Source organism: Lycium barbarum, chromosome 10, assembly GCF_019175385.1.
Source record: "Lycium barbarum isolate Lr01 chromosome 10, ASM1917538v2, whole genome shotgun sequence".
Classification (NCBI taxonomy): Eukaryota; Viridiplantae; Streptophyta; class Magnoliopsida; order Solanales; family Solanaceae; genus Lycium; species Lycium barbarum.
Genome location: NC_083346.1, coordinates 119,182,809 through 119,254,897, shown reverse-complemented (window position 1 = coordinate 119,254,897; position 72,089 = coordinate 119,182,809). Strand labels below are relative to the sequence as shown.

The following is a 72,089-nucleotide window of genomic DNA, read 5'->3' as shown; positions in this document are numbered from 1 at the left end:
CCTTCTTACGCACAAATAATACCGGGGCTCCCCAAGGTGAAGTACTGGGTCTGATGAAGCCCTTATCCAACAAATCTTTCAGATGCTCCTTCAACTCCTTTAATTCTGCAGGCGCCATTCTGTACGGAGGAATAGAGATAGGCTGAGTGTCTGGGAGTAAGTCAATAGAGAAGTCTATCTCCCGCTCTGGAGGAAGACCTGGAAGCTCGTCAGGGAAAACATCTGGAAACTCATTAACCACGGGGACTGACTGACGTGTCGGCGTCTCCGCTCCCAAGTCTTGCACCCGTACCAGATGATAAATATAACCCTTTCTGATCATTTTCTTCGCCTTAAGGTACGGAATAAACTTACCCTTCGGTGATGCTGTATTACCAGCCCATTCTATAACTGGCTCCCCGGGAAACTGGAAGCGAACCACCTTATTCTGGCAGTCAACATTAGCGTAACAGGAAGCTAGCCAATCCATACCCATAATAACATCAAATTCAGTCATATCTAACTCTACCAGATCTGCCTTAGTGTCACGGTCACAAACAATTACGGAACAATCTTTATATACCTGTTTCGCTACAATAAAGTCCTCTATCGGTGTGGCTACCTCAAATGGCTCTATAGGTTCAGACGTAATACCAATTTTACCGGCAACAAGTGGTGAAATATATGATAAAGTCGAACCTGGATCAATTAGTGCATACACAGACCGAGAGAAGACCAATAAAGTACCTGTAACGACATTAGGAGATGCCTCCTGATCCTGGCGGCTGGCCAAAGCATAAATGCGGTTCGAAGGACCGCTAATACTAGAAGCTCCACCACGGCCTCTGCCGCGACCCGCTGGTGCCGGAATACCCTGCCCCGTAGGGCGCATAGCCACTGACGAAGATAAAGACCCAGCGGCTGATCCGGTAGGCTGCACTGCACCACCCGAACTACCCTTATACGGGCAATCTCTCACAGAATGGCCCTAACGACCACAATAAAAGCATGCACCGGTGACTCTGTAGCACTCTCCCGGATGATATCTGCCACAAAAAGAACACTGAACCCTGGGTGGCCTCATCTGACCAGAATCCCTATCTGTCCGCGAACCTGAAGCCCTGGAGCTCTGGCCTGCTCCTGAATACCCTGGGCTATCGAACCTGCGACCTGTAGGCTGGGGAGGTGCGCTCTGCGCCGGCTGAGATGAAAATCTGCTAGGCTGCTGCGGCTGTTGGGGCTGTCTGCCCTGAAAATCTCCAGATGACCTGGCCCTCTTGGGCTGTCTCCGATCCTGGCTCCTGTTAGGCTGGTGTCCTCCTCTGCCCCGATCCTCCATGCCCTGGGCGTGGGCCTGAATACGGGCAATGTCCATACCGGGCTGAGCAGCCAATACTAAGCAGCTATCAACAAAATACCGATCCAGCCCCATAATATATCTGTGCATCCGGTCCGCCATAGTAGCCACCACATCCGGTGCATAACGGGCCAAAGAATCAAACTCCAAACTATAGTCCCGGACACTGCGGCCCCTCTGCCTCAATAATAAAAATCTATCAGCTCTGGCTCGTCGTAACTCTGGGGGCAGAAAATGTCCAAGAAATGCCTGAGAAAAATCGCCCCAAACTGCTGGGGAAACGCCGTCCCCTCTGGATAGCTCCCATGACTCGTACCAGTTTGTCGCCACATCATATAACCGGTACGAAGCTAACGCGACTGACTCTGTCTCGGAAGCATTAATCAAATTTAGAGTGCGCCGCATCTTCCTGATAAACTACTCAGGATCCTCCTCGGGCTTTGTCCCGAAGAACTCTGGAGGACTACAAGTCAAAAACTCACGAGCTCTCGAACTATCACGCCTGACCGCCCGGTCACCTCCCAGTCCATGCCCCTGAACCTGCCCTGCCACAAGTCTGGTCAGCAACTGGACTGCCTCCCTCATAAACTGATCCTCAGTGCCTGGCCGTGGAGCTGGAGGCTCAAGTACTGGAACTGCGGGAGCTGGCGGTGGATCCGCCCCCCGATCTGCGGCTGCGGCCGCCCCAATCTCCTCCATGAGTGGCGGTGTAGAAGAACCCTCTGTCTGGGGCAAAGTCTCCGGAGCAATATGTGCCTGGGCCCTGGTAATCCTCTGGACTCGGCTAGTCTCTCCCAAGGCTGCTGACTTGGCCTTTTGGGCCGCTGTTGCCTTTTTTGGAGGCATATCTGCAAATATAGCCACTCGTTAGGGAGGGGTCATCCTGATAACACAGCTCTATCGCACGATCTAAGACAGAAAGAAGGGTAGTATCCTAAATGCCCTGTAGCCTCCTGTTTATAGGTGTGGTGTACAACACACCGATAAACAAGACTCTACTAGACACGGTCTGTGGACATTTCGAGGACGAACCGCTCTGATACCACTTTTGTCACGACCCAACCCCGTGGGCCACGACCAGTGCCCGTATGGGTACCTATACGTACCCGATACCCCAAATTAGCGTATTAACAAAATAACATAATAATAATATTAGTCGACGCTACAGAATTTAACAGAAAAGCAGACTTAGCACACATAGGCCGATAAGGCCATCATAGAACAAAATATCCCAAACATATGTACAGAACCCACACAGATGTATCCACAGACCTCTACAGAACATATCATAATCATAAGACGGGACAGGGCCCCGTCATACCCAGAGCAATGTACATATCCAGATAGCAGTGACAGACTGTACCAAAAGATGGGCTCTGAAGAAGAGAGCGCCCCAAAATAGCAGAAATGGGATCCTAAACGTGTGGATCAGCGAACCTGTCGTCTGTACCTGCGCGGCATGAAAACGCAGCCCCCGAAGAAAGGGGTTCAGTACGAAATATGTACTGAATATGTAAAGCGGAATCACAGAAATCAAATCATAACGGTTACAGAAAATAAGTACAAAATCCAGAGTGTCAAATGCATATTTCCAAAACAAACAGAATGTGTACAGAAACATATGTCATATCATATCCGTCCCCTGCCACGGGACTCGGCAGACAGAACGTGGCTACCCTCCCGACGCTGGTGCCACAATACAGAGGAATCAGAAAAAGGGGCGTGGCCCCGTAACATAAAATGTCATATCAAAATGGCCATAACAGATCAGATCAGAATAGGTGGACATGGCACATCATACTCCACAGACCCATGTACGCGTATACCTGCCCCCTCACATCGGGGCGCGGCGAACAATGCAGAGGATCACGCTTGACAACATATCCTGGCCCGGGCTCAGTGTGGAAAATATTAGGGCATCCACGAATGGAGTAGTGAGAGACTAATGCAATTTAAAAATATCATCCTTGTTTTCAAAGACTCGAAGAGGCATATCAAAGATAAACAAATCCAATGAAGTCGGACGGGATCATAATAGATGCATTTCGGATATCATAATAATTTACAGAAATATAACCTTCCTGAAGTCATTCCGAGTGTCAAATAATTTATAAGATTTAATAGAATATTTAAAACAATATTCGTTAGGCGATTAGTAGGGTAATCAAAACATTTCTTTCAAAAATCGCTTAAAAAGGAAGCTTTAGCACATTAAGGGCAAAACCGGGAATAGTGGGCCCGCCTCGGGACAAATAAGGCGGCGGGATCAAATTATGCCCTCTAAGCTTATGGTATCACCGAAAAAGGTTCTACAGATATTCCATGACTTTCCAAGTGATTTAGAGAAAAATTGCATAATTTCAGGAAAAGCGTATCAAACTGGTTCAATTCTACTGAAGGAAAAACTGAGATTTTCTCTTGCGGATTCCGAGGGCCAAGAAGTCTTTCGAGGCCCGGATCCGACCCTAACACACTAAGGGCATGCCAAGGGAAGAATTGGGGTTGCTTTACATACCTTTCAAGCTCCTTACGCCTTTCCAAACTCACTTCCCGTTTCGTCGAAAAACTGCAATTGGTCAAGTTTACCAATTGTAAGCTATGAATGCCAAAGTCTTAACTTAATGCATATTTGTCTACCGAAATTTCGACAGCACTTCCCCTATACATATAGCACCCCGAGAATTCAACTCGGCTAGAAATCATCAACAACAACCCAAACGACAGCATTAACATCAACAAAGAACATTAAAAACACAAATATCCTTCAATTAGTCATTTTTCTCACAAGTTGACATAACCTTCATTCTAACCCAAACTTTCACTAATATCAATAATCTCACATTCATCAACAATCAAGATCATCACCATATAGTTCTAGAAACATTTCATATCGTTTTCCTCAAGTTATACACTCGATATACATAATATACAACTTTCCGTCAAAGTCATAACTTATGCAAAACATCAAATCTTTGGCATACAACTTCATAACATGTTTCCAACTTCCAAATTCATCAATGATCATCACAATTAACAACCAAACAACTTCATTTCCTTAATGTCGGAAAATCATACTAAAACGACATAAGTTTCTACATTCCAATTCAATACAAACTTATATCATTCTAACTTCATTTACATTACAAACATCACCACAACACTTTAACACACTAAACAACTCAATTCCTTTTTATCCCAAGCCAAACACACCTTACGGCCATATGCCTATTTTTTCCAATATCAACTAAATTCATCCAACTTTCAATTCCCATATGCATTTCATCACAATCACAGCTAGAATATAACATAAATTCAACACATTATCACCACACAACACACACACACCCACGGCTACAAGCCATATTCCAAACCCACTTTGCAAACTTCCATTTTTTCCATACAATCAACACATTTCTACATACTACAACACAAACAAAACTTCATAACACAATAAAAAGGTAGAAATTCTTACCTTTTCCTCAAGTCTTCTTCACTTGGAAATGTGATCACTTTGAAGAATCTAAAGCTTCTCCCTCCAAACCAACTATACCAAGATACAAAGGAACCTCAACTTAGTAGAAAAACCACAAAAGAAAAATTTTTGGACCAATATTTATGATGGCTAATTTTCTATGGCCAAACCCGAGAGCCTCCTTGCTCTTTCTCTTGTTCTTGATTTTTTTGATCTTGCTTCTAAAGTCTTGAACCTTCTAATCATATATTAAGAAGACTTGGTCACATGACCAACTAAAATGGGCTTGGATCAAGGCCTTATGTTAATTAATCACATGGAAATTTAATAAGAATTGTGGGCTTGGGCCACACCATGGCCGGCCACTCCATATGCATTGGGCCTTAAATTCCATTCCATTATTTTTGGCCCAATGACTTATAGTCCACGTTTTGTAATTCCCGAAACTAATTTCCAAAATTCCAAAATTGCCCTTAGCCTTGTCCCACACTTTCATGACTCTATTCTTTCATGCATAACTCTTATGTTCAACAAAATATCAAATTTGACCTTATATCTCAAAAATCCAATATATAACAAGTTTTTCCAAACGTGTGAAAACACGGGATATAACAAAACCAAAACTTCAAATATTGAAATTTAAAGTATGGAATGCCCTCCAACCCATTTGGGTACACGTCTATCCCCTCACAAGATCATTAACCAAGGTAATTTAATACTTAATTACACAGACCCAGCCTAAACAATCACTTACCACCAAGTTCAAATTCACAGATGTAAAAGAAAAAATGGGAGGTGTCACTCATACCTTTCAATGATGAACCACAGAGCACTATAGGCACAGATTTTGAGAGAACACACTTGAATCACTAACAATTTTAAACCTAGGGCAGAGGGGGGTACGAATTTTAGGTGAGATGGAAGATGATGTGGTTAACAAGTTGTGTATTTATTGTGGTTGGGAGATGGAAGATGATGGGTGATGATGGTTGATCGTGGGATGATCGTTCAGTTGAGGGGAAATTACTGGAGGGAAGTTTAATGGGTGTAATGTTTTAATGGAGGGAATTTGATGGGGGTGAAGTACTCTGCCCTTAGTTTAAAAGAATTTGGCCTTTATTATATTTCGATCGTGTCCCAGATATTTTTTTTTAAATCTATAAATATGGTCCGTAAACTAGTTTACGACCCTTATTTAGAGTGGTTGATGAGGGCAGAACACTGCAATGTTTCATGTTAGTTTACGATCTGGTTTACGGGCCGTATTGTGAAATACGGTCCGTCCTCCATGGTCGTAAACTATCATATTACATTTCAGTGCTTTCTGTTACGTAACATTGTTAAATACGTCTTGGTTTACGGTCCGTATTGTGGAATACGGTCCGTAAACTACGAGCGTATTTTGCAATATTACGACACAGTTTCTGATAACTGAACTTACCTGCCTTTCAGCAATATGTTCTGCAACATATCCCTGCACCAAAACAACCATTACCCTATATGTAATAAAAAACAAAAGAAAAATAAACATTACACTTGGGTTGCCTCCCAAGAAGCGCTTGATTTAACGTCGCGGCACGAAGGTGGTGACCAACCACTCCTTATCTTGGTACACCAGATCATTGTTCATTCCAAGGTGTTTCAACCTGTAGCGATCAACAATCCTATCCTCTGCAATCATTCCGTGATAGTGTTTCAATCTCTGCCCATTCACCTTAAATGCCTGAGTACCATCTCTGAACTTCAATTCAATCGCTCCATGGGGTGAAACACCTACCACCTCAAACGGACCAGGCCACCTGGATTTAAGCTTACCCGGTAGCAACTTCAGCCGAGAGTTAAATAGTAATACAGAGTCGCCCTTGTAGAACTCTCGCTTCAGAATCTTCTTGTCATGGTATTGCTTCATCCTTTCTTTATAAAGGGCTACACTCTCATATGCCTGGTACCGAAATTCATCCATCTCATTTAATTGAAACAACCGCAGCTTGGTTGCTTCCTCCCAATCCATATTCAGTTTCTTCAGCGCCCATATAGCTTTGTGTTCAAGTTGAACCGGCAAGTGACAAGCTTTCCCGAATACAAGCTTGAAGCGTGAAGTCCCAATTGGAGTCTTGAAAGCAGTCCGGTATGCCCATAGAGCGTCATCGAGCTTGCGGGCCCAATCAGTTCTATTGGCATTTACTGTTTTTGCTAGAATACTTTTGATCTCCCTATTGGACACTTCAACCTGTCCACTTGTCTGAGGGTGATAAGGCGTTGCCACCCTATGCTTTACACCATATTTCTCCATCAGTCCCGCGAACGCTTTATTGCAAAAGTGGGATCCACCATCGCTGATTATCGCTCTCGGGGTACCAAAACGAGTAAATATGTTCTTCTTGAGGAACCCCATAACACTCTTGGCCTCATTATTGGGTAAAGCCACCGCTTCCACCCATTTTGACACATAGTCCACAGCTACCAAGATGTATTTCATGCCACCATAACTCACAAAAGGTCCTATAAAGTCAATCCCCCAGACATCGAACACTTCTACCTCCATAACAAAATTCATAGGCATCTCTTGCCTTCTGTCGATATTCCCTTGCCTTTGACATTGATCACAGGACCGCGCCAAAAGATTAGCATCATGAAAAATAGTCGGCCAGTAATAGCCGCACTCGGGTACCTTGGCTGCAGTCCGGTTTCCGCTATGATGACCCCCAACAGGAGAGTCATGGCATGCCTTTAGAATTGCCATCACTTTACTTTCCGGAACACAACGCCGAATGATGTTATCAGCGCATGTTCGGAACAAATAAGGCTCGTCCCAATAGTACTGCCGAGCAACCCGCAAGAATTTCTTCTTTTGGTAAGTTTTGATATCATCGGGAACTATACCTGTTATCAAATAATTGGCAATATCAGCATACCACGGTGCTACCTCCATCGACACAGTCAACACCCTTTCATCTAGAAAAGCATCATCGATATCAAGCTCATCAGAAGGTCTCCCAGCTTCTTCAAGCCGAGAGAGATGGTCAGCCACCTGGTTTTCAGTGCCTTTTCGGTCTTTCACCTCAAAATCAAACTCTTGCAGCAATAGCACCCATCTGATCAGTCGCGGCTTTGCTTCCTCCTTTGTCATTAGGTATCTCAAGGCTGCATGATCAGTATAAACCACAACTCTGGACCCCAACAAGTAGGCCCAAAATTTCTCGAAAGCAAACACAATGGCAAGCAGCTCTTGCTCCGTCACTATGTAATTCATCTGTGCAGCATTCAGTGTTGTGCTAGCATAATAGATCGGGTACATAATTTTATTGTGCCTCTGCCCAAGCACAACACCTATTGCAAAACCACTAGCATCACACATCAGTTCAAAAGGTAGGGACCAGTCAGGAGCAACAATAATAGGGGCCGTAGTGAGACGCTCTTTTAACTCCTCAAACGCCTTCTGGAACTTCTCATCAAACACAAATTTAGCCTCTTTTTCAAGAAGCCTGCACAATGGATTGGCAACTTTGGAGAAATATTTGATGAAGCGCCTGTAGAACCCAGCATGTCCCAAGAAACTTCGGACACCTTTGACTGAGATAGGTGGAGGAAGTTTTGAAATCATATCAATTTTTGCTTGATCGACCTTGATTCCCTTTTCAGAGATTTTGTGACCGAGGACGATTCCTTCCTTCACCATAAAATAGCATTTCTCCCAGTTTAGCACCAGAGTGGTCTCCTCACACCGTTTTAGCACTTGACCCAGATGGCCAAGACAATCTTCAAACGAATCACCCACCACAGAAAAATCATCCATGAACACCTCCAAGAAATCCTCTACCATGTCAGAGAAGATTGACATCATGCACCTTTGAAAAGTGGCTAGGGAATTACACAAACTAAACGGCATCCGGCTGAACGCAAATGTCCCATAAGGGCAAGTAAAGGTGGTCTTTTCCTGATCCTCCAAGGCGATGTTGATCTGATTGTAGCCCGAATAACCAACAAGGAAATAATAGTAGGAACGCCCTGCCAACCTATCCAGCATCTGATCAATGAAGGGCATAGGGAAATGGTCCTTGCAAGTGGTTGTATTGAGCTTGCGATAATCCATGCAAACTCTCCATCCGGTGATAGTTCTGGTCGGGATCAACTCATTCTTTGCATTTGGCACTACAGTGATGCCGCCCTTCTTATGAACACATTGGATCGGGCTCACCAATTTACTATCAGCAATCGGGTAAACCACGCCTGCATCCAGCCATTTGATGATCTCTTTCTTGACGACCTCTTGCATATTCTCATTTAGTCGTCTCTGATGCTCTACACTTGGTTTGCTTCCCTACTCCAATTGAATTTTGTGCTCACAGATCCCAGATGGAATACCTCGAATATCTGCTATGGTCCAACCAATAGCACGCCTATACTCCCTCAATACCTCCAAAAGCTGCACAATCTGTTCCTCAGTCAATAAGGCTGACACAATCACCGGTAATGTATTGTCCGGACCAAAGAACTCATATCTCAGGTGTGATGGGAGCTGCTTAAGCTCCAACTTAGGCGGCTCAATGATTAAAGGCTTTGCTGGAGGAGTTGTTCGGTTTTCCAGATCAAGATTCAGCTTCTTTGGGTGGTATGTGTATGAGCCCAACCCAACAAGTGAATTAACTGTCTCCTCATAGCCATCCATGTCTTCGACATTGAAATTCATCAGAATACCAGCTAAAGCCTCACCCAAACTCTCTTCTTCCATCTTGAACTCCACTGCTTCATCAACAACATCGAATGAATCAATTACCGAAATACAATCATAAGCACTTGGTAACTTCATCCCTTTGCTAGCCTGAAAAGTCACTTCTTCGTTGTTGACTCGGAACTTTATTTCATTTTTCTCCGAATCCATCAGAGCCCTCCCTATAGCAAGGAAAGGTCTCCCCAGAATGATAGGAATGTCCCAATCAACAGCACAGTCAAGAATCACAAAATCAGCGGGCAACATAAAATCACAAACCCGCACAATGACATCATCAACCACCCCAACAGGTCTTTTGATAGACCTATCAGCCATCTACAATCTCATCGTAGTCGGCCTTGGCATCCCCAAACCTGATTGTTTATATATAGCAAGGGGAATCAAATTTATACTCGCCCCATTATCACACAAAGCACGAGCAAAATCATGGTGCCCAATAGAACAAGGAATGGTGAACGCCCCAGGATCTCATTTTTTCTGCACAGTTGTAGTTGAAATCATGGAACTCACAGTGTGAGTCACACTCACGGTTTCATGCTGCACCGTTTTCTTCTTGGTCAGCAAATCCTTCAAATATTTCACTAAACCCGGCATCTTCTTGACAGCTTCCAAGAAGGGAAAATTCAGAGATAACTGCTTCAGCTGATCATAAAACTTCTCAAACTTAGCATCTTCCTCCTTCTTTACCAACCTCTGAGGAAAAGGAGGTTTAGATTTGAAAAGCTGTGTCAAAGGGCGGAAAGCCCTTTTTACAGGCTGCTTGCTTGTGTTATCAGCTTCCCTCTTTATCTCTGGAATATCAACAACCTTCTTGTTAGTAGGAATCTCATCAGCAATAATGGGTGCTTCAGACTGCACCTCATTCTCCTCCTCTATCGGCTCAAGATCAATCACCTTCTCAGCAACCCCCTGTATTGTTTTACCACTTCTAGTAGTGATGGAAAAAGCACGTTCTATACCGCCTCCCCTATTTTTGGGATTTGAAATAGTGTCACTTGGAAGTCCTCCCTTTTTGGAGGGTGCTGCTCTCTAGAAATATCCCTCATCTGCGACTCAAGCTTCTGAATAGCCGCTGTATGGGAACCCACTGTTTCTGTCAGTCCAGATAAATTCCTTTCAGACTTAGATTGATTGGCCAGAATCTTCTCAAGCATTGCTTCAACTTTCGAACTACCCTGCTCTGTTGACTGCCCTTTCAGTGGTATATAAGGATTGGAACTCTTGTTCCCAAAATTGTTGCTGTTGTTGTAGCTCCCTTGGTTCGCACCACCATAGTTATTGTTGTAGTTCCCAGAGTTGTTGTAAGCACCTTGACCTTACTGAGGTTTCCATTGATTCTGGTTCTGATTCTGATAGCCACCTTGGTAATTCTGTCTTTGATAACCCTTGAGAGTTAGTAACAAATTAGCATCTTCAACCTGCGTAGGTGGCCCATCAAGGAATGGACCATCTTGAGCATGGTACATCCCTTTAGGCAAAACTGCATCATCCTCACAAACATTTACCTTCTTGATTTGAGATTCATCAAACTTCTTTGTCAGCAAGGAAATATTTGTTGCCAGTTCTGCCAATGTTTGCTGGGTGTCTTGATTCTCCTTCACTATATTCTGGATCATGGCACTACCGTACGGTACCACATCAGCATTGTTTGAGTGTCAAGCCTGATTATGAGTTGTCAGCTTGTCAAGTATGTTGGTCACTCGTCGAAAGGTCTTGTTCATAAAACAACCATCAGTTGCATTGTTAGCTACTGACTGTGTTACTGAATCTAACCCTCAGTAGAACTTCTCCATCAATATATTTTCCGGAAAACCATGATTCGGGCTCTTCTGTAAATACTCCTTGAACCTCTCCCAGGCTTCATATAGTTGTTCCCCCGGTCGCTGCTTGAATTCATATATCTTGTCGCGAATCTCAGCCTTCTTGCTAGGGGGGTACCACTTTGTAAGAAAAACAGCTACCATCTCTGCCCATGAAGTAATCGAATTTCGGGGCAGCTTCTCGAACCATGTTCTTGCCTCTCCAGCTAAGGAATATTTGAATAAACTCAACCGAATAGCATCCTGTGGAACATTGTTCTGGATGTGATTAGCACACACATCCACAAAATTCTGCAAATGACGTTGAGGGTCGTTCTCGGTAGAGTTCCGAAAGTATCCCTCAAGTTTCAACAGCTGGTATAGAGATGAGTCAATTTTCACAGTAGTCGGTCCAACTCGAGGTTGAACAATAGCAGATGCACAGTCCTCCTCTTGAACAAGTTCAGCAAAAATATTCTCATCATCAGATTCATTCGCCTGATTGTTCAACTGATTCACCTGATTACCCGCACGCTGATTTTGATTCAAGTTCACCTGGTTTACACAGAGTAGCAAACAAGGTGTGATGGAATAAGCAAAAGACTTTAATCAAAGCAAACACTATTTAGTAATTTCAAAACCGTATTCCCCGACAACGGCGCCAAAATTTGATACGCTCAAATTACACCTATTAATGGTATAACGCGGACGTTATCAAATATAGTAACCCAACAAGGTTGGGGTCGGATCCCACAGGAAATATGGTGTGAAAAGGTTACTAAAGTCATAGATGCTAAGTTCTAGGTCTAATGTCTTAATCCGATAATTTGTGTAAAAGTTGGTTTTTCTATGACTAATTGCTAAACTATTTCTTTGGTGGAAATTTATGGTAAAAGAAACTAAGGTTGTGTCCCCGTTAGATAGAGTGTATGATCATGGGTATTGATCTTGATATACTTATAATGGATCATTATATGAATGCACTTAATCTCTATGTGAATCTCTACTATTTCCCAATAAATAAAGATTATGTCTTTCTATGATTTTCCCAAATATAAGAAAGTCACCATGAAGAACGATTAATTATGTCAAGTAAATTCTTCTTATTCCTAAGTGAATTCATTAAACAAAGTTTAAAGCTTTGAGTCCTTGTTATTTATTCTTACCAACCCTAATTATTTTTCCAAATAAATTAGGGTTTATGGCTTTAATCAATATTTGCAACCATTAATTATGAATGAAGAATGAAGAATAACTACACCCTAATAATCCATTATTTGTATATCAATCACAAACTCATTCACAAAACACCCATCATTGGGTTCACAACCCTAGTAAGGGAATTTAGCTACTCATGACAAAGAACAAGAAATAAGAATTTAAAGAATTCATAATTGCTTACTTTGGAAGAAAAGAGGAATTGATAATACTTGAATTGATGTTTAAGCCTTCAAAAACTAGAGAGAATTTAATGTTCTAAGTCAAGAGACAAAAATATAATAATTGGTGTCTATTAAAAACCCTACAATGACTATTTATAGATTTCGGAAAAACAAAAGTTACAGATTTGCACTTCAGTCCCGTCGTTACGAAATACGGTCCGTAAACTGGTTTACGGACCGTAAAGTCAATTTACGACCAAGTCGTTCTTCAATTGTGAACAATTTCCTTCTTTTGACATACGGACCGTAAAGTGGTTTACGGTCCGTAAACTACATGATCGTCTTTCACTTTGCCAAACTCAGACTTTCTGCCAGATGCTCGAATGATTAAATACGTGATGGAATACGGACCGTAAACTGAAATACGATCCGTAAACTTAGCTCGTAAATCACCATCTTCCCAGCTTGACTTTCTGTTTCTGGGATCCTTTAATACGACCATGGAATACGGCCCGTATTGTAGAATACGGACCGTAAACTTCATGTACGACCTGGTCCTGCACTTCAACTGTTATTGTGCCGAATCTGTTCCTTTACCTGAAAAACACTAAAAAATCACGTAAAATCACATAGGCTTGCTTAAAAACAAGTAACACTTATAGCCAAAAAGCATCGATTGTGGCGTAAACTCATGCCACATCAAGATGCTAATCTCGTGGTAATGATGTTTTGAATGTCAATTTCATGGTTCAAAATTCAATTTATGAAAACGAGTTAGATAGCATTAGTGAATTATTTAGCTTTGGCTTGATCGTTTAGCCTCTTTTTTTTACTTACTTCTTTTTTAAGCCAACAACATGGGATCAAATCTTGGTGGGAGCATTGAATGAGATACATTATACCTTGGTTGAACCTCTCATATTGGATGGATTATTTTCGAATATAATATTTTTATTTGTACATTCGACTTGACTAAATAATAAAACAGTTAAATCAAAACCCTATAAAATATGTCACTTAGATCTAAAGATGACAAGTTTTCAAACAAACGAAACTTACTTCGGGGCACTTTACAATCCCTAAAACGACGATCCAAACGTTTAGGTATACTTGATGTAATGAGCCGACGTTATTACACGCAAAAAAAGATATTAAGTGCTATATAATATATTGATATTTTGGGGTTTTGAAACGTGATTAATCTTTGCCCAAAGTATGGAAAAACGTGATTTTGATAACTTAAAAAAAAAGTAGCCTCTTTCACGCACAAATTCTGTGCGTGAAACCTACTTTTGTAACTTTTTTTTGGTGTTATTTTGGTTCCATTTTTTTTTTTTGGTGTCACTTAAGTCGCGGGCTCAGCATCTTTGTCCTTTTGAACATTGTACAACATATATAATTAGTACTACTTCAGACTTTTCTCCACATTTATTTTTCCACCAACCCTATGTTCATGTGTCGGATTTTCTAGCTAAACTTTAATCACATAATGAATGGACCCTCTTAAACACGCGTACCTACTCGACATAAATGACCAATGACAATGCAATATTCATGTTATGGGTAAATTTCATTAATGGTCACATAATTACAGATTTTTGTTTTTATTCAAGCAAAGTCACATAACTGTATTTTTTAGATTAAAAAAATATAGAGTAAAAAATTATCGTTAGGTTTTCTACCAATTGTGACTTTTGTGTTAACATGGGTGAACATATTGTGATTTTTCTGTTAGAAATCATAGTAACATGACTTTTGTGTTAATAGGTGAAAGTTTTGTGTTTTTTCTATTAGAAAACATAACTATGTAACTTTGGTAGAAAAAAAAAAGTTATACTTATGTGACCATTTATGAAATTTACCCTTCATGATACCTTACTACAATCAAACCTCTTTATAACAACATTTTTAATAAAATTCAACTTCTTTTCGAATTAATTTTCATGTTATGTTTTATCTCTAGCTCTATAACATTTTTTTTTACCTATAACAATAAAATTCATCTTTATAACAACACATTCTTTGTAAAATTACTCCTCTCTAATATGATATTTTTTATTTTTCCAATAATATGACAATTATTTTTATAAAAATATAATCTCTAAAATTAACCACAATAAATCTAGAGATTTTGATCAAATATTTTTAAAACTCGAATACATATGCATATAATAAGAGCCGTTGTCCTCATTAACAATCATGCAGTACAATTTTCAGAAGCCACATGCTCATGTCATATTTTCAATCACATATATTTAAAGCTTGCATGTGAACACTGCCTACTTGTCCTTGCCTAACAGTATTTATGTTACCACAATATCTTACCAAAATCTACGACTCTGCAACCAAATTCACGATCAATGGCGTATCTCTTACTACGACTTTGATTTGGGAATTATGTAGTGCATTGCAAAATGTTTTTTTAGATAATGTTTTTCGTAAAAAATATTTTACAGTATTTAGTTTGTAAGTGAAAATTATTTTTTTGAAAAAATATATAAAAATTAATAATATTAGCAAATCAAAGCGTGTTTGAAGGAACTTCTGAGTGCCAAACATAAATGAAACTGTCTAATTAGTGTTGGTTGGAGTAACTAACATGGAGTTAAATAAAATAATTTCACGGAATTTCTACCCATAAGTTGTCGATTTTGTATTTTGAGAGTTTTGTTTCCTTTTAAGAAAGCATACATATTAAAACCAGATAACAAAATGACTAAATTCGGATAACAAACGAAAAAATTTGCCCACATCTTATTGTTTGTGTATGCTATATGTTATAATTAAGTATAAAGGCTAGTAACAGTTCCTGATTAAATCGTGACATATAAGCCAAAGGCAGTAGATTGATGAAAGGGACTTAACATGCCAAAACCACGACCATCACGACGATGCAGAAGTATGTGATTGTCTCGTCTAAAATTTTAAGTTGTTAGAGATAGCACACTGTAATGTACTAGATTATATTCTCAACACACTACTTGACGTGCAGATTTTATTCTTTTCACCGGTAAAATACGTGGATATTCTTTTTGATAATGGTGGCGGTGAGACTCGAATTCACGATTTCCGCCTACTCGTCTAAATCTAATTTTTTTTAGAAATTTTTTTTTTACTTAATTATATTCTCAACAGACTACGCAAATGTCAATTGCAAAATGCTGATATCCTGATGGTCTTAACCATTAGCTTCTGCTCCATCATCAACACCATCTTTATAGAATTTTTCTTTTCCTATATATAATTTCCCCCTGTTGAGCAAGTCTAATGTGCCTTTCCCTAGCTTTCTTCTTTGTCATTGCCTATTAACTTAATAATGAACAAGAAGAAAACACAAATATTTATTAATTTCAATTTTCTGCGGAGAGAGAAAAGTTTATAACAATATCAATTGGTGTAGAAACTTGTAACAAATGTGATTGGCTAGAACAAGAAGAAACTTCTATTACAAGAGGAAAAAAAAAAAGCCAAGATAGTATAATCTATAATTGGCAAGCGGGGCTGAGTTGGTTCGGCTAGTAATTTCCCACGTGGGAGATTTGAGATTGATTTTCCTCGGCAACAACCTTCTCAGTCCGAACTCATCGAACGGACTTATCTAGTGCAGTTTACATCTCTTGTGTGACTTGTGGGATTGCACTAGGAGCCAGGAGCGCACCCAAAAGTAGTGGTTACGGTTCCCTAATTTACCAAAAAAAAAAGAAAGAAGAAGAAGATAGTATGATCTTTCTTTTTTTTTGTGCGTAAACAATTACTTTTATTATCAGTTCGTAAAACTTAAATTCAATAAGAAGATGGGGACGAAATACCACGATGCCCAAACAAATTTATTAAGTGGACCATTGTACAACAATATATAATTGTTACGGTAAACTTTAGACTTTTTCCCACGTTTATTTTTCCACAAGCCCCATGTTCATGTGTCAGGTTTGCTATGCTAAGCTTTCAATCACATAATAAATGGACCCTCTTAAATACGCGTATCTACTCAACTATAATTGACCAACGAGTATAACCAGTATTCATGTTGGCATATATACTGTAGTCAGACCACTCTAACAGTATTTCATTATAAAAGCTAAGTTTTTTTATTTTTATTTTTTAGATTTACCTCTAGCCCTATAACATTTTTTTACCTATAAAAATATATTCTTTGTAAAATTATCCCTCTATAGGAGTGGAGCTAATATCATGACTACGGGTTCCGCTGAACCCACTCACTTCAGCCAAAACTCTATATTTGTATGAAAAATCTGTTAAATATATATAAATTATTACTTCAGAACCCAATAACTCAAAAATGTGTCAGAATTCATAACTTTAAATCCTGACCTAAGAAGAAGATGGTATGATGTATTTTTGGTGCGTAAATATCTACTTTTATTATCAGTTCGTACAACTTAAGTTCAATAAGAAGATGTGGACGAAATATCACGATGCCCAAACAAATTTATTAGGTGGACCATCGTGCCACAGTTTATAATTGTTATACTTTAGACTTTTCTCCACAAGCCCCATGTTCATGTGTCAACTTTACCAGCAAAGCTTCAATCACATAATAAATGGACATCTTACATACGCGTATCTAAACCATAAATGACCAACGACTATCGCGCCTATTCGGGGAGCGCTTCTTTAAAAAAAAAAAATTATATTCATGTTCAAATCCCTAATCTCTAATTAAGAGAGGAATAATTTCATCCGCTGCACAAGTTAAATTATGTATTTATCTTAAAAGTTCATTAACTATGTATAAATTATTTATATAGAACTAAATAACTTCAGAAAATTAGGATACATAAGTTATAAATGTCAAATTCTGGTTCCACATTTGATTTGAAGTAAATAATTTCAAAGGAGTGGAATGAAATTTTGCTTTCATATAACTACCCACTTGTGGGACTACAATGGGTATATGGTGATTGTTGTTGTTATTGTACACTTGTACTAACACAAATTATATTTCTTTAGTTAAAATATCTACTTTTATATCTTGAGTTTGGATCCGGCCCGACATATATTAAATATTAGATTATAGTTTTCTTTCCATTTTAAAACAAAACGGAATAAAAGCACGGCATATTGTTTAGGTTGTTATTCAAATTTTGATTTCCGTCAGCTCAGTGATCTAAATGTTTGTTCTTTCAAATGCCCTTGGATAACTCTTATGTTAGGAATCAGGTCGAAATGCTCACTTAAGATAGTCTAAAAAGGCAAAAATATCACAAATATGTCAACCAAAACTATTATATTACCTATAAACTAAAATTCCGAAGGAACTTTCATAAAATAATTCAATAATAGGACATGAAGGCATTCATAGTGTAATCATATACATGAAAAGTTTTAGTAAGTGTTTAAATTGACGAGGGGCAAAAAAATGAAAGTGCTACTTCTATGCATTTGCGTTGCATACTGTACTTGCTAATTTACCATAGTCCTTCTTCCCAGAGAACCTTTTTATGTTTTTCATAATATGTGTGATATCCGTTTTGAAAGTTTGATTATTTAATTTGCACCGCATAAAATACTTTCTACTAATTTTGTTTTCTATTTTGATTCAAACTCGAAATCTCTTGTTAAGAATAAAGAAATTATCTCTTTCCATGATTTAAAACCACAATCCAAATTAGGATTCTTAATATTTTAACTTTTGTTGTATATGTTGTCTTCTAATTCTCATTTTTTTAGTATAATGTGTGATTGGTTAAACCTTGTAGTAACATAAGTAAAATGGAAATAACTAATAAGTAGTCTTCGATTTAATTATTTTGCAATAACCAAATAAACCAATGATATAACCCACCCATTCCTTGCGTTTCTGAGTATACATGTGAAGTATTTTTTTAATTTGCTGTAATTGTTATGCAAATATAATAGATCAGCAATCATATACACGTGGAAGCAAAGAGTAAACCAAATGAGATAAAATAAAAAAATAATTACCTTTGAAAAGCACCAAATGCAGTCGGCGCACATGCATGAAGTTAGAATTCAAGTGGGGTCCACCGATCAAAAGGGTCAGTAAAAGGGTGATTTGGTCAACACAGCAAAGATTTTATAGAGGTGCTACAGTAGTCTATGTTTTCAGCCAATAGAATTGCTTGATTTCGTTACAATTACAGACATACCCTCATGGGTTCATATTACAAAAGGTAGGATTTATTTGACACTTTAGTAAAGATGAGAGGTGCTGAAATGCCCTTGAAATGACAACGATCTTGCTTGCTTCTATAATAGTAGAAATACTGTCAAATTTGCCGCCTAATAATAAAATTGACTACGACTCCCATGGCTCACTATCTCAATTAGAGGACCTAAGTTAAATGGTAAGAAAATTTATTCATATTGAGTGTTTATATTAATTAATAGATATATAATATGAATCATATTTGTGCATATATGTAACTATAATTAGTTATTAATATTATCATTTATTATATTATATAATAGTGTAAATTTATATGATTTGATGTAAATATCGGATTCGAATAAAATTTTACTCAAGTTATATACCCTCAATCTGCAGAAGAAAAAAAATTTACACCTACCCTCAAATTTAATTTATCAAATCAATTTATATTTGTGACCTATTCATTCCAATTCATATTGGTCCTATATATTAATTGATTTGACTTAATATTTGACAGTTTATACCAATAACAAAGTATTATTACTTTGTTTTTTTAAAAAAAAAAAATCTAATCCAACTGTTTCAATTAGGACCTTGTTAAATAAGTGAGACATTTAAAGAAGATATAAATAATAATTTAGACAAATAAAGTATTACTCCTAAATATCGTTTTTAAGAATTATGTAAAATAGTGAAAAAAATAGATACGTAGTATTCCCTCGTTCACTTTTACTTGTCCACTATTTCAAAAATAGATTTTCACTTTTATTTATCACTTTTAGCATATCAAGACAAGATGATTTCTTTTTTTCTATTTTATCTATACTATTAAGTACTCACTTCAAATCATTTTTCAAATCTAATAAAAATATGTATCAATTAATATGAGTACATTGGTAATTACGCACTTCATTTATTATTTTTTAAAAGGCATGCATAATTAAAAGTGGACAAGTAAAAGTGAAGTGAGGGAGTACTAAATTACTCATATGAATTAGAATGACTAGGCATCACAAACAACTTGATCAGACAAATAGTTTGGTTGACGGAGTCCACGACTCCACAAAGTAGAGAAAATTGCAACAAAAGGTTAGGCAGTGTTAAATTTCTTTTGCATGGATTTAGATTAGTTGACTCTGAATTAGATATGGGAGAGTAAGAAAACAAATACTCTCGCCGGATCGAAAAAAGTATTTACTTAATTATTTGCACATTCACTAAAAAAATACTAACTTTTAAATAAAAATAAGTAATTTGGCTAAACTGTCCCTAATTAAATACGTATTGGGTTTTAATCACATACTCATTTAATAGGGCCAAATTTGAAAATATAAGATTAATCCTTTCTTGATTTGATAAGTAGATACTTTTATTGACTCAAAAAAAAAAAAAAGGCTAAGTGAATTTTTTTTTTTTTTGATCTGGACGTGATAAACTTCTTAAAAAATTCGGAAATTGGGATTATTGAATGATGAAGAGACAAATAGATTAGTTTGTAAATTAAGTACTCCTATAAGTCGGATGACACAAGCATTGTCATCATCCATTCCGCATTTATTATCACTCGCTCCATTTCCAACGAAATTATGGTTTTCTTATCTATATTAGTTAGGTGAGGCCTGTGCTAAGCTCGAGCCCAAACTCAAGATATAAAAGTAGATATTTTAATTAAAGAAATATAATTTGTATTAGTACAAGTGTACAACAACAACAACAATAACAACCATATACCCATTGTAGTTCCACAAGTGGTAGTTATATGAAAGCAAAATTTTCATTCCACTCCTTTAATATTTTAACTTCCATTTTGATGAAATTATTTACTTCAAATCAAATGTGGAGTCAGAATTTGACATTTATAACTTATGTATCTTAATTTTCTAAAGTTATTTAGTTCTAAATAAATAATCTATACATAGTTAATGAACTTTTAAGACAAATACATAATTTAACTTGTGCAGCGGATGGAGCTGCTCCTCTCTTAATTAGGGATTAAAGGTTCGAACATGGATATGGAAGAAATATTTGGAGGAAGTGCTCCCCCTGAATAGGAGCGATACAGTGCGAATTATCTGAATTAATTGGGCTCAAATGCGGATATCGAGTACCAATCAGAAAACCAAAGAACATGAAAAATAAGGTAGGAGATTCGATAAACTAGTTATGTGAGGCCCGGGCTTAACTCAAGATATAAAAGTAGATATTTTAACTAAAGAAATATAATTTGTGTTAGTACAAGTGTACAACAACAACAACCATATACCCATTGTAGTTCCACAAGTGGCTAGTTATATGAAAACAAAATTTTCATTCCACTCCTTTAATATTTTAACTTCCATTTTGATGAAATTATTTACTTCAAATCAAATGTGGAGCCAGAATTTGACATTTATAACTTATGTGTCCTAATTTTCTGAAGTTATTTAGTTCTAAATAAATAATCTATATATAGTTAATGAACTTTTAAGACAAATACATAATTTAACTTGTGCGGCGGATGGAACTGTTCCTCTCTTAATTAGGGGTTAGGGGTTCGAACATGGATATGGAAAAAATCTTTGGAGGAAGCGCTCCTCCCGAATAGGCGCGATACAGTGCGAATTATCTGGATTAACTGGGCTCAAATGCGGATATCGAGCACCAACCAGAAAACTAAAGAACATGAAAAATGAGGTAGGAGGTTCGATAGCTTTTAAAAAGTAGACCTTAAAAACAAAAAAACAAAAAAAATTGACTTAAATAAATAAGATTAGGACCTAAAAGTAATTAATTAAAAAATTTTAAAAAAAATTGGAAATTATTGTGAGGACTACAAAAGTCCCCAGGTTCGATTGCTTCTGAAAAGTAGACCTTAAAAACAAAAAACCAAAAAATTAACTTAAATAAATAAGATTAGGACCTAAAAGTAATTGATTAAAAAGTTTTTAAAAAATTGGGAAATTATTGTGAGGACTACAAAAGTCTCTCACATTTGCTCTTATATTATATAGTAATACATATACATATATACCTCTAGCTCTGTGACATCTTTTTACCTATAACAACGATATATATTTATCTTTATAACAATACATTCTTTGTAAAATTACCCCTCTACAGGGGGAGCTAACCTCCTGACTACAGGTTCGGTTGAACTCATTCACTTCGGCCAAAATCCTGTATTTGTATTGAAAATCTGTTAAATATATATAACTTATTACTTCAGAACCCAGTAACTTAAGAATATATCAGAATTCAGAACCGATAAACTTTAAATCCAGACTCCACCTCTGTCCCTCGATGACATATATCTTCTTCTTTTTTGATAATATTGTAACAACCACTTTCATAGAAATATAATCGCTAGAATTACCACTAATAATACTAGAGATTTTGATCAAATAATTTTAAAACTTTAATACACCATGTATGACAACGAATATTATGTGAATGCACACTTCCATCATCAAAAAATTCATTCCCTTGGTAATCGTCCACAGAGGAGAATTTAAGATTTAAACTCTTTGGATTCAATCTTAAGATTCTTAGCATTGTACCTATTATAATTTTAAAGTTCTGATTTCATATCTACTAATATTTATTTACAATTTTAGTAATTTTTACACATAAATTTATGGTTTGTGTCGAAAGTTAGGGGTTCAATTGAACTCTTACCTAGAATACTAGATACGCCTCTGATCTTGCATAAAGTGCTGACGAAGCAGTAACACTTGGATAATTCTTGCCTATAACAATAAAATATTAGTTAAACGTCAAATGTTGTTATAGATGCATAACAACCAATAGCTATAAAAGCCAAAAACATATCGGAATAAACAAATTTAATTATAGAGATGTCTGAATATATTATTTACATCTCTTACCAATATCTACGATTATGCAACAAAACTCACAATCAGCTGCTTCAGTTTCTTCAACTGGATCTTAATTTTATCTCTTTCTCCAGATTTTTTTCCAGCTCTAGTTGTTGAAGAAGCTTTAGTTTCTTCTTTTAATCCAGTAATCCTGATGAGAGCATGTTAAGTCATTTCTTTTATGTTGGACTAAAGTATCATAGGCGACAAATAGAAGAGAAGACTCATTCCTTTTAATTTTTCTTAGAACCATATGATATTTGGTACTCAATACAATGATTAAGGCTGATTTATGCAAATACTTTCACCATTTAAATTTTGTCCTTATTTATAAAAATTGTGTAAATAGTAAAAATTGTGTAAATAGCCCCTGAAAAGTTAACCTTCAGGACAACGTTAGACTCGGGTCTAATCTTTCTTCATATATTGATCAACTTTATAGATAAAACATTAGATTGTGGCCTAACGTTCTCTCATATGATTTTCAGTTTGCTTATTAATGGGGATCTCTAGACCGTGGTTTCAGATTCACACCGCGTACAACCCATTTAAAAAAAAAAAACAGTTTAAAAGAAACAAGGAATCTGCTGGATTGTTTCACAAGAGTTACTCGGAACTTTCATTTTCTCTTGCCTTGTCTAATCGTAATTCTTTTTTTCCACAACCACATGTTCATGTTTCGGATTTTCTAAACTTTAATCTCATAAGTGGACCCTTTCAACACGGTATTTTTTTTGTCAATTTAATGTCTACGGCTTCCGAGTTTATATATCTTTCTCCCATTTTCCAAGTTGTATACCAATATATCTTCTATACAACCCTCTTTTTTCAGCTCTGAGTATACTAAAACAATATTCATCTCTTATCAAACTCACAATCAACTGCTTCCGTTTCTTCAATTTGATCTTAATTTTATCTCCACTGCTTCTGTCTCTGTTTCTATTTCTCCAGCTTTCTTCCAATATTTTCCATACAGTCAGCCCTCTTTTTTCAGCTCTGAATATACCAAATATCAAGACTCTTGAAAATGGTTGATGCCATTGTGTCATTTGCAGTTGAAAAACTGGGCGATTTCCTCGCCCAAGAAGTTGGCTTGCGTTTAAGTATAAGAGAGGATGTGCAGTGGCTGACTGAGGAGCTGCAGCTCATGCAATCTTTCCTCATTGATGCAGAGGAAAAGCAAAGTGAAGATAGAAAAGTGCAACAATGGGTGTTTCAAATCAACTCTTTTGCTAATGACGCTGTCGCTATACTGGAGACTTACAACTTCGAGGCTGGTAGATATAGTGACGATGGATTTGCAAGTCGTCTGAAGGCTTGCGCTTGCATCTGTAGGAAGGAGACCAAATTCCACAAAGTTGGCAAGGAGATTCAATCACTCAAACAGCGAATCACGGACATCACTCGCAAACGAGACACTTATGGTATTAGAAGTATTGATAATATTGCAGGAGAAGGGCCAAGTAATCGGCCAAACAATCGGCCAAGTACACTGAGGGACACTACCTCCTATGTGGATGATCAGGATCACATTTTTGTTGGCTTTCAAGATGTTGTAGAAAGACTGCTGGATGAACTTCTCAAAAAAGAGCCTCGTCGTCACGCCATCTCCATTTATGGAATGGGTGGATTAGGCAAGACCACTCTAGCGAGAAACCTCTACAAAACTCCTAATATAGTCTCTAGCTTCCCAACACGTGCTTGGGTATGTGTTTCTCAAGAATATAATACCCCAGATCTCCTTCGAAGTATCATAAAATCTGTTCGAGGCTGCAGCAATGAAACACTTGAAATGTTGGACAAGATGACTGAGAGAGATCTAGAAAGTCACCTTCGGGATCTGCTGGAACAGCAAAAATACCTTGTGGTGGTCGATGATGTATGGCATAGAGAATCTTGGGAAAGTCTGAAAAGAGCATTCCCGGATAGCAAGAATGGCAGCAGAGTTATCATTACCACGCGGAACGGGGATGTTGCCGAAAGAGCAGATGACAGAGGTTTTGTCCATAAACTCCGTTACCTTGACCCAGAAGAGAGTTGGGACCTCTTTTGCAAGAAACTACTCGATCCTCAGGTAATGGTCTCAACAATGGAAAGTCTAGCTAGAGATATGGTGGACAAGTGTGGAGGCTTACCTCTCGCAATTGTTGTTTTGAGCGGGCTGCTTTTGCATAAAAAGGGGCCAGAAAATTGGCAAAATGTGAAGGACCACCTTTGGAAGAATATTAGAGAAGACTCTGTTCATATCTCCCACATACTATCATTGAGCTACAATGATTTGTCAACTGTGCTCAAGCGGTGTTTTCTTTACTTTGGTATTTTTCCAGAAGATAGTGAGATCGATGCTGACAACATAATGCGGATGTGGCTGGCGGAGGGTTTCATACAAAGAGGGAAAGAAAGAATGAGAATGGAGGATGTCGCTAAAGGCTTCTTGAATGAGCTGATAAGACGAAGCTTGGTTCAAGTGGCACATATACATTGGGAAGAAGTTACTACATGTAGGATTCATGATCTTCTTCGGGATCTTGCTGTAAAAAAGGCATTGGAGGTAAACTTCTTTGACATTTATGATCCAATAGAGCGCACTATATCCTCCTCATGTCTCAGACATGTCATTCATGGTCAAGCACAAACGTACCTCTCACTTGACCTTTCTAACTTGAAGTTAAGGTCAGTTATGTTCTTCTCTTTTTGTGAGTTAAGTCTTATAAAGCTCCATAATCAGTTCCAACATATATATGTGTTGTACTTGGATTCTCGTGGTGGCAGTATATCTAAATTACCTGATGCCATAGGAAGTTTGTGCCATCTCAAGTTCTTAAGATTGAAAGGTATCCCTGTTCTTCCCTCCTCCATAGGCAACCTCAAGGATTTACAGACACTTGATCTCCAAGAAAACAATGGACACCCATGCGAACTACCCCCCGAGACAGCCAACCTAGTAAATCTAAGACATTTACTTGGTCCATATTCAAACCCTCTGAAACGTATAAACAAACTCACAAGTCTTCAAGTTCTTAGAGGCATTTGTTGTGATCAGTGGCGAGATGTTAACCCTGCTGATTTAGTCAGTCTTCGAGAATTAAGCATGGATCATATTAAGAAATCTTACTCCCTAAACAACATTCGCAGCTTGAAAAACCTTACCACTCTCAAATTGCATTGTGAACTTAGTGAATCATTCCCAGCCCTAGAATTTCTTAGTCCTTGTCAAAAGCTTCAGAAATTGGGGTTAGAAGGGAGTATAGAAAAACTGCCCCGGTCAAACCCATTTCCAAAATCAATCACAATGATGATCCTTGAGTATTCAGAACTCATGGAAGATCCGATGCCTATTCTGGGAATGTTGCCAAACCTAAGGGATCTCCAATTATTACACGGAGCTTATATTGGAAAAGAAATTACCTGCAGTGATAACAGCTTCAGTCATCTGGAGTTCCTTGGTCTTCGTAGTCTTCACAACCTAGAAAGATGGCATTTAGCCGCAAGTGCAATGCCTCTGATTAAAGGTCTTCGTATCGATCGCTGTCCAATGCTAAACGAGATTCCCCAAAGAATGAAAGACGTGGAGAGGTTTTAAGAGGTAACAAATCTCAATCCCCTAATTTGCTTTGACTTACTCTGCGCAGATTTGTTGGTTTTTATACCATCGCAATTAAATTTTTTTTAGTTTGTTACAGAATGAAAGACATGGAGGTTGAAAGGGATCTGATCTATGGACACACAGGCCTCTGATTTTAGGTTTCATGGAGCAAAGAAGAAGCACAAGAAGATGGGGATTTCACTGTTGATCGATATGAACAAAGTGTATCCACTAAAAGAAAGGATTCATGTGGACCCATGTACTAAATAAATTAGTTTACATTTATTCATGGGATCTTGTATACAAGTCACTCATTCATGATGAAATTATTTTTGGGATTAACTCTATGCAAAAATGATTTTGTGATGTTTTAATTAATTATTCTATTGTACATAGGGGTGTCAATTATTTAAAAAAAAAAAAACTTAACCGATTGAATTGATTTTTAGGTTTTTTTAATAAGATAGATGGTTTTTATATAAATTTATAACTGTATCGAATAATTAGTTAATTTTTAATTTTATAAAAATAAACCGAAAAAATATCGAACCTTACCGAATAAATTTTTGTAAAATATATTTTATATATTAAATTTAAATATAATAAAATATTAAAAATTTCTTCTTGGATTCGGGATGATGAAAACGATTACTATGTTGTCAACATAATTAATACCTAACGTTGAAACTTACTTTCTCTATCCTAAAAAAAGCTATCCTTTTTTTTTATCTATTCCAAAAAGATTGGTCACTTTCTAAATTTAGTAATTCTCTTACTTTTCAATTTCATTACTACCCTTGCTACCCTTACCTTTTAAAAAATGACAGGACCCTATAAAAGCATAAAGTAAACAATGTGGGGTTATTATATTGGGTTGGAAAGTCATTTAAAAAGCAAGCTACAACGTGTCAGCCCTCTTCCATCCCATCAATATGATATTGATTTAAATAAAAATTGGAATTTCAAAATATGCACCAGCTCTAGAATAAAAATTGGAATTTGAAAATATGTACCAACTCCAGAATAAAATTCACATAAGATTTTTTTTTTTTTTGACAAACCTGAGTTGCTGAGAAATCCATAGAAATGTTGTTCTACAATTCACTTCATCCTCAGAAAGAGAGATTTGAAAGGAAGAGTTTTTATTTTTACTTGGTCAAAAGCTTATTGTGAAAACTTTACTATTGATACAGAAAAGCAGTGAGTAAGTGGAGAGAGCAATGGAAATTGTCAGACCTTTTTTATTATGCTTTTTTTTTAACGTATTTTCCATTCAAAGCTAATCAGTGAGCCCTTGAGGGTGTAATTGGAACTTTATTTATATTTGTATGATATGGTAAAAGTCTTTTACCAAAAATTAAACTCCGTGCCAAGTTAAAATAGGACTATCTTTTTGGGACAGAGGGAGTACTATACTATTCCTATTGAAATTAAAGTAGTTCTACCATCTTGAGTGGTAACTAGCTTGCAAGCTACAAGGTATTCCAATGATTCTTGGATAGAAAGCGACAAAGTATTAGATATCTTTCTTCCCATATGATTTTAAATTTATCTTATTGGATAATCTTAGTAGACTCCATTCTTGAGCCCCATCTTGATTGATTTTTAGCTCCCCCACCCCCGTGCGATCTAAATTATACCTTTTATCTATGCTTAACATTGCTTTACACTATCGTTAAATAGCAGGATCAATCTTTATTCTGATCGTCTTTCATGTTTTCTTGATTCATCACGATTTAAATAGTAAAAATATTTAGAGAGTTTTGCCAAAATCCTATAAAAGTATGCATGATATTGTGTAGGGGTGTCAAACTATTTCACAAACCGACCGAACTGAACCTGACCGAACTAATTTTTAGATTTTTTTTAAATAAAACTGATGTTTCTAATGTTAACTTATAATCGTACCGAATAATTAGGTTGGTTTTTATTTTATAAAAAAATACCGAACCGAACATATATATATATATATAACAATTTACAAAGCATTAAATTTTTTACTTTGGGCCTTGGGTGTTTGGGTGAATTACAAGCAATATGAAAACCTGCACTACTACCGTAAAACAAAGGAATTACACGTTGAGTTTACTGCTTAGAATTTGAGATTATGCACTTCGTCTTAAATCTCAACTATAGTTTTTATTCTCACCGTTCTTGTTTTGTGTGGAAGGTAAGTGTACGAAGGTAAATTTTTACTCTTCTTCCTTTTCTTTCCTTTATATTTCGTGACTAGATTAGGTGAGCACGGGGCCAATAATTTTGACACTCACATTGTACGGTATCCGCTTTGGAGTCGACTAATTTGTATTCGTGTTAGAAAGTTCCGCAATTAAGTAAACTATTTTTCACTAAAAGTGATTTCATATCCAGAGTTCAAACCTCAGATCTCAAGTTAATGATAGAGAAATACTTATCAGTTCATTACAACCTTTGACAGTTTTTGACAGTCAAATAGTACTTTTTCTTTTCCTTCTTTTGAATTTTGAGTACATATAGTCAATTGATACACTAAAACAGGTTCCTCGTTATGAAGCATTTAAAAATTATTTGATTTACAAGCAAATTATACATAAATTATATTTAACTAAGAATAAGTTGATCAATAATATTTACAGTATAGTATTTATTGTCGAATTTTTAATTTGGTGTATAAAAAAATTATATTGATTATAGTATTAGCTACTGTATAATCATATAAGATTAACACAATTGAGCATTAAATAATGAAATGCAAACATGTAATACTAATTCATTTATCTAATGAGAACTATTTTAATAGATAAATTTTGAGGTGGATTTGTCTAGTAAACTCTTAAAATTTAGTTATGACAACATTAATAAGAAGATTAGTAGCCTTACAGATAACAAAATTGGCACAATATACTTGATCCAGAAGTCTGACAGACTTTCTCAATACCTTTGGTACAAAAAAACTTATCTGTTCAAATTTGCAAATGATCAACTATGGAGAACTATCTTTGTGAAAAATAAAAAAATAAAAATCGAAACTTTAAAGCATCAAACATGGGAAGACTCATTTTGATTAACTAAGCATATCTTTCCAACCAGTTAAATGGATTCCAAAAAAAAAAAAAAAAAGGAAATGCCCATCTAAGAGTATTTTGGCTTTTGCAAAGTACTTCTTCCGTCCCATTTTAGTTGTTATTTTTAGTTTAGAAAATGTGTCTCAGAATAATTATCAATTCAAAATAAAAGTTGTTAATTATTTTCAATTATACTCTTAACACTGAATCGTTATTTTTAATAATATTTTATTTTCAAAAGTCATCTAATAAATAAGGTTACTTTTTTTTTAATGGATGTGAAGAAATAAAACTACAACTAAAATGAAAGAAGGAACTATTTTTGATAACTTGCTTAACCAAACTACTCGCAAAATAATAAACAAGGAGAATTATATATTTGCTGCAAGAACGAAATTAACCATAGCAAAAGGTTTACATAATGATTTAACGATATTTTCTGAAAAACTATTATAACTGACAAAAATAAATATCATGAAATAGGTTAACAACTAAGTATAACTTTTAGTCCACTAAGTTTCAAGTAAAAAAATCAATTAGTATATAGTATATATATTTTAGGTATATGATTTACAGAATTAATTTCGAAGAATTTTTATAGATTTGCTAATAAAAGTTTATGACTGTATTTCTTGGACAAGAAAATACTTTTAGATTTCGGAGTAATAAATTTAAAAATCAACTAATACATAGTGGGATTGAATAAGTTGGGACTTAAAAGTGCAAAAAGTTGTCAGCCACAAAAGTGGCCCCACTGAGAAAATCCATGCTTTAAAGAGAACACGTAAAGTAGAAAGAAGAGGTGGCTAATAAAATAGGCCAAAAAACATATATGTACATTATAAGGGTTTATATTTACAAAACATGATGATATTTTTTAGTTTATAAAATATATTAATAGACTTGTTATAAAATTTATACGAATTAGGTAAATTAAAAAGAAGTAAATAAAACACATTAAATAAAGTAAGAAAAACTTTTTATTTATTGTATCCACTTTTTTCTCTCTCCATTCAAAATTTAGAGATATAGTTTCCTGATTTTCTCCAAATTTTACTTCTTTATTTCATCCACTTTTCACTTCCCATTCAAAATTAAGAAATATTGTTATCTAATTTTCTCCAATTTTTACTCAAAAAGTCCATTATGATCAGTAATTTTTATGTACAAAGTTCATACACTAAAAAACATATATGTATAATATTCATATGCAATATGTATAACAATATAGATTCTTATAATTTTTATTTATGAAATATATATAAAAATTATATGAGTATTTTGATTATTATAAAGTACATAAAAATTGTACAAAACCTAATCAAAGTATGTATAAATTTTGAGAAAAATATGTATAATAAACTTTTAATTGATACAAACCAGATTTCATACAATGTTCATACACCAGAAAATAAATATCTGTTAATTTTTGTATGCAATATGTATAAATGTATAAATTCATTTTAATTTCTACGTATGAAATATGTATAAAAGTTGTATGTATATTGTGATTATGATAAAGTACATATAAATAGTATAAAATCTAATCAAAGTATGTATAGATTTTGAGAAAGTATATATGTATAATAAGTTTTCTGATTGATACAAACCAAATTCCATCCACATTTCATACACATATCAGTTTTCAACATTTTTAAAACTAATTGATATCGAATTTGTTCGCATTTCATACACATTGTGCCGCATATATCTAAAAAGTGACATATAGCAAACTCCATACACATTTCATACATATATTAGTTTTCAACATTTTTTAAAATTACAGTTTATATAATTTATATAAATTTTCAAAACACACAATGATCATATATATCTCAAAACAATACAAATCAATTTTTATATACAATTAATACACAAGTTAGTAATCAAAAATACTTTGTAATATTGGTTTGAAAATTTATATTAGGAAAGAAGATGAAATTTAGGTATGAAAATGGTGTCTATCAAAGAGGGAGGGGAGAGAGAGAGAGAGAAATATTTTTAAAAAGAAAAAGAAGTTGAATGGTAACTATACTAGAATTAAGTCCACATTTAAAATCAGATGTTCTTCCTTAAAAAAAGCTTAAAATCGTGGGTATCTCATTAAGCCCAAATCTGATATACTCTATAATTTTGCTGGTATGTTTTGTAAATAAGGAAAAGTATCCTTATGTTTTGTAATATATAATCTTAAATAGGTATTATTAAGTCATTTTCCCAATAAAATAAGCAAAATGACAGGACTGCCCTTGGTCGTCCTCAACTTGGCTCTTCTATATAGTAGAAACTAGATGGCCTATGCCCGTGCTGCGCACGGGCCCAACACTTCGGATTATAGTATATCTATGTATATGTAGTTGTGTTTAGATAATAATATATATATATATATATATATATATATATATATATATATATATATATATATATATAGACTATGTTCAAAATACGATTAATATAACATTGTAGTTTGTGCTCCGTATCTAAAAATTTATTTTATTCGTGTTTGCTACGAAAATTTATTAATACTTTTTAAAAGAGAAGACTTGTTTAAAAAGAAACTATTTTCCTCTTTTTGAGATAAAACAACAACAATATTTAAGCATCAGTTGGTACTTTCAATTTTAATTCGATTAATTTAACGGTGTAAAATACTTATTATTTTTTATCAAATTTTGATTGAGATAATTCTAATTCAAATTATTAAATTAATTTTACATGTTTAAAACGAAACAAAGTAGAAATTGATTTTTTCCTTATTCTAAAGAGTCCATCATTATTGATTTAATTGTTTGATTTTCTAAGCATTTGTTTTTTAACATTGTTTGTTTTATTAATATGGGATTCACATTTTTTTTAATATTGCCTGATTCTGTTAATATGGGGTCCACTTTTTTTTCCCGTGAGTTTGGATGTGGTCAATTCCACTTTTTTTTCTTCCTTTTTTTTTAAAGGGACAACGGACGGTGAAGCATGGGTCTAAACCCATGCTTTATATAGTTTCTTTTTTTATTTTTTATTTTTTATATTGCTTGGTGTCGTTTAGTATGGGGCCACCCTTTTGGACATTATTAGTTTGCATTATTTTTATGTATAATATATATATATATACTATGTTCAAAACACGATTGATATAACATTGTAATTTGTGCTCCGTATCTAAAACTTTATTATATTAGTGTTTGCTACAAATACGCATGGTGTTTAATGTGGGGCCCACAATTATTTTCACATTTAGTAGAGTAAGGAAAAAATGAAAAAGTAATTAAATTTTATCTTATTTTAATATATAAGTATTTTAAGTATGTTACTGTACAATAATTTCATTTGCTCCCACTAATGGATTGATACGCACGCGGTAATGAATCCATCATTATTGACTTAATGAGATACTTTGGAAATTACATGAATATTGTTTGATTTTTTAATATGGGGTGCACTTTTTTTTTTTGACATTATTAATTTGCATTATTTTTATGCATATATATATATACTATGTTCAAAACACGATTAATATAACATTATAGTTTGTACTCCGTATCTAAAACTTTATTATATTAGTGTTTAATACGAATACAAAGTCTTTTTTGACATTATTTTTTTTGAATATGGGGTTCAATTTTATTTTTGTTGATATTGCTTGATTTTGTTAATACGGGATCCACTTTTTTTACCGTGAGTTTGGAGATGGTGGGTTATACTTTTTTTTTATATATATATTGCTTGATGTTGTTTAGTATGGGGTCAATATGCCCACATTTTTTTTAACATTGTTTTTTTTTTTTAATATGAGATTCACTTTTTTTTTCAATATTGCTTGATTTTGTTAATATGGGGTCCACTTTTTTTCCCGTGAGTTTGGATGTGGTGGGTTCCACTTTTTTTTTAATACTGGATGTTGTTTAATATGGGGCCTACAATTTTTTTAATACTGGATGTTGTTGAATATGGGGCCCCAATTTTTTTTTAGGGCCTGTTTAATATGGGGCCCAAAAATATGGGATTCGCTTGTTTTTTCAATATTGCTTGATTTTGTTAATATAGGGTTCACTTTTTTTTCCCGTGAGTTTGGATGTGGTGGGTTCCACTTTTTTTTTAATACTGAATGTTGTTTAATATGGAGCTCACAATTTTTTTTTAATACTGGATGTTGTTTAATATAGGACCCACAATTTTTTTAATACTGGATGTTGTTGAATATGGGGCCCACATTTTTATTTTTTTACAAAATTTTTTTTAGGGCCTATTTAATATGGGGCCCAATTTTTTTTTTTTTTTTTATGTTGGTTGGGGGGGGGTCCACACACGGACGATGAAAGAAGCACCAACCGGTGCTTCTAATATAGTAGAAATATTTAGTCAAATCTCATCATATACAGTCCCTCCTATATAATCATATTTCGACCATATTTTTTTTTACAATCACACTGTTTGATTTTTCATTAATTAATTTTTTTATACAAAATAATGACAACTTCATTTTTTTTTTTGTTCTTTACAAATGTAGAATTATAAGTGCAGTTTTCATAATGGCGTAAAGTATGACTATTGTTGATTTGTTCTTTGATGTTGTACTGCTTTGGTACCATCTAGTTGGTAGTTACATTTTTATTCCTTTAATTTATATAGCTTTTAATTACTTTCTGCTAATTGCTAAGTATATTTTTTTTGGAAGAAACAAAAAGGATTACATAAAGATTAAGGATAGAGATATGAGGACAAAAAGTTAATTACCCATTTTATTATATATGAATCAGCAATTTTTTATAATATTATATAAGTTGATGTTTTAAAAATAAATTACCGACAATTAACCGAACCCGTACCGAAACCGAAGAGCAACCGAGATGATTGGTACGGTTTCGAAAAGTTCAAATTTGATTATATTTGTAAATTAATTTAAAAATTGGTATGGTATAATTTTTGCAGTAAAAGCGACCGAACCGTACCATTGACACTCCTAATATCGTGTCTTTAGCTTTTACTAGTGACAGTAACATGATATTCCTTTTCTAAAAAAAAAAAAAATTAACTGAAGCGTACCGATACCGAAGAGAAACCGAGATGACGGGACAGTTTCAAAAAGTCTAGTTTTGGTTTTAAAAAATCAAATAACCGAAAAATTGTTATGGTATAATTTTATAAATTAACAGCCCGAACCGTACCATTGACACCCCTAATTGTTATCTTGCTTATCCACATTTAATACAATGTTTTATGTAATACGTTAGTACTTCTTAATCTGATTATCTCCCCATAGAACGAACTTGATTAACTTAAGACTATGAATTGCTTAATATGGAGAAACTCTGGAGGTTGGCGAACTAGCAAATCCACAAACACTTAAATACATTCGTTATAATCAGAGGAAAAATACTGATTATAACGAATCTTAAAGAATTAGTTGTGGAATGTACTAGGAAATCTTACTCTCTAAATATCATCAAACAGCTAGCCCGCAGGTATTCAACACTCAAGATCCAACTCCTACTCTGGAAATGTTGTCAAACCTAAGGAGTCAAATTAATAAATACTTGGGATGGAAAGAAAAATTTACCTGCAATAATGAGAGTCTTGATCAACTGTATAATCTAATCGAGATTTTTTTAAGTGAAAATAGTTACCCCTAAATAAGTTATTATATTTCTGTTTGATATCAGTACATTACAATGAGAGTTTAGAATTTATTAGATATGTCATAAATTTGTTAAACTATGCTATTAAAAATGGCATGTGGTACTCTTTATAAAATAATGGTATTTGGTTCTGTTGCCTGCATTTTAATGTTTTTCGCTCATACTTGCATAACAGAAGAGTTTATTTATCTAACTATCTTTAGTATATTTTCTGCAACGTGATTCACAAATCCCTTGTGGATTTAATGTAGACCCTTATTTTTTGGGTTTTCTGATTATGTACACACAAGCTCAAATATTCGATGCCTTGTTGTTTCTTGTTTTAGACAGACTCTTCAAACTATAAAGGACACCATTTTTACTGCAAAAGTAGAGATGCAATGCATGCCAAAATAATCAATCATTAGAACCTTAAAAGGACCGAAATTTGAGTGACATAAAATAATGTGTGTTTGATATTACAGAGATCATTCTGGATGGTAAACATCGTGGACAGCTCTCACTTTCGATGAACACACTAAAGAGATAACTATCTAAATATTTTCGATATAGGGTATACTTTGAGCTTACCAAATGGCACCCTCGACCACTTAAATGTTGTGCACATTAATTTCATGCTAGTAATTAAGATCAAGACTGCATCAATTGCATAAACAACGCCAAATACCACTACAGAGTAGCAAAAACGGAAGACGATGACACACATCAGGTTTTCACAAAAGGCAGTTGACATAGTACATACTTTTTTTTTTTGGTTGGTTAAAAGGTTAAATTTTCATTTCAACCAAAATGTAATTTGTACAATGCCACTAGCTCCATTTGGACTCGAAGCTAGATCTCAAACAGCTTTAACTACACTTTCACTATTGTGATTACAATTTCTGTCATCTAAAACCAATAAGATAATAGGGATATGAATCTGGCTGCTCTAGGTGACTCTTCCATTTGCTGTGCCTTTGACCTTCAATGTGCAGCTGAATAGAGATATCTTTCAGTCGTGCCAAGTTGCTTTGAACCTAGCGAGAAAATCACTTTCCATTGCGCTCCACCCAAATATGATAGGCTGTTGCTGCAAAACAGAATCCCAGTATGCTATCTCTAGGCCTGCTATTGCTTATCCTTTGTATTAACCACTGTATTTTAGGGTTCCAATCACCTATTGTCCTGGAGTAACCCAACCAGTTCACCAGAGAGCAGCAGACATGTTTGGCGTATGGGCAGGCAAAGAATATGTGATCAAACTTTTCCTCCGATTGAGTATCACATAGAACACATTCCTGTTGCACTACTATTTCCCATTTTGCAACTATATCAACAGTAGAGAGTCTCCTATAGAGTGCCATCCATAGTATAAAATGATGTCTTGGTATGGGACCCTTTACCAGAACCAATTTGCTCCAGTCTGCTTTTGGAAATTGTCCCAACATTGAAAGATAACTTTTTTTTATGCTGAATTCTCCTTTGTATGTCATCTGGTGTAGAGATTTATGTAAGGAATCATTACTAGTGAGACACTTCCTTGCATCAATCACCTTCCGGAGTAACCAGCAAGCTTGCTTTGGTGTTTCCATTTGACTCAAATCTTGGGATTTTATATAGAAAGTATGTACCCATAGAACCCACAATTTGTCTTTCTTTTGTTCCACAGGCCAAAGTAATTTGCAGATTGCTGCTCTATTCCAAGTTAATATGTCAATAACATTCAGTCCCACTGCTGTTTTAGGTCTGCATATCTTTTCCCAGGCTACTAATGCTTTTCTTGAGCAGTTGTTACTCCCAGTCCAAAGAAAGGTCCTACAACCAGATGTTACTATCGATATAATCTTCTTTGGTAGTAAAAATATGTGTGCCCAATAGGTTTGCATTTCAAACAACACACTCTTCACTAGTTGTAGACTACCACTGTAGGATAATAGCTTTGAAGACCGGGACTTGATCCTGGAGATCATCTTTTCAACCAGTGGCAAGCATTGATACATAGATAATTTCCTAGTTTATAAGAGAACTCCTAGGTATTTAAATGGTATATCACCTAGTGATAGATTCATTTCAGCCAACATTTGCTCTTTGAAATCCTCATCTACTCCTGCAATATACAGAGAGCTTTTCTATACATCAGTATAGTACATACTGCTGCTAATAGACATTCGGGATACATACATATATAGATATCCTAAGTTGCGTGGGCTCTTCATTTTTTATTCCGAACCTATCTCGACACGAGACTTGACGAGTGCGGAATATGTTTCGGATTCGGTCAACCAACTTCGAATATTTTGACCAGAGTCCATCGACAAATTTGGGGGGGAAATTGAGATTTTAATTTCTCAAAAATAAAAGAAAAAATAGATTTAAGACATGGTAAATGGCATACCTTCAATATTGTAGTACTTTTGTCTCATATTCACTGCTTCATGTTTCCGTCAAACAGAGAGAAACCAATAATTCAAGGGGTTGTGCTCTATTTTCATATTTTCGAATTTTCTTATCTGAATCCCAACACTCGTATCCATACATGGTTCCTCACCCTAAATCCTAATATTTAGGTTTTGCCGAATCCGACCCTCGAATTAGTAACCGTATTGGATATCCGCACCCGAGTCCGAGCAACTTAGTAGATATCCTAAGAAAGTAAAGGGGAAGTTCCATGTATTACCTGAAATTTGAAACATTGGTGGAAATTAAATACAACAGAAATTAGAACGTAGATGCTCAGTTAAAAATAAAACTTCCAACTCAATCTTTCATATGAGGAAAAAAAAGGAAAATTTTCAAAAATATACAACCCAACATAAATTATTACGCTACGTAGCCTAATATACAATACCATACAACATTATACCTGGGAGAAAGCATTATATAAAAAAAAAAAAAAAAAACACAGTTAAGGTCCAGATGCCAACTAATTCAATTCCCGATCAAGTTACTCAAATGAATCCATAAAGCAATACATAGTTTAAAGTTACACCTCTCAACTTCATAATTTAATCAATTCAAGTGACAAAAAATTAATCACAATGTAGGTTACCTCAACTATGTTTTTCATAGTGACTAGATTAATGTCACCATGATCAATTAGACACCAAAACAGAATTAAATATGGCTGAAAACACTTAATTTACAAATTGTCATATCAAAATTCAATCTCTGGACTCAAAAGTACCTCATACATAATGATACACATAAGATTAAAAGCTAAATTCATAGCTTAGGATTTAATTCTTACCTCAAATAGAGTAATGGAGGTTTCAAAGAAGAACAATTGTTCTCTGGTTCAAAGTTATCAACCTCTTCGATCCCAAAGTATATTTGGAATGAATATATATTGATTGAGTTGAAGAAGAACTTAAATCAGGGAAAATTTCACAAATATACAATTTGCTCACTTACATTGCCAAAAAATAACTCAAAACTCATATTGCAAAGCGTTCGCCCAAAACACTTTTATACAGTGTTATATACTTGTATATAAAAAGAGATGTACATTATGTATATAGGTGTACAATCTAAAAAATATAATTACACAATATTATACACAAAAATACGCACTTATACACAATTATACAATGTGCAGGTATATACACTAAAAAATATACTTATACAATATTATGTACGAAAATATGCACTTATTCACATTTATACACAATTATACAATATTGTATATGTGTAGGTATATACACGAAAAATATACTTATACAATATTATACACAAAAATATGCTCTTATACACAATTATACAATATTGCATAAGTGGGTATAAACATAGATCTGGACTGTTTTGAATAAGAATTGCACTATTATACCAGACATATACATTATGTATATAGCTGTATAAAAATGTATAATAGTGTATAAGAGGTGTGCTTACACCCATATACTACTACTATACAATATTATACACTATTATACAAAAACTAACTCCAACACCACCAACGACAATAGCAGCAACCACCAACCATCGTCGGAGTTCTGTTCTCCGGCGAACTCCAATATTTGAGACAGAGAGAGAAATTTCTGATGAAAACCACCAGCCACACCACCACCATATTTGAGAGAGATATAAAGAGAGAGAATTTTCAGGCGGTGCTGACCAGCCACACCACCACCAGATCGGCTGGCGAACTCTACCTCTGACCTTTCCGGTGGTGCCAACCGCCGACTGCGGCGGTGTCGGCATCGGGAGATGCCGGCAATTATGGTCTGGCGAAAAAGAGAGAGAGAGAGAGAGCGGAAGGAGGAGGGAATGAGTCCTTTTTTTTTTTTTTTTTTTTTTTGTAAGATTTGAAAATGTGGGTCAATTTTGCTAGCATTGTTATCTTAATTAACGTAATTATCACCTTAAAATACTACCCCTCCGTTTACAATTTAACACACTTGTCTTAATTTCTTTTTGTCTATTTTAAAAGCTTATGTTTACATTTAGTAGGCATTTTTACATGCGATTTCATCTAAACCAGCGTTTGGACATGCGATGTCATCTCTCATTAGATGAAATCTCAAATCATCCAAAAAGGCATGATTTGGGATTCCAAATCATGATTTCAATTTTTTTAAATGTAAAAGTTGACTCCCATAAATTTATATTTTGTAAAAATAAATCCATAAGTTGATAGATACATTTACCCATCATGTTTACCAACCATTTAGATCAAATATTAAAAGATCTATAAGTTGGTAGTATATGTATAATAAATTTTCTCTTACCAACCATGTGGGGGATTACATTAAAGAATAGTTACACTACAACTCATGTTCAATTTTTTAATTTTATTGAACTAAAGTTTGATCAATTGATGTTGTATTCTTTAGAAAGGCCTTCTAGTGGAGTATTAATTTTGTTATGAACTATGACTTGCTCATTTGGTAAGATTGTATAAGAATTGGGAAAGTTTTGATGGTTTTCACAACTTGTGAGGTTTTTATGTGTATAAGAAAAAATACAACTTAAGAAATCCAAATTGCGTATTTAAATGAAGCTTTAACTTCAAATCATCATGATTTCAAATCATGTCCAAACGGCTCCTTAGAGCTAATATGGACATGATTTAAAGTTGAAATTTTATTTGGACATGCAATTTGGATGTCTTAAGTTAGTATTTTTTTTTTCTCATAAGCATGAAAACCCAACAATTTGTGAAAATTATTAAAATTTTCCCAACTTCTATACAATCTTAACCAATTAGCAAACTATAATTCATAAATAAAGTGTCAGAATATCCTAAGGTGCATCATTAATAAACTAAATTTTCTTTTTAAAAAACTAAATTTTCTTTTTAAAAAAATTAAAATAGATATTTAAAAAAATCTGAAAATTTGATAATCTGAAAAACATGGATTTTTTTAAAAAAAAATATGGAAAAAATGGATTTTGTTTTTAAATATAGAAAACTGGAATATTTTTTTGTTTTGAAAAAAAAGTCTTTACAAAAACTAGATTTTCATTATTTCATTTTTTTAGGACACTTTATTCCAAATAAAATCTGGATTTTTTAAAAAGAATTTGGAAAAAAGTGTTTTTTCTTTTCAAAATGTGAAAAAACTAATTTTTTTATAAAAATTTGGAAAAACTAATTATTTTTTAAAATATGGAAACCCATTTTTTTAAACTAAATCTTGAAAACTAGATTTTTTTTCATTTATATAAAAAAATAATCAGTTTTCCACATTTAAAAAAAAAACAGTTTAGAAAAAAAAATTAAGCTTTAATTATAATTAATTAGGTGTAACTAAATGTAAAGTACCCAATTAAAAAATGACACGTGTCAGATTTGTGCTTCACTCTCCCAAAGAGAGTGAAATGCACTCTCCTTACCACGTCAGCGCTTAGCGTAGTAATTATCCCTTTTTAAAAAAGTTCGGGGGTAGGGGGTTAATATGACCCTCAAAAGGTAAGGTGTTTTGTAGTAGCTTTGCTCATATATATATATATATATATATATATATATATATATATATATATATTGTTAAGTGAAAAAGAAAGTGCAGTGTTTATATTAAAAGGAAAGACATTTTATTGCATATTCATTTGACCCAAAAAAGGATCCCCAAAATCAATTAACGTGTGTGCTCCATTTATGAAATGAATCTAACAAGTAATATTACCATTCTTCTTTCGTCAAAATTGGTACGATATATTGTTTGCAGTTAATTTCAGCTAGTCAAATTTTACTATCAAAAGATATTCACATTGATATTGTCATAGATCAACTAATTAAGATGTCTAATTTTAATATATATATATATATATATATATATATATATATATATATATATATATATATATATATATAAAGAATTGAAAGAACATAATAGTCTTAGTCTTGAATATTTAAAAAAAATATATAATCATTCTGATATTGATGATTATAGACTTATTTTTCGAATTGAAAGTGTTACGGAAATAGTACAAGTAGATGATAGTACTTTAATCAATATATTCAATCAAATAAAAAGACTTAGTTCTTTTGTCAAATGCATATATATTGCTTATAGAATAATGTTAACAATTCCTATAACAATTGTCTAGAAAAAAAAAATTTCAAAATTAAAAATGATAAAATCTTGCTTGAGATTAACAATGCTCAAAAGGGGTTGAATGAATTAGCTATATTATAAATTGAAAAAGAGTTATTAAAAAATCAATTTTAAAACAATTAATTGTCAGTGACATGGACATAAGAATGAGATTTTGAATAAAGCCTCAGGTCCCATGATCAATAAATTAAGTTGAATATTATATCTACACATATGAAAAATGTATAACAAAATTCTAGTACCAATCTAATATACTTTAATGATATTTGAACTTTTGCATCTAAGAAACTAAAAAGAAATAGATTTCAAATAAAAAACATGTATGAAAGCTTTTAATTATTGAGAAAATAATAAGGTCTCTCGTTGAAGTTTAGGTTTAGGCCACCAATAATATTGAGTCGTGCCTGATTTTCATGATGCAATTTCTTGCATGAGAGTTCCCAACTTTCTTCTCGGCTCAGAAAACGAAGTTTATGGACAAAATCGTAGTTATCTATGATGGAACACATATATAAACATCGGAAATAATTTTTAATATAAATCTTCATGTAATATAGACAATACAATCACAAGTGTTAATCAAACATAAAATCAGAAGAATACCTCTTGAAGCATGAACGCAACCGCGAATATATCTTCACGTTTACACAGTCTCCTATTACGTGACTCAAGAAATCACCGGACTTTAACATTTGTTTGGACAAGTATTTCTAGATATCTGTATCATTTTGTCAAACATTTAAAGAGTTCCATTATTGCAACCTTGGATAGATTTAATGATATTCTGAATTCATTTTTTCTCTATTTTGGGACAACAGTTAGTAAGAATAGTATATTTTGGCCATTTGGATAGTTGAAGGGAATTTTTAAGCCAAAGCATAACGGCGAGTGCATTTTCAAACAAAAAATGCAACGAAGGTAAATTTAATCTATTTTCCATATTTGAGGGGTATTTTTGGCCTTTTCCTCTTAGAATTATAAAAATTATAGTGGTCGGTTTATTTGGAATTTCCCTACTCTTATAACCCCCGTATATACACATATTCAACTCTTCAAAAGAGCCCTACATTCTTTCACTTCCCATTTTTTCCTTGAGAATCAAAAATATGTCTTCCCTTTATTTCTGCTACAAATGCAATCACACCGTCACAATCACCCCTTCTCCAACTCGATAGAAGTTGCTAACAATATGAGTATTTTTTGTTCAAATGGTATAGTAGAGGTTAAATATAAATTATTTTTGAAAGTAAGGTTATTGAATTAAAAAAACAAAAAAGATTCATGTTTGAGAAAAATTAAATATATCCCTAAATTTTGCCTCAAGGGTAAAAAAAAAAATATAATCCTTAACTTTGCAAGAGTATCAAATAGCCATATGTGGCTTTTATTCTAATAAAAAATAAATAAATTTAAATTTGAATTTTAAACGCTCTAAACCACTCTTATGTATATATGTACATAAAAAATATGAAAATACCTTATATATGTTGTGTAATTTTTGTCGAGATCTTCAAACCTAAATCCGCCTCTGTAGCCGAAAAAAATATATCTGAGCCACTTGTATAACGATAGGGTTATAAACGAGCTACTTTTTGATATATTTGTTCTAAATCGTACACCTCATGGTTATATTTTTAGACCTTTTAGAATTCTAAAAATTATGGTCGGTTTATTTACAACTTTCCTACTCTTATAAACCCCACCCACCCCACTCCCCCACCCACGCCACTCTATGTATATTCAACTCCTCAAAAAGCCCTACATTTTTTCACTTCCCCCTTTTTTTTTTCCTTCTAAAAATCAAAAAAAAAAAAAATGTCTTCTCTTTATTTCTGCTACAAATGCGATCACACCGTCACCATTACCGGCGATCTAATTTGCCCTACATGTAACAGTGATTTCGTTGAACAACTCGAAAACCCTAACCCTAATCCCCAACCCGAACCCGACCCGATTTTCTCCTTATTAAGTAGCTTCCTCATGTCAACCCAAAACCCTAACCCTAGACAACCTGCAAGCCCATTCACTTTCGGGTCGGGTGATTTTAACCCGTTTGAGTTTCTTCAAACCCATTTAGCTAATCGTAGAGCTAGTGGAGTTAACTTTGAATTTGTAATTGAAGGGGCTAATATGGGTAATGTGGCTAATTTGGGTAATTTTGGGGATTATTTTGTTGGGCCTGGATTTGAGGAATTGATTCAACATTTAGCGGAAAATGACCCGAATCGATATGGGACACCACCGGCGTCGAAACGGGCTGTGGAAGGGCTACCGAATGTAAAAGTTGATGAGGAATTGTTACGTAGCGAATTGGCGCAATGTGCTGTTTGTAAGGATGATTTTGAGTTAGGTTTAGATGTTAAACAGATGCCTTGTAAACATGTTTATCATGAGGATTGTATTTTACCGTGGCTCGAGTTGCATAATTCGTGTCCTGTTTGTCGGTATGAGTTGCCAACGGACGATCAGGATTACGAGAATAGGGAAAGACGTGATGATGGGGGCGGCTCGAGTGGAGGTGGTGGGGGAAGGTCTACTACGATATCGTTGCCGTGGCCTTTGGGGAGTTTTGGATCGTCGTCGTCTAGCCAAGGAGGATCAAATTAGGTAGGTATATATAAGCTTTTATGTTCTTGGTTATGAGATTGTTTAGTTTGTTTGAATTTGAATTTATATACTTGACTTGCTGATTAAAAACAAAAATTAATAGTACAATGTTTGGTAGGGTGTGTAAGAATAATACTGAATGGGGTGTATTTTTAGTGCCGGGGTTAATAGTTAGTTGCCAACCAATGATCTTGATTACGAGAATAGGGAAAGATGCAATGATGGGAATTCGAGTGGAGGTGGTGGGGCCAGTGGGGGAAGGTTTACTACGATATTGTTGCTGTGGCCTTTGGGGAGTTTTGGATCATCTTCGTCTAGCCAAGGAGGATTATCAAATTAGGTAGATATATACAAGCTTTTATGTTCTTGATTATGTGATTGTTTAGTTTGTTTGATTCGAGTTTATATACTTAACTTGCTGATGAAAACAGAAATTAGTAGTACAATGTTTTGTAAGGTGTATAAGAATAGTAATGAATAGGGTGTATTAGTAATGCTGGCATTATTTTTCATCGGCTGATCAAAACAGAAATTAATAAAGTTGACTTTTGGAGTTTATATTACCTAAAGTGCTGGTATAAGGAACTCTAGAGTAGGAAATAGTAAACTTTCTATGCTCTGTGTTTACATTGTATAGCCCGATCACGAGAATCAGGAAAGGGATAATGATGGGGATTCGAGTGGTTGTGGTTCAGAAAGAGGGGGAGAAATTAATAGTACAATGTTTGGTAGGGTGTAAAAGAATAGTACTGAATGGGGTGTGTTAGTAATGTTGGGATTAGTTATGCTGACATTATTTTTTATTGACTGTTTGGTCTGATATATAAATAACATGCATTGCAAAATTTCTGAATAGGTGTACTAGAATAGGAATATCACTAGTATTGTTAATGCCATGGTTTACTATGTATTAGAATAGTACTGAATAGGGTGTATAAGTAATTCTGGTATTAGCTGTACCAATCTTAAATTTGTAACCAAACATTGGACTCAATTCGGGCTTACTACAATATCATTGCCATGGTCTTTGGGGAATTTTGGATCATCATCATCATCTAGCCAGGGGGGATCAGAGTCTCGTGGGCAGAGGAAGAGGGAGTCGAATTAGGTAGAGATATACAAACTGTGATCTTCTTGAATATGTCCTTGTTTAGTTCTTTTGATTCATATTTATACACTTGACTTACTGATCAAAACAGAAATTCATAGAGTTGACTTTAGGAGTTGATATGCCCAACGTGCTCGTGTAAAGAACTCTAGAATAGGAAATAACTAGGTCCATTTCAATGCTCTGTTTTTACAGTGTATAGCCTGTGCATACGTGAATCCAGGAGGCATTTTCTATAAAAATGACCTAGAACACTGAATTCATATTTAAGGTTCATTGGAAATGTGTTTAATTAGTGGTTCATATTTTCTATGACTCCCATATATGCCTATATGCTCTGTATAAACCAACTAATAAAGTTATCAACATATGTAGATATGCCAATTTTCAAGTGAGCGTAGCTACTAGAAGTTACTGAGACAAGCCATCTCACTCTATATGTGGGATTTTGAACTGCATGTTTAGTTGTAGAATGTCTTTGCAGATATATATTCAGTGGCAGGACTATTAATTAATTTGGCCATGTACGTTGGTATCTGTACATCTAAAAATGTATTTACAGCATTATAGACGTTCTATTCCTAAGAAATTATTTGCATTTGTCCTTACATGCATGTACAAATACGTAGCTATAATAATGCCCATTATGCCATTTCTTGAATGAAGGGACGGTGACCAAATCTTTTAAATTTGTCAAAATGTCGGTACGAGGAAGTTATCTCGGAAATTTTATGCCGTCCGAAGTAGATTTGAGGTTCCCAGTGTATCCTAGGTTATTGATGGGTAGAGTTATTACAAGTTAAGCCTTTGTTGAGATCTTAGATGTGAGATTATACATCTTGTTGGTCTTCCATTTTGTACATCTGCTAGTATTTGGTATATGATATTTTTTAATGATATTTCGCCATTTAACCTAAAGTTTTGAATTAGCTCAAGCGGTTCAAATAGGCTGGCTGGGCTAAATTTAGGCGGGGTAAATCGTGTCAAATCGATAAACATGTTTGGTCGTAACCTGCTAAAAATGTTCTTGGATCAAAATAGGTGGGCCAAATTGGCTAAACAACAGGTTATAATTCAACCTTTCCAGCTCAAAATTATTGTTTATTTGTTCTCTTATAGTTTGTTTAATTATCAAATCAAATTAATTTGAACTGTTTTCTTTTATTTATCACGACTATATTTGACCAATCAAACACAATTTTCCCTTATGTTTTGATAACTTATTGTTGGGTCAATTTGGCTACGGCCGCTGCTTGGATGAGCTAACTTTGATTATGTCAAGTTGACCCCCTCCCCCAAATGAATATGTACCCAAACCCCCAACCCGCATTATATTTTTATGGGTTTATTATGACACTTCAAGATGTGTATATTGTTATAGCATCTCTAAGGGTGTGGTTCAAACAAATAGATTGAGACATTGAGTACATCTAGAGTATACAAGAGGGGCCAAACTGAAAACGGAAACAAGCTCATTCCTAGCAGGCTCTTGTTTACGGAACTTCTCTAGGTAATGGGAGTAGACAGACCAGTCAATTTGATGTTTTGTACAAATCTCAGCTGAAAGCTAGTTTCCCAATAGCAGTGAAGTCCTTCAATTCAGAGACTCAAATACTTTATCATAACTGGGTCTCCCTTTCAATTTTAAGGACTTCATGAATTATGCTACTCCATTATTCGACGTATATTGAAATAGCTGATGATCCCTTCAGTTCTGGATGCTTTGGATAAGAAGTTGAAATCGTACCATTAGATTGTAAATAGTCTAAAAGTATTTTGTCTTGGAAAAAGTAGTTCCACTTCTTTCTAGACTGCATAGAGTCCTCAGGGTGAACTTAGACATACTTTTGCCTTTTGCACCTTCTTGATTTACTTATAACTGCACCAACATAGTGCTATAAAGCACCAATGTAATATTTTATCTGCTAAAGAGAAATGGTACGAAATCATAGATTTTTGTCTTGTAATCAGGTAATATTTCATGCTTTTTATTGAACTTCTATTTGAGGTCCTACATTGTGTTGATCATCTCTTTAATTGTCAAGTCTGTCATACATTCGACACTGATATCCAGAGATCTTGAAAACTTGTATTTTGATTTTGTATATTCAAATATGCTGTACCACTTTGAAATGTATTTTGCATCATATTTCTGGAAAAGGTTTTGCCATGGGTTAAATCCTTGTCAAGGTTGACCATTAATGATTTCTCTGTTTTAATACTGTACAGGTTAAAGGTTACTTGGCATCCTTGGTTGCAGCTTGTATCATGCACGACAAAGTTGGAGGAGTAGTTGGGTAGATAATGAAAAAAAATGCTAGAAAGGTAAAGGGTTATCTTAACGTAGATACAGGGTTTACACAAACCTCAGATATTAATACAAGATTTTTGTCTGAACGTTTTGCTTCAGAGACGTCTGAAGTTCTCGTTTATGCTCCATCATCGTGAATACTGCGGATTGTTTTGATCTTTGTGCAGTTGATCTGACATTATTGTTTTGATTGACCTTTGCGCTGCTAGTTGTTGAATTTCTTTGCCATATATTTCTCTCTTCAAAGGCCTATTGATGTTAGTGATGGAGTAGGCTCTGTTAAGTTGTGTGGCAGTGACATTCAAAATGCATGGGGCTTAGTATCATTTACGCTATGCGCCTGAACTCCAAGTCTTGTCTGCTTGGGCAAATTTAAAACAAATCCCTTCTAACTACAATGGCGCCATCAATTATTCTCCTGCTGGTAAATTATTTTTGAATACTTCTGTAACTCCACCCCTAAAGTGTGGCTAGAAGCGTAGACATAAAGAGAGAAAAAGTAAGAGCACATCTTTATCTATCTTGCTCAAGCATTGCAATTGCGACCCAAAGTCTCCATCAAAAGTGTTTCACAGTGTAGGTAGCTATCTGGAAATAGCATCTCTTAGTCAGACACATAGATGGTAATGATAGAAGTGCACAACTTTGGTATAGGCATATTTGCAAAAGAACCTTTCTCCCTGCCTCTACATCGAGAAGACTACGTTGGATTCACTCTTGCTGCATAAATTGCAGTACATGATGGATTTTGCAATCCCTGTGCGCTAGGGCCAGCACTCTTCTCGAGAAACAAGTGGGCTATTTCTTTGCAAAACTGTGCTCAATTTCATATGTGGCAATTCCGCCAAGATCTTTTCGTTAGTTGGGGGAAGAATCCGCCCGAATCGGATTTTTTGAGGAACGTATCGAGAGAGAATTAGATTTGGTTAGACAATGTGTGGTTGGTAAACAAGGATCGGTTTTTTAGCAAGGTACAGAATGTATCGTCAAATATTCAATATGGTTCCACAAGATCTAGTTTCGTTCAAGTAATGGATTCTAGCCAACTGAAAGGATCTTTTGATCAATCCAGAAATCATTTGGATTCCATTAGTAATGAGGATTCGGAGTGAGTAAATGCTTGAAGTAGACTCATGGCTCGCGCCTATATCTAAGGGGCTTATATACAAGCGGAGTGCTTATTGTTCAGGTAGCTGCGCGTCTCTTGGTTCTTGCTCTCTCGTGTAACTAATCCTTTCCTTTTCTGCTATTCCTACCTGTCTACTAATGTATCTGATGCAACTAGTATAACAAACAAGAAAACGCACATGGATTTCAAGTACAGAAACAATCGTTAGGCAGTGAAGCTTGGGCATGAAAAAGGAAAGGCCGAACACTTCGGTCTAACAGGATTAAGCAAAAAAGTGAGAAGATTAGGTGCTTCGAGCACCCAATTTTGAAAGAAAGGGTCAAAGGTTTTGGACTAGCTTTCGTGTGCCCCTTTCGTCGAGCAATGCTTTCTTTGCATGGAAAGAAGTGGACATTCTCGATGCATATAAGATAAATCCTTATACACAAGTAAGAGTTGGGGAGATTCATTCAAGTGTTAGCAACGACTACTTATATTTCATGACCCAGGCTAAAAAGCCTGTTGCTCACTTGCTAACGTTTTAGCAAAAAAATAAAGGCAAATTTGCACGATTGTCCTTATTCGGAGGTGGTCTTTAATTTTTTTCTCCCCTCAAATTGGAGGTCTTTAATTTTGTCCTTTGCTAAAACCCCTTGATTCCGGGTTCGAACCCCCACTCAGTCAAATTTGTTTTTAACAAAATCACAAGGTAGAGTTTCGTAACAAAGTGAGGTCTATTCGGGCAAAAGTTAGGATTTCAGGCAGAGTTTGAAACTCTACCTTAAGGCAGAGTTTGAAACTCTGCCTTAAGGTAGAGTTTTGGTAGAGGTTTGCATTAAGGCAATTTTTCTTTTTCAGTTGGAATTTTGCAAAACTCTGCCTTAAGACCTAACTTTGGTCTGAATAGGTCTAACTTTACTACAAAACTCTGTCTAGCAATTTTTTTTACTGAGTCGGGATTCGAATTTCAAACCTCATGGTATTAGGCGAGGGCCAAAAATTAAAGACCATCAATCTAAGGGCCAAAAATTAAAGAGCAATGCATTTGAAGGGAAATTCGCACAAAAGAAGAAGAAGAAGAAAAATAGATAAATAAAAGCCCACATAAATGGGCCCTTTGTAAAATACTCGCAAATTAGAAAGACCAGGCCCAAATTGTAACCTCTGTCGGAGACAGCATAGGTTGTCTTAAGGCATAACTTTATGCCTCAAGACGACCTATGCCGCATAAGGCAGACTTTTCCCAAAATATTGCCTTGCAATTTTTTTTTTTATACTGAGCGGGGTTTAAACCAAGAACTTCAAGGATATTTTTTGCCATTTTTTTAAGCGAAGGATAAAAATTAAGAAAAACTAACATAAATAGCTACCTTTTAATAGCTTCTAACTAGTTATAGCTACAAGTTGAAGATTTACAATTCGTAACTGCTTTTGGCTATATTTCAGTTGTATCTCACATTTTTGAAATACAGAGAAATACAAAACACGTTAGAGTAAATTTAGGCTCTATTTTTGGAACATATTTTTTTAAAAAAAATCTTAGAGAAAAAATAGGCTATATTTTCGGAACATAATATTCTTTTCCTTTTTAAATAATAAGTCAAATTAAATCAACCATATTTCACACAAATCACTGAAGAGTAAAATCAAGCCCTATTTATCGAACAATTTAAAAAAAATTACGGGATTCAATTTAAAACTTTTCATAAATCACGCATAACGGTTGTTCTTCCATTAAAGCTTACGAACCTCTCTCAACTTTTACTACAATCAAAACTTTTTGAATTCAAATACCACTAAAGATCTAAAAACTTCCAAATACAGAAAAATATACACTGAAATATAATGAAATATGGTTGATTGTTTAAGAAATATAAAGTTGTAGTATGCGTATATACAATGGAATATAATGAAATATATCAGAAACTGTTTCATAAATTAGAAATACAAAATGCAGAAATACAGCGAAATACAAAAGTCGTAAAAATAAAGTGTAGTAAAAATAGGTTCTATATTTGGAACATTCACTATATTTACACCAAAAAAAGATAAATACATTGAAATACAATGAAATAATATACTGAAAGACACAGAAATATACTGAAAATTAGATATACTGTTTGTTAATGCATAGAAATACACTGAAATATATATTGAAATATACTAAAACATTTTATCAAACACTTGGTGGGCATGAAGCTCCACAACTCTCATCAATGGTGTTCTCATGGGAAAGAAGCGAGTCGTCGAGCTGTTAGGCTCAGTCAAAAAGTATCAATCACCCTCAAAGTCTTTCACCAAATGACAGGTGCCCATCAATCCAAAACTAGTATATCATATCAACTAGGCTTGAATTCCAGTTGTTAAATTCCTTTAACCGTTCCACTCTATTCAAACCAATACTAAATCAATCCAAAAATTATACATTCCAGTAGTTTACTATATTTACTCTGACTATTTAATTGATTGCAACAAAAAAAAAACATTTCTACGGTTCCAATAAACCAAAACACAAAGCTTCACTCTGTCGTCCTTCACCATTGTTAGAGCTCTTTTTTTCGTCGATCATGGTTGCTGCTACTACTGGAGGATTCTTCTGATTTGTAAGAGAAAATGATATCTAGGGTAGGTGATGGAACAAAGAGAGAAAGAGGGGTGAGGGAGAAAATAAGTTTGGTAGGTGAGAGAAAATCAATTTAAAAGATTAAGAGATGGAACGGAAAGAGAAAGAGGGGGTGAGAGAGAAAATAGATGATAGGTAAGAGAAAAATATTTGAAAAAAAATTATGGGTAAGTGTGAGAGAGGTACCTTATTTTAGGGAAATATACTGCAGTAACAAAAACAAGTTATAGATGGTAATTTGATAAATAATTAAGCTGCCAAATATAATTAAAAAAATAATTATTATTAATAAATAAATCTTAAAGATAATTATGAGTTGTAAATTAAAAAAAAAAATGAAAGAGCACCGAGAGAAGCCAGTCCGCGCAAAAAAATGCATTGAGGCGAAACCCTATTTTATATGGGCCCATTTAAGAGTACCCTACAAATCATTGTTATTCTGTTAGGAATTAATATAATATGATCACAGATCATGATCTCAATATTAAACTATGGATTAGTAAGGGAATGTCCCATCATTTACTTTTAAAAAATTGGGTATTATCAACTCCCACAAAGCACATCAATATCCTTACCAAAGATCTTGCAATGTCGTTTAGTGAATATTAAATCATTATCATCATTGTAGTGGTTGGACTAAAACTAATGATTTTTTATTTTTATTTTCAACTTAACTATATGATATTTGAATTTTTTTATCCGATTAATTGGAACTCGCGCTAAGTAGAACCATTAAGAACATAAAAAGTTATCCTATATGAAAGGTTCTCCATTCTTAGGATTGTGGTTTACGCAATATTTTTCATTAGCAGTGTTTATATTTAAAGAAGTGAACAAATAAATAGATCACTATAATGAAGGGGTATTCATTTTTTATATTTGCACCAAAAAAGTTATTTTATTTATTATCAATACATACATATTTAGTAAAAAAAAAAACATTTGACAAAGCGTCGTTACGTGATACCGCTTAGAATAAGGTATATTCAACCTTACTCAGGATCAAACATGAAATTGCTAGTCATGGTAGAAGGGATCCTAACTATTCATCAACATCCTCAATGATAAAAGTTACTCCGTCCGGATAAAAAAAAAAATCCATTTAGCCATTTGCGTACCTCTTAAGAAAATACTAACTTCTAAACAAAAATAGATAGTTTGACTAAACTAATCCTAATTAAATAGGCATTGAAATTTGATCATATAACACTTAATAGGGGCAAATATGAAAAAATAAAGTCAATTCTTTCATGATTTGTAAGTGCACTCTTTTTTTTTATTTTAAAAAAGTAGCAAATTGGATTATTTTTTTATCCCGGGGGTGTATAATAAATCAATCTTTTAATAAGATGACAATAAAGTTAATCTATTTTTTGGCAAAAAGTGCCTTAACCTAATGTGGAATACATGCACACGTGTGCTTAATTTAAATTTATAATTGCATGGTAATTATGGAGTACTTATCTTTTAAGCTGTACAAACACCGCATTACACGGTGACATAAGCCGCCCTCATATAAAAGATATATTAAATTAAACAAGACAATTCATAAAGTCATACAATATGATTAATATCATTAAACTGTTTTTAATTATGTTTGTGAAGAAACAATCATAGCATTTGTTACGCCGTTAACAAATTGAAATGATTGGAGAAAAAGTTATGTAGGGTATTATTCTTTGTTTTAATCAAGTTAATCAATGAAAATGCATCAATCGTTTATTTATTTTTTGTTTCTTAGTTCCTTCTAAACAATAATTTATATTTAGATGTTTTCTAAATTTTGTTTCTTTGTGTCGGTCAATTAAATCGTTGAGAAGGAAAAAAAAAATTAAATCATTGAGAGTTGAAGTGCCGCCTAATTCTTTACTTCCTTTTTTTTTCCCCTCAAAAAACAAACAGAAAATATTTAGATACTTCCAGAGTTTCTTGTTATTAGAAAAAATAATTATTTTAGAAAGTCGATATGAGAAAATAATTTATTTATTAAAAGTACGTAGAAGTCGATGTTCCTCGTTATGCTTAGATTACATCTGTTCATGTGTTTGGAAAACTAAGGGGGTCATTACGTTGGTCAGTTCATGAAATATTAATTGAACATGAATTATTTATACTCCTTCTGTTCAAAAATGCTGTCTTATTTTTTTTATTAGTTTATTCCAAAAAAATTAGTATATTTCTATATTTAGAAATAATTTAATTTTATAAGATAATTTATAGCCATACAAATATCCAAGACTTGTTTTGAACTGCCCATTTTAAAAGTCTTTCTTTATTTGTTAAACTCCGTGCCAAGTTAAACTAAGACAATTGAATTGAGACGGAGGAAATATATAACTAATACAATATTTATTTAGTTTATAAAAGATTATTCGTAACTAACATAGAGAGTAGTTAGAATTTGAAGTGTGTGGATTTTGAACTTGTCAGTTGTCATTGAGCTCGCGCGTGTTAGTTTCTGGGTTTCCAGTTAACTATTTATAGTTTTTTAATACAAGAACATAATCTGAGCAAATTTATTGAGTTAGCCCGAATTTAACATGTGGTTGCCGAATTAAGTATTATTAATATTGTAATACCGACGTAACTGATGTGTGGACTTTATAAACTCTACTACTTAATGTGATTACGAGGGATAGGGAATGGAATAGGAAATCGTGAATAAGATTAGGAATAATTATGTAAAAGGTAAAACTACACTTAAAATGCAGAGTCTGAGCTTCGAAAATAATCATTTTGTCTCGAAGCTTTATGCGAACTTGAGCTAATGGGATGCCAAAACGCGCATCAAACACCTAATGATAATTTTTGTTCGCTAATGGGGTTCCAAAGCGCGTATCGAACACCTAATGATAACTTTTTTTTTCTTTAACAAAGCCTTTTTGCCCATGATAATTCTTTTTTTGTTGTAAAAAAGGAGAATTTTTCCCTTTTCCTCTTATTGCTATTAATTAATGACATAAATGGAATTATGATGTTATTAACCTGTAAAATCTATTGGCGCGCACGTGCTATACATATGTTATCCTTGTTTTTACATGAAACCGACTAACCGTATAAGCTGTGTGTTCGTGTGAGCCTAAAGTGACAAATTTTGTAATTTTGGTGCTGGTTATGTCTAATTTCGGAATTTCATTTTACATGAGTCACCTCTGAGTACTGCACATTGGCTACTGAGTGCAATAAAACGATTTCAACAAAGACTGCTTCACACGCTTTTCTTGGCGCGTGTATTCACAATTTACCTATTGCCCTCGTGTGGTAAATCGAGAGAGAAAATGGTCAAAATGTGTTCCAAAAGTGATCAGTTTGGTCCTAAGCTATATGAATAAGGACAATCGCTAATTTACAATAAACGGAGGTTCTAGGAGGTAGAAATGATTTTTTAGTCCTTTACAATTTTGTTTAAAACATTTTATGACTCTTTTACCATAGATTTTTATTTCTTACACATAAGTGATCTCTTTACAATTTTGTTTAAAACATTTTATGACTCTTTTACCATAGATTTTTATTTCTTACACATAAGTGATCTCATTTCCTCGTTCTAGGCATTTTCCTTCATACACACATCCTCAATCAAAGATATTTAGACATCCTTTCATATTTCATTGAATATATTGAATTATAAAATTGCAACTTTCTACGAGCTCATCAATATCTATATCAGAAATGTTCCCATGATTCTTTTAAATTAAGGTTAAGAAGTTTGATGTGGATTCTGAACTCAGATTGAACAGTACAAGAAGATACTTTTGTTTCGTAGTTTGAGAATTCATGTGATGTGCGCATGCGGAGGGCCTTCGTTTATTCTGCCAACAAACCTAGCTATTTTCTTTACTTACTTATATGGCCTGGGACGAAATTAATCACTTTTTGAGATACATTAAATATCATTTTACCATGTTTATATACGAAGGACTAAATAAAACCAAAATTCATACATAAAATTTTTTATTTCTTAAATTCTAAATACGTGTTGAAAACCAATATATAAATTGTAACAAAGGGTACAACCTCTCTACCTCACAAAAGTTGGGATAAAGTCTGCGTACATCCTACTCTGAGACTCACTTATGAGATTACACTGACTATATTGTTATTATTGTTGTTTAAATTACATTTATATGATTCAATCTCTAATTTCATGACGTTGCAAAAGTTTTCAAATTTTCTCCAAATGGTGGACGCAATTGCACATGAAACATTTATTCTTGAAAAAGAAATAACATAGAACTAAAATGGAGGCTTATAATTAGGCTCCCTTTAAAAATGTTTGCTCTTTTTACCTGTTTTAGGAAAACGATCGAATGATTTTGTAATTGCATGTCTCTGAATGGGGGAACAGATACTGGAATTGGAGTAACACATAACTTTAATTTTCTTTACTTTCAGGAAAATTACTTTATTTTATGATTCAAGATGGGACCAAAACGTGAGTTCACTGACATTGGGCTCCAAACAATTAAATTTTATTCGAAAATTAATTTTATATCCCATTAATGAATGTGTTATATGATTTTTTCTATTTTCTGAGAAATGAAAAAAATGATCTCTTATATTTGAGGATAAGTTTAAATTAGAGTAATCATTTAAATGATTTTGATCATTTAAGTTTGTTCAAATGTTTCATTTGCTTCAGTTATCATATTATTTGTTATTGTTAATATTATTTTCTCCATTATCTTCAACATGACTTTTTCACTATTGTATTTCCTTTTCAAAATCTACTTTGAATTGATTTACTTGAGCCAAGGTCTTTTGAAATCAACCTCTCTACCTTCACAAGGTAAGATAAGGCTTGCGTATCCACATGTGGAATTACACTGAATATGTTGTTCAATTCTTAAAAAATCTCTATTTCCCACTAAATTTGTCACTGGAAAATTTTCATATTTTCCACAGTGTCCGTGAAAAAACCTAAATAATAATGTTTCCACAAAGGAAAAAATAGGAAGTTTTTCAGTGTCTCAATGGGAACACGTTTCCCACCATGCGTTTTTCCAGTGAGCTGATTCGGTGGGAATGAAGTGGGAAAATGATATTTTATAGCATTCATTTCCCACCCGATTTTTCGTGGGAAAATCTTTTGTTTCTAATAGTGATTCCTGGAACAACCAACATAAAAATAACACTAAACACAAAAAATAGAAAACAATAACAAAAGTTTCACCTCAAAAAGTTACGCTAAACTTTAAAAGTATACCAAAAGTAGAAGAAACTTTAAGAATTTTACCTTCAAACGTGAGCCCACTAAACTCTTTCCACCGTTCCTATCAAATCTAACATACAAAATTTGGTGAATATTTGATAAAGACAAAAAGAATTTATTTTTGACTAACTTAAAAGACCAAAATATTGCTCGAAAATATATTTAAGGGACTTTCGTTATGTTCTCATGTTTTGTTGCATGCATGTTATTATTATTTAATAATAATCAATTAGTACATTTTCTTACATACATGTTATTTCCAGATCCCAATTGTAAAATTATAATGAGTATACTGTTGTTTTATGCATGTTATTATATAATAGTCCAATATTTAACTAATTATCCACTAAAGTATTAGAGTCATCCGGTATAAGAACCACAAAATTCGATATGAACGGATTGGTATATATATCAACTACTAGATGGCTTATGCCCGTGCGCATATAGTGTATCTATATATATGTAGTTGTGTTTAGATAGTAATTATATATATATATATATATATATATTTATATATATACTATGTTCAAAATACGATTAATATAACATTGTAGTTTGTGCTCCGTATCTAAAACTTTATTATATTACTGTTTGCTACGAATACGCACGTGGCAATGAATCCGTTATTATTGACTTAATGAGATACTTTGGAAATTACATGAATATTGTTTGATTTTTTAATACGGGGTGCACTTTTTTTTTTTGGACATTATTAATTTGCACTATTTTTATGCATATATATATATATATATATATATATATATATATATATATATATATATATATATATATATATATATATATATATATATTATGGGGCCCACAATTGTTTTTTTTTTTACATAGTTTGTTTTTTTAATATGGGATTCACATTTTTTTTTATATATTGCTTGATTTTGTCAATATGGGATACTATGTTCAAAACATATATATATATTATGGGGCTCACCATTTTTTTTTTTGCACTTTTTTTTTGACATTATTTGTTTTTTTAATATGGGATTCACTTTTTTTTTATATGTTGCTTGATTTTGTCAATATGGGATACTATGTTCAAAACACGATTAATATAACATTGTAGTTTGTGCTCCGTATTTAAAACTTTATTATATTGGTGTTTGCTATGAATACGAACGTGGCAATGAATCCATCATTATTGACTTAATGAACTATTTATATATATATATATATATATATATATATATATATATATATATATATATATATTAGAAATATGGGGCCCACAATTTTTTTTACACCTTTTTTTTTTACATTGTTTTTTTTTAATATGGGATTCACTTTTTTATTTTATTTTATATATTGCTTGATTTTGTCAATATGGCATACTATGTTCAAAACACACATATATATATATATATATATATATATATATATATATATATATATATATATATATATATATATATATGCGGTGCACTTTTTTTTTGGACATTATTAATTTACACTATCTTTATGTATATATATATTAGAATTATGGGGCCCACAATTCTTTTTTGCACTTTTTTTTTTGACATTGTTTGTTTTTTAATATGGGATTCACTTTTTTTTTTTATATATATATTGCTTGATTTTGTCAATATGGGATACTATGTTCAAAACACGATTAATATAACATTGTAATTTGTGCTCCGTATTTAAAACTTTATTATATTAGTGTTTGCTATGACTACGCACGTGGCAATGAATCCATCATTATTGACTTAATGAGATACTTTGAAAATTACATGAATATTATTTGATTTTTTAATAGGGGGTGCACTTTTTTTTTTGACATTATTAATTTGCACTATTTTTTAAATATTAGTTGTTGTTTAATATATATGGAGGCCCGCAATTTTTTTTTAATATTAGTTGTTGTTTCTAATATTAAGAAGAGGGGCCCACAATTTATGGGGTGCACTTTTTTTTTGACATTATTAATTTGCACTATCTTTATGTATATATATATATATTAGAATTATGGGACCCACAATTTGTTTTTGCACTTTTTTTTTGACATTGTTTGTTTTTTAATATGTGATTCACTTTTTTTTTATATATTGCTTGATTTTGTCAATATGGGATACTGTGTTCAAAACACGATTAATATAACATTATAGTTTGTGCTCCGTATTTAAAACTTTATTATATTAATGTTTGCTATGAATACGCACGTGTCAATGAATCGATCATTATTAACTTAATGAGATACTTTGGAAATTACATAAATATTGTTTGATTTTTTAATAAAGGGTGCACTTTTTTTTTGACATTATTAATTTGCACTATTTTTTTAATATTAATTGTTGTTTAATATATATGGGGCCCACAATTTTTTTTAAAATATTAATTATTATTTTTCTACTATTAAGAAGAGGGGCCCACAATTTATTTTAGTTGTTGTTTCTACTATTAAGAAGAGGGGCCCACCGGATGACGATAAAGTGAGCGTCAACTGACTCTTCTTAATAGTAGAAATGCTGTAAACTATTAACCGCTCAATATTTTATTTTTATTCATAATTGAATATAGTAATTAGATTTTGTTTATACCGGTATACATCGAAGTAGTCAAGATAAATGGGCACATAGAGGTAGGAGGAATAAAACAAAAAAAGAATCATCATTGGTGTATTAGTATCACTTAATATCCATAATTGTCCCCTCTTAACTAGCCTTATCCATTTGAAATTTGTGATGTTGACAATGTAACCAGCAAATAAATTTCTTCATCTATGTGTTATTATCAACCACTCATAAGTTACAAGGGTTTGAAATTCTAGCACTTTATATGTTATAGGACTCACCATACCTCCAAATTCATTAATCATATGCTAAGAGTATTGAAGATAAAATAATAAGTAGAAGTATGTGTCTCTATATTTTAAGTTTTTAGTTGAAATGGTTACACAATAGTATAAATCTTTTAAAACGAACAGTAATTCTTGAATTCAGATATCGCCAATTTCTTTCATGAGAAAGAATTTACATGCTTGGCCAATGAGAAAAAAAAATTAGACTTACACGTGAAGAAGCATAGTAAATATATAACGACCCAAATGAAGCGTGTCATCACTAACAACTTAAAATTTAGTAGATGAATGGTCATACATTAAAAATAATTATTAAAAAAGCTTTAATAGTTTCTATACGGGGCACGTAATCTACCACTTATTTTAAATGTTAAACTACTGCAATATGATTTTGGAATAGCATGGATTATTCTAAAAATGCGGAGGAAAGATGCATGGTTAAATATTGGCAAAACACATAAACAAATCCTTTAACTTGGCGCGTGCTGGCAACTATGACCTTAAACTTTGCTAGTGCACAAGTAAGCATTTAAACTTGCCAAAAGTCGAACATGTAAACACAAATGCTGACGTGGCGCTGACATGACACATATTTTGTTCAGTGTTATGTCACTACCACATCAGCGTCACGTCAGCATATGTGTTTATATGTTTAACTTTTGGCAAGTTTAAGTGCCTACTTGTGCACTAGCAAAGTTTAAGGTCATAGTTGCCAACTCACGCCAAGTTAAATGACTTGTTTATGTATTGTATTTACTTGCATCATGTTTATGTTAATTAAATAATTTAATTTTAATAGTTAAAAAGTTAAAATGAGAACACATATAACATAATTTAAAATAAATGATATATATAAATCCTACCTTGGTAGGAGTAAGGTCTGCGTACATTATACCCTCCCCAGACCCCAAGATGTGAGATTTCACTGGGCTGTTGTTGTTGTTGTTGTTGTAAATGATATATATAAAAACTAAATATGTATATTTTGTATTTATTAATTTAATGTAAATATCACGTGCAAATAAACTCCAAATTTTGTGGTAGAGCGAGTGTAGGTTCGAGCGTTCCCAATAAATGAATCCGAACTTTTGAAATTGGAACAAATTCGATATCGAATCACAAGTTCTTAGTATCATAACTTTTTTTATCTAATAAACAGGAAGTCCGCTTTAAAATCGTCGGCGACATAAGTATTGCAAAATTTCTTTCATATTTCTCGTCATAGGCTTTCAAGTGTTCAAAGTTTTTTTACTTTTGGTAAAACTTTAACAACCCTGTTGGAACACATGCAACATTTTATTGTCCACTTTGGTTATTTTAAAAAAGAAAAAGATGTACAGATTATAATGCCAGACTAGTCAAGTCATTTAAAACTCAAGCCTCAACATACCAATTATTGATCAAGAAATACAGAACTTGGTGGGCCACCTCTCAAAAATTTTTGTGGGACCCACCAATGACCTGACAATAAGTAAATACGGAAAATGGGGGGACCAATTTTAAATTCAAATAAAAATGAGAAAGATATATATAAAAAATTCGACTTCAAAATAAATTTCCCTCTATGGAGACTTTTGGTCCACAGTACGGATTAAAATGGGTCCATTCTGACAACCTTTAAAGCTTAAATTCCCCCTATTTTTTCCTTCATCATAGACATTACAAAGATACGGCCTCTAAACTCATACACTTTAAGTTTATCCTATTTAACATCGCTATCTAATGTATAATTACTTCTTATAAATTTTATATTGTACGTTTAACTATTCCGAAATAACTTCAAACATGTGGGAATCTGAAGTATGGTATTACTAAAGTTCAAGTAAATGGATAAATTTGAGTAGTATATGCGTGCATGAACTTCAGGTAAAAATAATTAAAGTTCAAATAAAAATGATTGAAATTTTAATCACATATGACTAAAGTTTAGATAAAAATGATTGAATTTCAGTCATATGTATTTGAAGTTTTTGCATGGACTTCAACAACATGTCCCTCAAGTTGAGGCAGAAATGATTAAACAAACCATATATGCCTGAAGTTTAAGCAAAATTGATTGAGTTTCAGCTCTATGTGTATGAACTTTAGGTCTAAAGTTTAACTTTGTCAAACCTAACTTCATAATTAAAATTAAGTGTCTCCACTTCATCAAATTCAAATCAAAGAAATTGAGTACTAGCACGTATATAACTATAGATACTGCAAACAGGCTTTTGCATTTGTTGCCGAAATAGGGATATTACCACAACAACAACAACATACCCAGAATCCCACAACGTGGGGTCTTGAGAGGGTAGAGTGTACACAGATCTTACCCTCACCTTAGGTAAGGAGGCTGTTTCCGGAAGACCGTCGGCTCAAGAAAAAGCATAAGAAAGGTCAGATACGGACAAATAAATCAAAACAATTATGAAAATGAAAACAATGAAAGTAAAAGTAAATAAGCCATTATAAATCAACAAATAATCGCAGAATTCAAGAGACAAGAAACTATAGAGCAGCATAACTACTCGTAAGAAAAGATAAAGGCAACTACCTACTAACCTTCTGAAATAGGTATATTACAAAATGGAATTCAAGAGTGTCCTATTGTGCTAAACTTCCTTTTGAGAAGTGTTAGAATAATGAATTCACACTATCGGAGAATGCATATAGGTTTTGGAGAAGAGGCAGGAAGCACTCATCGTTCATGTAGCACTCGGCCGCCTGGAAGATTATTAGAATAAATAAATCAACAAATAGTTCAAGTTCATTGTCTCCACTACCCACCTCGCCACCCCTTAACCATCCCACCCTGCCAGCTCGATGCCCCACTCCCCACACTATTCGGCCCGCATGTGTTTTGTTAGATTACATATAAATATTATGGAATAATATTTTTGCTTATTTATCAAACACTAAATATAATTTAGAAACCTACTTATTTTTCGAGAAAACATGATTCTCTGGAAAAATATTTTCCATATTTTCTTTCATACTAAACAACAACAATATACAGTCTAACCCCAGCAAATGAACACGGAAAAGAATAGAGTATTCACAGACCTTATCATTATCTTTAAGATAGAGAGTCCGTTTTCGATAAACCATCAAACACGCCCTTTCTGAAATCATATAGACTGGAAAAGGCACAATGTATACAAACCTTACCACTATCTCAAAAGCAGAGAGTCTGTTTCCGATAAATCATCAAACACACCTTTTCTCAAACCGCAACAAGCGCGTGGAAGGTGTGGTGTTGGCTTGAGCGCGTGAAAGGGGTAGTGTACTGAATGACCTTAGCAGAGATGAGCTGTGAATATATACAGTACTGTCCCCACCACCCATGTGCCCCCTCCTTCCTGTCTCCACCACTTCTTGCTTCTCAATCATTAGACCCCTCAATTCTACCTTTTGCCCATATTACCCCTTCCCCTTTTCTTCTATTGTTGCAACTCCCCTCAATTCTTCTACATCACCACACCTTCTACTCAATTTACAAGTACTTCTCAAATATTTGTTGGTTTTTCTTTCTTGGGTTTGCTCAATTCTCAAGTAGTTTTCAAATATTTGTTGTTTTTGCATTCTTGGGGTTTGCTCAATTCAGCTTTATTTTCCCATAATTCCACATTAGTCCTCTCCACAACCACTCTCTATTTGGACTTGATTTTCAAATATTTGTTGTCTTTTTCTTTGTTGGGGTTGCTCAATTCTGCTCTATTTGCCCATAAACACTACATTAGTCCACTTTCAACTCAATTCTCAAGTAATTTCACATATTTGTTGTTTTTTCTTTGTTGGGGGTTTTGCTTAATTCAGCTCTATTTTCTCATAAATCCCCCATTAGTCCTTCACCAGTCCACTACTCTTTCTACTTAGTTCTCAAGTATCTCTCAAATATTTGCTACTTTTTCATACTTGGGGTTACTCAATTCAACTCTATTTGCCCATATTCTATTTGTATTTGGTTTTCAAGTAATTTCTCCAATTTTCTTGCTACATAAAAAGAGTTTTTTCCCCTTTCTTGATTTGTCAAGTAATACTCATATTTATTACTCTATTTGTATTTTACTCAACAAAATTCTATCTGCTTACTCCAACACTCATCAACCATCAGTCTTTTTTAGAACTTGAAATTCCTCATATTTGTTGCTTGTCCATTGTTGAACTGCACCTTTGTTCACTTGAACTATACACCTGCAATTTCTCATATTTGTTCCATCTTCATTGGTATTCTTGAACTTGTTACTATACTTCTATGTCGACTTCAGCTGAAGGTAACGGAGCTATAATTGATCCACAAAGACAACAACAACAACAACAACAACCTTCTGGTGGAGGTGGAGGATCCATTAATGGTGCTTTAACAGTGAAAAAACCGCCAGTTAAAGACCGTCATAGCAAAGTTGACGGTAGAGGAAGACGTATAAGGATGCCAATTGTATGTGCTGCTAGAGTTTTCCAGCTCACCCGTGAACTCGGTCACAAGTCTGATGGACAAACGATTGAATGGCTGCTTCGTCAAGCTGAACCTTCAATTATAGCAGCTACTGGTACTGGTACAATACCAGCTAGTTTCTCAACTGTATCTGTTTCAGTACGGAACGGGTCTTCTTCAATTAATTCATCAATAACAGCTCCGCTTGATCAGAAGCATCATCAATCACAGTTGATTTCTCCAGGGGCGCCGTTTATACTGGGGAAACGCCTCAGGGCGGACGAGGAAAGCCTGGAAAACGGAAACAAGGACGATAATGTGGGTCCCACAGCTAACGTAGCTGTGGGACCCACGACAGGGTTCTGGGCCGTGCCGGCTAGGCCGGATTTCGGCCAAATTTGGAGCTTCGCCGCCGCCGCGGCGGCACCACCAGAAATGATGGTGCCAACATCAGCGGCGGCGTTAAGCTCGCAGAGTTCGAGGTTTTTTCAGCAGCAAATGGGAGAGGCTTCAGCTGCTAGGGTTGGGAATTATTTACCAATGACTCAAGGGCATCTCAATTTACTAGCTTCCCTATCAGGTCCGCCGCAGCCTTCTTCGGGGAGAAGAGAGGACGACGGGCGTTGAAGGATATGAATATTTATTATTATTGTTGTTGTTGTCGTTGTCGTTGTTGTTGTTAATATATCGTATAAATGTGTCTTACTTAATGTTCTTGTTTGTGTTAGATGAGAAATTGTTGTTAAAATTTGGAAGTTTAGGTTCTAGTGAGTGATAATTTGATGAATTATTGCTAGGATTAGGTTGTTTGCTTTTATCTCATTTGTAGCTGTGGGAAGATAAACAAGAAACACAAGTATAATCAGGGGAATTGCTGCTTGTGATGAATTTGGTGGGGTTTTTTTTGCTATTGATGCAGAAGACCTTGACATAATAAGCTGTTTGATCACTTTGTAACAAGAGATAATAGGGGATCAGTGTGGACTATGAAAACCTGTGGTTCCACATGAATGTATTGTAAGGAAACCATGGAGGTTTCCATTGAATTTAATTCTGTAATTTGTTGAGAAACTATATCAGTTGTGAGCTAAACTTTCCTACTCAAAAAGAGTGTCATGGACTTTGTTTACTGATGAACTTACATTGTGTTATCTTGAATGGGTGCTTAGAGTATATGTTTTCTACAGCTCAATGATTTAGTTGGTACCTGTGTTGCTCAGACTCTTCAAAGATGTCGGCTGGTGCGTGTTAGATCATCCAAAAGTAGTTTATTGTTGGAGGATCTAACACGAGTGCGGCAACATCTTTGTAGAGTATTGTTGGAGGATCTAACATGAGTGCGGCAACATCTTTGGAGAGTCCGAGCAACATAGGTTAGCGCCATACTGGTAAAATGAAATATTCATTTATAGCTGTATAACCCCCCCTCCCCCCCCCCCCCCCCCCCCCCCACACACACACACACACCCCACCCCCAATCATTTTGCATGCATTGCTGGATTCACCTGTCGACTGATCAACTAATGGGACAGTGTGAAGGGGAATGAACAGAAGGATGAACATAACTTTGCTAAGATCTTGATTGATCATGTGAAATGGTGTGGAGCCAAATGTAATAGAAATGGAGGATAGGAACTCTTAAGTTTCTACATTCGAATCTTTCTTAAATTGATTAGGGACCAGATAATTTTGCTGCTGTTTCAAAACGGAACAGCTCAAGTTTCAAACGAAAAAATATGTGATGATTTTACGTTAATGATCTTCGTGCTATAAGTTCCTCAAAGTACTCAGAAGATTACACTGTAGTTAATAATGTTATAGTATCATACATTTATGGATGACGTGATGCCATATTCTATCATGTGCTACTTCAACTTGGAGGAGGACGGATTTATACTGCCGCGTGTGATAATTCTTACAGCAACTGGGAGGATTCTGCTCTGCAGCATCAGAGATTAATGACACCTCTCAGCTTTTCTTTTGCATCAGATTAGGTAAGATGTAGTTAAATTCGCTGAGCTTTACTTGTGAATTTCTTTTTGAATCTTTAAGGTTTAGAGATAAAGCATACAGATAAGTTATCTTGCCTCAGAAAGCGAGAGAACAAAATGGTTTTTTAACTTCTGGTTAGTCTTATTTTGAGTTGACAAAGAGCTAGGCATGCCCGGTAACTTTAATTCCTGGTAGAGAACGAGAGGGTTTATGTATGTTGTAAAGATTCTAGCCCCCCCCCCCCCCCCCCTCCCCCTTTCTTCTTATGTTCTGGTTAGTCTTCTTTTGAGTTGTCAAAGAGCTAGGCATACCTGCTAGCTATCTTGGTAGGAAACCTAGAAGGTTTATGTATGTCCGTGGAGATTTGCAGCAGCCTTCCCGTACACACACATATTTTATTGTAGATTGGTTCTCTAATATAGTGTGGTTCAGGGTAGTGTTTCTTGCTTTGTTACCTGAAGGCTTTCTTTTACAACTGGTTGTCCTTAAGGTTAGTAAGATTTATCTTGACAAAATAAAGATATAATTTGTAGAAAGAGTGAATCTACTGGTTTTTTCAACCTTCGCGAATTTTTTGAGTTGCTGAAGTCTAATTAGATTTAAATTAAAATTTCCTGTGTGATACTATTTTTACGAGCCGGCCAGCATTGTTGAATCTTGACTCTTTAAGCTTTGATTGATGTTTTCTCCATGAGCTGGGCTGATGTTCTTTGTGCCTTAGTTTCATCTGAGGAGGTCATCTAGTCTTGTAGAAGCTCATAATATCAAACATTGTTGAATCTTGACTCTTTAAGCTTTGATTGATGTTTTCTTTGCTTCCTATTATGACGGAATTCATACACTGGGAACTCGATGTGTTTTTCAAAGCCAAAGGCTATGGAACCCTGTCATAACACTGAAACAACAGGTTAGGAAAGGTAAAGTTGCTGTTTTCAGCATACCTATTAATCACATTAGTTATGTTCTCTCTCGTTAATCTTGCTGTATCTCTCTGTCATAATCCTAAGAAAAATACTTATGGGAGTGGTCATGCCATTTCTACGTTATAAGACAGATGGTTTGGCAGATATTGGTTGGTACCCATCTATGCACTTGCTTCTTTAATGATCTCATTAGATTCCAGTCAAGTTTAAGACGCGAACCATAGGTGGCAACTACTTGAAGCTGACTAGGTACGCGATGCGTTACTCTTGTTAATATGATGTTTCATAGTGATTATTTCATATGGAATTTCAATTTAGTTGTCAAATGAACAAGTAATTGGTAGTCCAATTTGAAGAAAGTTTTCTCAGTAAAAGAAAATAAGAATGTACTGCAATCAGTATTATAGTATGTGTATTGGTCTCATAAAATTGTTGCTTGTTTGAAGGAGAGATTTTCAAAACATGCTTAGGAACTGACAATTTTTCGAGACTTTTGGTTCTTAAGAAATAATGCTAGTCTGCTTATTCCAACATTCTGTATTATTTAAACACTTGATGTTGTACTTGAAAATTTACTTGTTATTCATTAGGCGGATCTAGGATTTAAAACTCTATGGGTTCAATTTTTAAGATTCTTAGTATTGAAACCTATTATATTTTTAAAGTTACGAGTTTATGCCTACTATTTATTGAAATTTTTATTAAATTTTGCACATAAATTCATGTTCCGTGCCGAAAGTTAGGGGCTTCAGTTGAACCCACACATTGAATGGCACATGCGCCCCTGATTATTTCATGTCTGCCCAATTACAATATTTCATTAGTTTCTGATCACATAATTTTTCCTCAGCCATAGAGCAAAGGAGTACCTGAGGACTATAATTCTTATATAACCTTCACTTATTAGGTTCATCATAGTACGTTAGAATAGTTTGACATTCGCTAATGAGATGTGTGTAATGCTGTTTTAATATGCTTTTCGGTTAATGTTACTAATTGCATTCTATAACGAATGGAGATATAGGCTAAGTTCTATTATTATATTATAGTTTGACCCCTCTTAGTTGTTATTGCTACAGTTAGCCTCACTTTATAATCTAATTTTGTAACTATAATCTAATTTTGTAACGATACGAAGAGCTCCAATGAGCGCATTAAGAGAGAAATTAGAGAACGAAGGGAAGAAGAAGGGGCGATAGAGAGGGGAGATATTTTTCGTTTAACATAGCCCTAGAATGCCTTGTTACAAATTGTATAAAGCAAACCTAGTAGGGGCACTAATGTAATTAGATTTTGTTACATAATGAATGTAGATCATTTCCTAGGAATGTACATAATACTTTTATGGATAGCAGATTTGTAGGAATCACTTTTATTTTCTTTCCTTAGTAGCATCTTATGTACATATATTTATAGTGTTTATCTCTTGGAATAATATAACAAGTTATTCTCCATACTTGTCTCAATTACATGGTATCAGAGCGGGCTTTAATATCTCATTGGAGTTTTGTCAACTTCCGTCGCTGGAAGTTGTGGTGACTCACTGGAATTCCACTTTGATCTGATTTTCTGGATCTGATTTCGCACTGAAGTTTTTGGCACATTTGTTTGTGGTCTCATGCTCAATAGACCACGTTTTTGAAGGATAAACACCGCGAACCAGGTTTATTCGTGAACATATTTGATTCTTCTTTTGTTGCTGTCCAAATTTGGTTCTTTCTTGAACAGATTTGATTTCGAATTTGCTTTTGCTGCTGCTTTTCGATTTGTTTAAGACCGAATAGTGTGTTGAATTTGCTAGTGATTGAGTCTGAAACTTTACTGTTTTTGTTTGACTCTATTATCCTTGGAAATTGACTGCTTTTCCGCCCGTAGAGAAGTTCACCTGAAGCTTTCTCTGTTGAAATATCTGAAACCTTCTCTTTAAAACTTTCTGTAACGTGTCAGGGATATTTGGTACAAAGCTTTGTTGGCTTCTTTTGTTATACCCTAAGTCTTGATCGGAAAAAAAAATATGACTGAAACAATTCTGGTTACCAATGATGTATTTGCTAAATTATCTCAATATCAGAAATCATTAAAGAAATTTCCTTCAGTTACTGCCCTTGCCAAGTCAGATAGAACATGTCTTATCTCCTATTCAAATAAATGGGTGATTGATTCTGGTGCTACATATCACATGACAGGTAATCCAAATATTTTTTCTAGCTTTCGATCTCACAAATCACCCTCTCCCGTAGCAGTAGCTGATGGGTCAACATATAACATTGTGGGATCTGGGACGGTTAAACCAACCTCTTGTATTACCCTGTCATCCGTGTTAAGTCTACCAATACTTGCCTTTAATTTAATCTCTGTGAGTAGACTTACTAAAGATCTAAATTGTTAGTTCTCATTCTTTCCTGATCATTGTTTGCTTCGGGATCTTATGACAAATCGAATTATTGGTAAAGGACATGTATCCGATGGTCTCTACATCCTTGATGAATGGGTCCCTAGTTTTGTTGCTTGCTCCAGCGTTACATCTCCATTTGATGCACATTGTCAGTTGGGACATCCTTCTTTGCCCATCTTAAAGAAGCTTTGTCCTCAGTTTCAGAAGGTCTCTTCATTAGATTGTGAATCATGTCATTTCGCAAAACATCATCGCAGTTCGTTAAGTCCAAGGGTTAATAAACGAGCTGAATTTATTTTTGAGTTAGTTCACTCTGATGTTTAGGGGCCATGTCCAGTTGTGTCAAAAGGTGGATATAAATATTTTGTTACCTTTGTGGATGATTTATTCGGATAGCGTGGATTTACTTAATGAAGAACAGATCTGAAGTGTTCTCTTATTTCTGTGTTGTTTGTGCTGAAATTAAGAACCAATTTAATACTACAGTACGCATTTTAAGGAGTGGCAATGCTAAAGAATACATGTCAGAGTCATTTCAATCTTACATGAGACAATATGGGATTCTGCATCAGTCATTTTGTGTTGATACACCCTCTCAAAATGGTGTTGCTGAGAGGAAGAACAGACATTTACTTGAGACTGCTCGGGCACTATTATTTCAAACAAAGGTTCCTAAGCAGTTTTGGGCTGATGCGATTTCTACAACTTGTTTCTTGATTAATCGCATGCTATCTGGTGTGTGTGCTGGTGATGCCTCTTATAATGTTCTCTTTCCAAACAAGTCATTATTTCCAGTGGAGCCTAAGGTGTTCGGAAGCACATGTTATGTTCGAGATGTTCAACCATTTGTTATCAAGTCGGACCCCAAGGCATTGAAATGTGTTTTCTTGGGCTATTCTCGCCTTCAAAAGGGATATCAGTGTTATTCTACTGAACTTGGAAAATATTTGGTGTCAACTGATGTAGTATTTCCAGAGACTACAACATTTTTCTACGCAGCTCCCATTTCTACAACTCAGGGGGAGGAATATGAGTGGTTAGTCTATCAAGTTACTCGTTTGAAAGAACAGTCAGAAGATGTTGTTCCTCCGTCTCCTAGTTCTTCTGTTGAGCATCAATCAGTTATTATGCCTTCAGCTCTTGCTCCGTCTACGCTAGGAAGACCGCCAATTGTACAAGTTTATTCGAGGCAGCAAAAGACCAATGATACATGTCCTGCACCAGTTCTTATGTCATCAGATCCTCCTTCGACTGATCCTCCAGAAAATCTTGACCTCCCTATTGCTCTTCGCAAAGGTACACGAACTTGCAAATCCACAAATTCCATTGCTAATTTTGTCTCCTATGACCTCTTATCCTCTTCGTCTAGATCTTTGGCTGTTTCTCTAGACTCCATCTCTATACCCAAAACAGTGAAGGAGGCTTTGAACCATTCTGGATGGTCTGATGCAATGCTTGAGGAAATACATGCCTTAGAGGAAAATCACACATGGGATTTGGTGGATTTACCTAAGGGAAAGAAACCAGTGGGATGTAAGTGGGTGTTCACAGTTAAAGTTAATCCAGATGGTTCTGTGGCAAGACTTAAGGCTAAACTTGTGGTCAAAGGGTATGCTCAAACTTATGGGGAGATTATTCAGACACCTTCTCTCCCGTTGCCAAACTCACTTCTGTCCAGCTGTTCATTTCTCTTGCTGCTTTTGAGAATTGGCCTTTACATCAGTTGGATATCAAGAATGCGTTCCTTTATAGTGACCTTCAAGAGGAAGTAAGGAAGTATATATGGAGCAACCACCCGGTTTTGTTGCTCAGGGGGAGTATGGGAAAGCCTGTCACTTGAAAAAGTCCTTGTATGGCTTGAAACAGAGTCCCCGCGCTTGGTTTGGCAAGTTCAGTGAGGTAGTTCAGGAGTTTGGGCTAAAAATGAGCAAATGTGATCACTCAGTCTTCTATCGTCTATCTGTAGCTGGCACTATCCTTCTTGTTGTATATGTTGATGACATTGTCATTACAGGAAGTGATTCAGCAGGGATCTCTTCCCTTAAGTCTTTCTTGCATTCGAAGTTTCATATGAAGGACTTAGGTCAGTTGAAATACTTTTTGGGAGTAGAAGTAAATAGAAGCAAGAAGGGAATTCTTCTGTCTCAAAGAAAGTACATTCTTGACTTACTTGTAGAAACTGGAAAGTTAGCAGCCAAATCTTGTAGTACTCCGATGATTCCTGGTGTGCAACTTATGAAAGATGATGGTGATCCTTTTGATGATCTAGAGAGATATAGGAGGATAGTTGGGAAGTTAAACTACCTCACTGTGACTCGTCCGGATATTGCTTTTGCAGTGAGTGTTGTTAGTCAGTTCATGTCCGCACCTACGGTCAAACATTGGGCAGCTTTGGAACAGATTTTATGTTACTTGAAAGGAACTCCTGGACTTGGCATATTGTATAACAATTACGGTCATACTCATGTTGAATGTTTTGCAGATGCTGACTATGCTGAATCTATAATTGATAGAAGATCTACTACATGCTATTGTGTTTTTGATAGAGGGAACCCTGTATCATGGAGGAGTAAGAAACAAAGTGTTGTATCTCGTTCCAGTGCAGAATCTGAGTACAGAGCTATGTCACAATCTGCCGGTGAGATTATGTGGATGCATCATCTTTTAAGTGAAATTGGATTGAAGCACCATACACCAGCAAAACTCTGGTGTAATAATCAAGCTGCTCTTCATATTGCCTCAAATCCGGTGTATCACGAAAGAACTAAACATATTTAGGTTGACTGTCATTTTATTCGTGAGAAGATTCAAGAAAACGTGATTTCCACTGGCTACGTGAAGACAGGAGAGCAAGTAGCTGATTTGTTCACAAAAGCGTTGAATGGAACTCGAGTTGATTACCTTTGTGACAAGCTAGGCATGATCAATATCTATGCTCCAGCTTGAGAGGGAGTGTTACAGAATGAATGTAGATCATTTCCTAGGAATGTACATAATACTTTTATGTATAGCAGATTTGTAGGAATCACTTTTATTTTCTTTCTTTAGTAGCATCTTATGTACATATATTTACAGTG

At 34.4% G+C, this 72,089-nt stretch overlaps 4 protein-coding genes, 1 long non-coding RNA gene and 1 other non-coding gene across 11 annotated transcripts; 4 read left to right on the top strand and 2 right to left on the bottom strand.

Moving 5' to 3' along the window:
• The first annotated feature begins 11,349 nt into the window (after positions 1-11,349).
• LOC132616337 (small nucleolar RNA R71) lies at positions 11,350-11,455 on the top strand. The gene has a single exon (XR_009573125.1). It is a non-coding gene; the product is annotated as a small nucleolar RNA R71 (small nucleolar RNA).
• Positions 11,456-21,770: 10,315 nt separating this feature from the next.
• LOC132613696 (uncharacterized) lies at positions 21,771-26,252 on the bottom strand. The gene is made up of 3 exons (XR_009572055.1): positions 26,117-26,252; positions 22,718-22,859; positions 21,771-22,579 (listed from the first exon to the last, which is right to left on the bottom strand). It is a non-coding gene; the product is annotated as an uncharacterized LOC132613696 (long non-coding RNA).
• Positions 23,448-26,641, top strand: LOC132613695 (disease resistance protein RPP13-like). Of its 3 annotated transcripts, none has more exons than XM_060327869.1 (2): positions 23,448-26,294; positions 26,392-26,641. In XM_060327869.1, exon 1 carries the CDS (start codon positions 23,736-23,738, stop codon positions 26,289-26,291), a length of 2,556 nt encoding a protein of 851 aa, XP_060183852.1. In that variant the 5' UTR covers positions 23,448-23,735; the 3' UTR covers positions 26,292-26,294; positions 26,392-26,641. The 3 variants fall into 3 exon arrangements, with proteins under 3 accessions (XP_060183852.1, XP_060183853.1, XP_060183854.1); XM_060327870.1 differs by having other exon boundaries at positions 26,382-26,641; XM_060327871.1 differs by lacking the exon at positions 26,392-26,641 and having other exon boundaries at positions 23,448-25,381; positions 25,570-25,743.
• An 8,975-nt stretch (positions 26,642-35,616) lies between these two features.
• LOC132614990 (uncharacterized) lies at positions 35,617-39,247 on the bottom strand. 3 transcript variants are annotated; one of them, XM_060329546.1, is made up of 3 exons: positions 38,198-39,247; positions 37,346-37,627; positions 35,617-37,074 (listed from the first exon to the last, which is right to left on the bottom strand). In XM_060329546.1, the coding sequence occupies exon 3, from the start codon at positions 36,948-36,950 to the stop codon at positions 36,000-36,002; it is 951 nt and encodes a 316-aa protein (XP_060185529.1). In that variant the 5' UTR covers positions 36,951-37,074; positions 37,346-37,627; positions 38,198-39,247; the 3' UTR covers positions 35,617-35,999. The 3 variants fall into 3 exon arrangements, with proteins under 3 accessions (XP_060185529.1, XP_060185527.1, XP_060185528.1); XM_060329544.1 differs by having other exon boundaries at positions 35,618-37,057; positions 38,198-39,246; XM_060329545.1 differs by having other exon boundaries at positions 35,618-37,057; positions 38,927-39,246.
• Positions 39,248-43,230: 3,983 nt separating this feature from the next.
• LOC132614726 (E3 ubiquitin-protein ligase RING1-like) lies at positions 43,231-47,724 on the top strand. 2 transcript variants are annotated; one of them, XM_060329244.1, is made up of 2 exons: positions 43,231-44,111; positions 47,449-47,724. In XM_060329244.1, exon 1 carries the CDS (start codon positions 43,320-43,322, stop codon positions 44,109-44,111), a length of 792 nt encoding a protein of 263 aa, XP_060185227.1. In that variant the 5' UTR covers positions 43,231-43,319; the 3' UTR covers positions 47,449-47,724. The 2 variants fall into 2 exon arrangements, with proteins under 2 accessions (XP_060185227.1, XP_060185228.1); XM_060329245.1 differs by lacking the exon at positions 43,231-44,111 and adding an exon at positions 44,121-44,451.
• Positions 47,725-62,688: 14,964 nt separating this feature from the next.
• Positions 62,689-64,810, top strand: LOC132614449 (transcription factor TCP7-like). The gene has a single exon (XM_060328903.1). The coding sequence runs from the start codon at positions 63,523-63,525 to the stop codon at positions 64,327-64,329; it is 807 nt and encodes a 268-aa protein (XP_060184886.1). The 5' UTR covers positions 62,689-63,522; the 3' UTR covers positions 64,330-64,810.
• The last annotated feature ends 7,279 nt before the right edge of the window (positions 64,811-72,089 follow it).

Coding starts and splice junctions, on each gene's coding strand:
- LOC132613695 (XM_060327869.1), top strand. CDS start 23,736: ATGGTTGATGCCATTGTGTCATTTGCAGTTGAAAAACTGGGCGATTTC.
- LOC132614990 (XM_060329546.1), bottom strand. CDS start 36,950: ATGTATCAATGCTTGCCACTGGTTGAAAAGATGATCTCCAGGATCAAG.
- LOC132614726 (XM_060329244.1), top strand. CDS start 43,320: ATGTCTTCTCTTTATTTCTGCTACAAATGCGATCACACCGTCACCATT.
- LOC132614449 (XM_060328903.1), top strand. CDS start 63,523: ATGTCGACTTCAGCTGAAGGTAACGGAGCTATAATTGATCCACAAAGA.